The sequence below is a fragment of the Erigeron canadensis genome, chromosome 1 (genome assembly GCF_010389155.1).
Source record: "Erigeron canadensis isolate Cc75 chromosome 1, C_canadensis_v1, whole genome shotgun sequence".
Lineage (NCBI taxonomy): Eukaryota > Viridiplantae > Streptophyta > Magnoliopsida > Asterales > Asteraceae > Erigeron > Erigeron canadensis.
The window spans coordinates 26,061,317-26,133,405 of NC_057761.1; the positions used below are offsets into that span (position 1 = coordinate 26,061,317).

Consider the following 72,089-nt stretch of genomic DNA (forward strand, 5'->3'; position numbering starts at 1 on the left):
GGAATGACACGTGTTTAAGTCCAATGAACAAATCAAGAAACTTCTGGAAAACGCATTTTCTTCTCGTTGTTTCTTACCGCGTTTCAAATATGACTAATAAGTAGTGAATTTATCCATATTTAACCCAAACGTTTTAACTAAAATTATAAAACTAAAAAATATGTATAATTATTTTTATTAATACATTATAAATCTATATGGAGACAATGAGTTGAATAACACAATAACTTATAAATTAAAGTATTTATTGTATTAACAAAACATAAAAGGATTATTATATTATATAAAATAATTTTCTTAGTTAGTAATAAAAGATTAAGAACTTTAAATAAGCATTTAGTGAACCATATTTTTAATTAAAAATATTGTAAATTATAAATGACATCATAATTGAAATAAGAACATTCTAAGTAAAATTATAGACTTGCCACATCATATTTTTTTTAAAAATATTTTTAAAAGACAATTTTCTTTTATTTATTATAAAAATAGAAATAGATGTGTTGGTCTAATCGAATTTAAAGTTATAAAATTCTTTTACACACGAACATCATCGACGTTGAGTCGTTGACGGATACAGACGTCATCAATTTATTTTGTATTTACGATTAAACCCCTTACTTTTGTATTTACGAATTAACTATATAACTCAACAATGAGCCTCATATTAGAGCATTTTCAATGAAAGTTGATAAAAAAAATTTTTTGAAGAAAAAAGTTTTTCAAAAGTTTCATATCATTAGTTACAAAGGTGTTTTGATCAAAAGATTGACAATATAAAATCCTATGAAAAATAACCTCTTTTCAATGCAGACACAAAAAATCTTTAGAAAAAGCTTAATATTAAGGTGGATAACTTTTACTTGTTTTTTAGTTAGTGAATTGATTTGTTTGTAAATAAAAAAGTTTTGTTAAATAAAGTTTTAAGAGCTTTCGTTAAGGTGTATTAATTAAATAGTTATATATTTAATATAAAATTCAAAGGTGGACTTTTAATATGAAGATATAAAATCTTTTTATACAACTTTATTTGATATTTTTTAAAATAAAAAACTTTAAAAGGTTTTTTTCAATTGTAGATGACCATGAGTGGATAACTTTTTTTCTTTTTTGGTAACGATGATGACTGATGAGTCAGCCAAGTAATCCTAATTGACTAATATTAAGTCATTGACTCATTAAATATAGATATAAATAATAATAATAATATATTCAGTTTCATAAAATTTGCACCCCCTCTTCTCGGCATCTCTTCACTACGAGGAACTTTCTAGAATCCAAAACATTAATAAATCTTTTAATTAAAATACTTTCGATTTCTCCATCGGTAAATATATTTCAATTTACTTTTATTAATTAATACATTTATAATTATTATTTGCATTGTTGATTAGTTCTTAATTATCATCTTCAATGAAGGTGAATTCGAAGATTCATGGCAGCTCCTGAGGCGGAGAAGAGTGGCGGCAGCGGCGGGGGAGAAGAGTCAGATACGTCGGCAGGCGGCGGCGGCAGATGTGTTCCGACGCCGTTTTTAATGAAAACGTACCAGCTAGTGGATGATAAAACGACAGATGACGTGGTATCGTGGAGTGTAGACGGATCCAGTTTTATAGTTTGGAAACATACTGAATTTGCAAAGGATTTGCTTCCCAAGTTTTTTAAACATAGTAATTTCTCTAGCTTTATCCGCCAGTTAAACACCTATGTAAGTTTAGTAATTTCCCTTCTCTTCTATATCTATATGTATATCTAGGGTCCGGTTAATTTGAGAACTAAAACATCACTAGTTTACCTTTTTTTGGTGTGTTTTTTTTATAGTTAATTTTTATTTTTTAATTTTCTTTTAACAAAAACTCATTCCAAAAAAATTAAAAATTTTTTTTATTTAAAAATAATATGGGTTATGCGTCGAATACACGTGGATATGGTATGGGTGTTTCCCTCATCCGTTATAAAGGAGTTGTCGCCGGACGCATATTGGAAAGGGCGGCGATCTAAGAGATGATGGGGTTTGGATACGGTACGAGCGTAGTCATTAACTGCGTTTGGTTCACGGAATGTTTTTGATAGAAATGGAATCTTTCAAAGGAATTGGAATATGAAGGAATGTAATCTAACATAATGTTTTTGATTTTTTGAGAATTCAAGTGACGGAAATTCCTTCCTCCATCCCCAAGGAATGGAGATTCCATCAAATGATGGAATGTTTACATTCCTACGGAATAAGATTCCCCCTTCTTTGAACAACCAAACGCCAATAAGGAATGGAGTTCAATTGCAATTCCATCAGATTCCATCAAATTCTGTGAAACAAACGCGACCTGGGCTTAGCCTTTAGAGATTGTTTTTTAATGATTCTCACTGTTCTTTTAGTTCTCACCTGATCACTTCACTATATATCTATATCTATATATATTTAGGTTGGGAAATTGTGTAATACCTCTATGTCAAAATATATGTACAAAGATGGATTATTTTTAATTAAAATAGAATTTGATGTCAAAAATTAATTTCTATGTGAATTTTATTATACATAGAAAATTATCTTTGCCTACAAAAAAAATTGCAAGTTAATAAATAATATAGTTTCATACATGTCTGAATATGTTATAATAAAATAAAATGTATATTTTTAGGCTTACAGACACAAACGATGTTTATGAAATCATGTGAAAAGAAAAATGTTTAACATGATTGGTTCATTTTATTTGTCACGTTTTATTTTATGTATTTATACATATTTATTTGTAAATGAAAAAGAAAGAAAACAAAGAAAGAAACTGCTCATACCTCGACAATGTATGAGTAAGTTAAAATGTAGGCAGACCTTACCTCCTTACCTCTATTTAGGTAGAGAGACTTCTTCCGGATGGACCAGATTCTACTTAAATGGTTGAAAAAGACTTCCGACCTTTGCATGAGATGAGGATTGAACCCTTACCTGTCTTCAAAGATCAGAGTGTTTATTCAAACCACATTGCTTTTACATAACATATATATTTAATTGACTGTATGTCTGTATGTAAAAGTTACGGAGTACCATATTAGAGAAAGTTTTGCACTTACAATTTTATCGACTTGCATAAGCTATATTTGACATATAGAACTTGTAGTTTCCGATATTTGAAATGTAAAAAATGTGCAAATTTAACAATTTTGTCACGATTCTTTCTTTATTATATTTGTCTTGTTACCTCCTGACTCATGAGTCATGATTCATCTCATCCGTTGTGTTATACTCGTATATAATTGCATCAATTATTAATCTGGTTTTGATTATTTTCTTAGCGCTTCAGAAAGATAGTGCCTGATAGATGGGAGTTTGCGCACGATTGTTTTCGCAGAGGTGAAAAACATCTTTTATGTGACATACAACGTAGAAAATTCACCCCTGGTATACCGATTGTGGGGCTGGTGACCACAGTGGCGTTGTCACCGGCTCAGCACAAGACGGTTTCTCCCACTAATTCAGGTGAAGAACGAGTTTTATCATCAAACTCATGTGGTGGTCCGCGAGAAGTGACAGCATCTGGTGTTAGTAAAGATGAAATGAGCCTTGAAAACAAGAGGTTGAGAAGAGAGAACCTGCAACTAAAAAATGAATTGAATCAGATGAAGAATTTTATAGATAGTGTATATGTCATGATGTCAAAATATGCACCAACAAAAAATCCATCTGAAGGCTGTTGTTCTTCACAACTTTTGCAACAAGTAAGCAATGTTAGACCATTGGAACTTTTGCCAATAAGGAACGGGAAAGATTGTAATGTTGTTGAAAGAGGAGTAATGAAGAATGAGGAGGAGGAGGAGGATGTGAGCCCAAGGTTGTTTGGCGTATCGATAGGTGTGAAACGAGAAAGGGATGGGACTGGGACCGAGAGTGATGGTGAAGGGCCAGAGCAGGTGCAGTTGCAACAGCCGGGGTCTGATGTTAAGTCTGGTTCGTTGGATGATGGTCTAGTTGATGGAGGTAGTGTTGAATCTAAGGAATCCATATGGTTGGCAAAATGCTTACAAGAGTTGGGTCGAAAGGTAATGTGATGAAATCCTAGACTTCAATTGACGTTTAAGTAAGACTTGTTTTGAAAAAAACAAATTTAGTTGATTAGCATATCGTTGGATGATCAATTTAGTACTAATGATATTGTTAAGTCCATTGTTTTATAAAATGTGGAACTTGTTACATGTAGACATGTGGTGTCATACATTGATTAGCCAAAATGTAGTAATGTCTTTTGTATAATGTTTTTGATCAATTTTTTTTTTTTTTTTTCACTTCACCACCATTTGTATACCTTGTTGGTTGTGGGGCTAACCCTTTAATATTTGGTGGTCTGGTGCTTCTCTTGGTTCATTTATTTTACGGGATAGCAAAACTGCGATAGAGTATTTTAGAAAATGGGCTCAGTTGTAATATTGACCCATTACATGTTGAATCTAATCGACCTATTCAAGGTGAGTCTCTATACAATGACCCACTTTTTGTAATTGTAAACGCCTAAAGCATAACTATCCCCATCCCTGATTACATAAATATTGGGATCACTATATGTGCTGCAACATGCTACCCTTACAAACACCTTTAGTTTCTTTTACGAGTACTAATGTAGTGAACTTGGATGTGAGAGGCCAGTGCGGTGCTGGTGCTGCATGTATTATTTTCCCTTGAAGGAAACACTTAAACATGGTTATCGTCTTATTGAGTCGGTTCATATAAATGATTATAGAAAATTGGAAACATTCCGTGACTATAAGACTTTTGGTCTCTAACTGATGCTATGGTCAATTGGTCATCTAAGATACATGAATCTTTTCGCCAAATGACATACTAACTTGAGAGTTTTGTATATATTTTAATTAGCGTCTCGCTCTTCTATATAATGTTACTATCCATGTTTAAAAAAGAATACCCTCGTGATCAAACTATTGTTAAATCAGTCATCAAGTCGATCTGATTTCATCGTGCTTAATTTCTAGTTGGCTTTTGAGGCTAATACTTGAATATATGAGGGTAGCCAAAAAGATAACAAGCATATATGCCTACTCAGAAGTCAGAATCACCTCTGTATCACATTTTTTATAAGCTTGATCCTTGAACAATGCACTAGATTAAAAGTTATGCCCATCCTTATGGGCTCCATTTAAATTTTAAAATGTTAATTAAAGTGGCCTAAAGCAGCCTGCAGATAAACAGAAATTGGCACTAATGATGGGTGTGAGACATTAGGAACATTCTCTAGCTAGAAAAACACATCCCAACATACTTAGAATGATCCATAGGTTTCTTTAAATGTAACGCATAAGCGGAAAGTTTGAATCCATTAATTATACGTACGGACACCCATCTTCCAGCTTCATGTAAAGGTTCTGTATTTTCTTATTTTTGGTTTTTAAAAGGAACATGAATTCTTATTCTCCTGCAATGTGGATTATTCTAATGAAAGGAGTGGGAAAAAGGAAGAAAAGGGAAAGCTTTTATTCTTGATTTGCAATGTGTATTCTTGAGTAACCAATAAACTTTAGCCATGAAGAACTTCCTATTATAGAAATATAGAAGAATTTCGAATAGGATCTCAGAACAATTACTTATAGAAAGGTTTCCAAATTTGGTAAAACTTTATGTTGCTGAATCTCTTCAATCTTTTTAGGCCCTCATATATGTGTCTCATTTTTTTACTTCATCAGTCATGACTGTCTACTTTTGACTTTTCGAAGTCTTTCTTTTCAAATCTGACTTTAAATATATTTTTTTGTGTTATATAATACTCGATAAAGATTATACCAATAAAAATACATTTAAAATGCAATTCATTAATATACTTTTTGCATGTATAACACAAAGAAAATATTGAAAGTCAAAGTTGAAAAAACAAGACTTCAAAAAATCAGAAGTGGACTTTCTGTTTTGGGATGGATGGAGTAATTTTCTCTTTATATAAAGGATCTTAATCAAACATGAAATACAACTCATACAATTTCACTTAACTAGTGCTTCAAGAAACACATCAAACTGCACATATCTCTCTACATTTATCTCTTGTCATCGTCGTCTTCATAATGTCAAGGATGATGGAGCCACTTGTAGTAGGAAGAGTGACAGGAGAGGTAGTGGACTCATTCACACCAAGTATATCACGCTGAGTGTAACGTACAATAATCTCAATAAGACGGTCTCTAATGGTCATGAACCCCGTGTCGATATTGGTGGAGAAGACATGAGATCTGCTTATACTCTTGTAACCCTCTTAATCTTTCTAGTCTAGTTTATAAGTAGTATAGCATATCCTGCCGAAAACTGAACGTCAGGTAGTACATATATACATTCTATGTATCTGAGTGTGTTAACTTATGTATTCCAGCTGTTTAAGCAGAAAACAAGGAAATCTGCTTACACTCTTGTAAGCTAGCCTCTAGATAGTCTAGTACTTAGTACATGCTGTTAAAAAAGGCTTACATATAGTACATATATCTACATTATGTGTGTGTTAACTTATGTTTTATTTTGAAAATGAAGATAATGACTGATCCAGATGTTCCAGGCCCAAGTGATCCTTACTTGAGAGAACATCTCCACTGGTCAGATTGTGTATTGTTAATTGTCTAATATGACTTGATTATACCTATCCATTATTTAACGGAAGCGATTTGCAACACAATAAAGCCCATTTGGTGGTGTATCGCTAAAAGCTGATGGTGTATAGATCACCACCCATTATTTAAGTACAATATAAGTTTACTTAAATTTAAATAACAGTTTAATTTGTACCCAATTTTATGTTACAGGATAGTCACAGACATTCCTGGCACTACTGATGCTTCGTTTGGTACGTATACTTTTCCTCTGTTCATATCAATGCATCGTTATATGACTTGATTATCATACTCCATGAGTTAAATTTTTACTGTTAGCTAGTATGCATAGCATTAATGAAATTGCGTATATAAACTACAGGAAGGGAGATAGTGAGCTATGAGACACCAAAGTCGGTGATAGGGATTCACCGCTATGTAGTCCTGCTGTTTAAGCAGAAAACAAGGAAATCGGTGTGTACACCGTCTTCCAGGGATCATTTCAATACTCGTAGCTTCAGTCAAGAAAATGGCTTGGGGTTACCGGTTGCTGCTGTCTATTTCAATGCTCAAAACAGTTTTTGGCCATTGGATGAAAAAAATTGAAGGCTAAGAATATTGAGGGTGTTTTTGTAATATTTAATGAAATTAATGGTAAATATGTCTTTTTACATGTATTTTAAAGGACATAAAGGTAATTGAAAATAAAAGGGAAAAAGAAACATAAAAAGAAAATATGCATGCCAATTTACACCACGTGCATGCCTTCATGGGCACATGACAATTTTCCAATTAACAAAAGCAGTTACATGATTTTCATAGTATAGGAGTTTCGCATCCATATTTCTATAAGAGATCGATCTGCATCCATTTTTACAATATAACTAATTGTGCATCCACTTTAGAATTATGCATCCACATTTTAGAAAAGCTTTGCATCCTCATTTATATCAGGGCTATGCATCCACATCTAAGTAAAATTTTGCATCCTTTTTTATAAGAGTTATGCATGTGCATCCTAGGAACTATGCATCCAAATTACAGAGGACGAATTGAATGTATTCAAATTCATGCAAATCGAACACTCTACTGTGAAGAAAATAAAATCGAACGGGACAAAAAATAATGCTTAAACACTTATTACACCTAATGTTGAGAAAATCAAAGTCGAATTGGACAAAAAAAGGGAAAACTATTAGTAATCTCTATAATCTGAGATGGTTGTAGTATGCATTTTTTACTTTAATGGCATTTTTTGAAAAGGCAGTTATAGAAGTCGTCCTATTGTTTAAATTGATATCAAGTTAAATTTGAAAAGACAGTCATGTTAATGAATTAATAACTATTTGATAAAAATATAAATTAAATATATTTTTGAATCGTCTATATTACCTTTTTAAATGGCTGATAATTTAGAAGTATCCTAATGGTTCTTACATGTTCCTTATTTTTGTCTAGTTTTTATTGGATTGGTTCCGATATATATATATATATATATATGAAATATCTCAAATATGATTCAGCATATATGCAACTTTCAGTAATGAAGCTACAAGGAGGGCATGAGTATAATAATACAATAAATTAACTCTTGATTTTATGTATGTATTTTGTTTCACATTTGAAATATATTTATTAGGGAAAGTGATCACTGCAGCCAAACAGCAGCCATGGAAAGAACAAATTTTAAAAGCAATTTACACTTTAATCTTTTTAGTTCATAAATTACACAAAATCCCCTCTGATTTTCATAGTAACTGCAGCTAACATCAATGCAGTCAACAGCAGGGATGATTAGCATTTTTTTATAATGTTTGCAAAGCAAATTATAGTTTCTTCAAGTAACTTAAGGCTATAAGGAGTGAGGGGTTATGGGAACCCTTAAACTCATGACATATCGTCATGTGGAATTGGGAATCTCACTCATCGCTTTCCCCATGGAGTAAGGGGTTAGAGCACAGGGTATGGGGGCTTGACCCTAACCTCGACCCCGAATCGCAGCTGGCATTACGACACCGATTATTCCACCATACCGGTCACATGGTTCTTGATTCTTGATGAGGCATTTGAACGCCGAACATCGACATCCTTTTTGTTTTTGTTTTTATTCAACCTTTAAGTATATATAAATACACAAACATCTATGTGAATATATATATATATATATATATATATATAGTGTATACCTCAAGATTCAAGATATTAAAGAGATTATCAGGTGGGTATGAAAGAATTAAGTTATGTGTAAATTATGAAAGAATTATGTGTATAGGAGTCGATTTACTTTTACTTTTTATTTTTGGGAAAGATTTTATAGACGTTAGTTGAAAATTAGTTATAGTCGGAAGGTGAAAATGAAGATAAGTGGGGAAGAAGATAATGAAAATTTGGTGGAGATTCTTTAGTTCTTTCAAGTTTGTATGACTATATATATTATTACTAGATTATACTTGTCCGATGAACAGATACACCATAAGTAAATATAATTACTATTTATTCATTTATTATTATTATTATTTGAACGACATTTTATAATACTTCTACTCCTAAATTACATGTATGTCTGTAAACTAGGACTCTCAAAAAACCCCTATTAATCTACCCCACAAATGTGAAAAGTGGGACCCGAACCCAGGTGGATCTTCCCAAGATCAAAGACCTTACCAATGAGGCACCAACCCCATTGGCTACTATTTATTTATTATGAGCATTATTTTATCAAATGATAAATTAAATTATATGTAAGACAAAAAAAATTTGGTAAAAGTTATTAGGATTTTAATGATATTATACTTTTATTATGTATGTAAAATCTGAAAGGAACATAAAGTAGATTCAAGAAAAAAAAGGAAGATATAAAAATAAAAAGAGAAAATATAAATCGAATATAAAAGCAAATATCAAAAATATGTGTGTGAAATTGATAAAATATTTTCTAACATAGATATTTTACAAAGGTAGATTAATATATATATATATATATATATATATTATTTATTGGTTAGTAAAATGTTAGATATAGTTATCAATATAATCTAGTTTTCTATTATATGTTAAAGAAAATTAAATTTTACGTACAAAGATAATTAAATACAAAAGATAAATTACAAAGATCAACAAGGTAAATTACATTTTTGCTACCTGAAGTTGTCAAAATTTTCATTTATAGTCTCTAAGTGATTTTTGGTACCTAAAGTTGGTTATTTTTTTCATTTTTGATAACAAGCATATACGCCGTTTATTTTTCCGTTAATTGAAAACTTTGACAACTTCAGGTACCAAAAATGTAATTTTCTTGAAAATTAATGACTATTTGTTTTTTATAAGTTTATTTAATTATTTTAACACATTTAAGATTTGATTTTTTATCTACACTATATTATAACATATATGCAAGTACTATTTTAAAATTTTTTTAAGGTTAAGTCATAAATATACGGATAACTTGTTATTAAAAAAACATATTATTTTAGCTCTATTGTGTAACAACTGAATTCGGCTTCCAAGTCATTGCTTGTTGAGACGATTATGTATATTGTGTGGCGATGGATTTGAAAGTTTGTCAATGAAGAAATTTTCCACTCCGTTATAAAACCCGATAAAGTTGTTCACAACTTCCAAATTGACCGCCACACAATATACATAATCGTCTCAACAAGCAACGACTTGGAAGTCGAATTCAATTATTACATAATAGAGCTAAAATAATATATATTTTTTTTCATAACAAGTTATCCGTATGTTTATGACTTAACCTTAAAAATTTTTAACATAATATTTGTGTATATCTTATAATATAATGTAAATAAAAACGCAAAGCTTAAGTGTGTTAAAACAATTAAATAAACTCTTTAAAAAATCCATAGTCATTAATTTTTGAGAAAAGTACATTTTTGGTACCTGAACTTGTCAAAATTTTCAGTTATAGTCTTCAAGTGAAAAACATTTCATTTTTGATACCCTCGCATGTTGGTCACGTGAGGGAGTTAACGGAAAAACAAACGGCGTATGTGCTTGGTATCAAAAATAAAAAATTAACCAACTTTAGGTACCAAAAATATAATTTTTTTCACTTAGAGACTATAAGTGAAAATTTTGACAACTTCAGGTACCAAAAATGAAATTTTCTCTTATATTATCTATGTCTTTTAGTTAGTTTTAAGAGTCATTGAATATCTACCGTAGTTTACAAAAAATAAACAAATATTAAGTTAGATCAAGTGGTTTGAGCATAGTATTAAAAGTTAGAGGTCATGAGTTCTAATATTGTATTTGACAGATAAAATCAAATTTTCATATATGAACACAACGTAGGCAAAGGATGACGTGGCAATTGAAGTACCACACGAACACTAAAAAAATAAGATTTAATGTCAATATATTTTATAAAAATATATTAAAATTATCAGGAAAAAAAAATTATCCTCTCTTAGTTATATAAATAAATTATTTTTATTTAATTATTTAAAAATGTAACACCCCGCTAAAGCGGAATATACGGGATGCACAGATAAGCACAATTGCACACAGTACAAGTTCCAACACAGCCATTAACATTAACAAAGAACAGAAGTACGATTGTTATTACAGAACATAAATGAACTTAGAATAGTCAATATCTGGAAGATAGAACAATTGTCTTTTAATAACAATTGTCTTCATAGCTCCTGAACTTGTACGCTCGAACAATCACCAAAAGGATGAGCTTAGAAAGGAAGACTCCTATGCTAACAAGATCTACTTAGCCTAGCCTGAAAAACATGTAAGTTCAAAAGGTCAACTACAAAAGTAGTTGGTGAGATTCACATAAAGTACGTTTAGCTTACATATACGTATATATGTATAATAAGAACAAGATCATAAGTTTTGTACGTTGGAACAAAGTACTTTGCAATAATAATAAGAACTAGGTCAAGATCTGTACTTTGCAATAATAATAAGAACTAGGTCAAGATCTGCACTTTGAACTTAAGTACTTTATAATAAAATGAACTAGGTCAAGATCTGCACTTTGAATTTAAGTACTTTATAATAATATGAACTAGGTCAAGATCTGCACTTTGAACGTATGTACTTTATAATAATGTGAACAGAACAAGAACATATGATGAACTTTAGATATAAGTTGTCAGTGCTAACCCGATTGGCCAGAACTGAACTGTAATGTAGTAATGTGCTCATATAGCTCAAGTACGTCAAATAAGATCTATGTCAGAACAATGACATGAACAAGAACAAGTAATATGCATCCTCCTGAACTGTGGAGAATGAGGGTGGGCCTACCCTAAACAGCGTTGTCCATAATTACCTACGGTTCATTCCCTGAACTGTGGGATATGAATTGATAGCAGTGAACAAGAACTGAACAAGTACATGTACGAACTAGGACATAATAAAGATCAAGTACGGTAGTATAAATGTATTTAAGATCCTGCCCATTCAAGACTTAAATACTTCTTTAACCAGTTTAAGAATCATTTCATAAGTAGTTCAAGATCAAGCTCATAATATAGTACGTAAAATAGTTCAAGAACATATGTACAAGTACGAAAATAGTTTTCATGCTTTTCAGTCCCCGATAAAGAACTTTGAACAAAATGTATGAAAGGGGGATTAGTGAACTCACAGTGATCTGGTACAAGCACAGAGAACTAGCACAGAGAACAAGTACAGAGATAGATAAGTTATATCTATCACAATCCAAGCACGTCTTGATGGATGCCTAAGTACATATCATTGATCATAAATAAGTACATATATTAGTTCATGTGATTAATTAATCACTGAGATGTCCTTGATGAACTGATGATTTGGTCCTTTGAAGATCTTTGAACGTCTTGACTCAAAAGAGTTTAAATGAACTTTAAGTACATGAATTGGACTCGAACTGAACGTCTTTGAACTCACACATAAGTACTTATCGTGTTAATGAGTTGAACATGCCTTTAATAATGAACTTTAGTCTTAAGAACTCAATTTAGTTGCTCATAGAACTTGTACTTTAGTAATCAAGATAGAACATGTCTTAAATGCACTTAATTAGGGTTTGCACTTTGTACGTTGTTTTAGATCGACTCATGAACTAGCTTGATGTTATTAAGTAACCTTTAATGTGTTTAATCGAATGATAATGATGTTATGAATTGCTTTGATGATTAAGGATCAAGTGTGGTGTGTTATAGAACAAGTTCAAGTTGTTTAATGAATGCACAAAGTCGTTCTAGGGTTTGGAAGTACTCAAGATCGTCTCATGTTTTGATCAGAATCGTCTTAGGGTTTCAGAGGCACCAGATTGTCCTAGCTGACACAAGATCGTCCCATTAGACCCTAGCAAGATCGTTTTAGCTGACAAGAGGTCAAGATCGTCCTGGTTGCACTTCAAGATCGTTTTAAGGGAACAAAGGTTCAAGATCATTTTAAGTACATTGAACAAGATCGTCCTAAAGGACAGGAACAAGATCGTCTTAGTAGATCACTCAGGATCGTCCTAGGTACCCAAGCAAGGTCGTCCTAGGTACCCAAGAACAATGAACAAGTACGAGATCATTTCAAGAACAAGTGTTTGAGCTAAACCAATCCAAAGGATTAGTTACCCATTTAACGTACCAACAACATCACAACACCACACAAGATCGAATGAACAAGAACAAGAACCAAGATAGCATCCTAGGACGATCTTGGGACAGGATCGTCCCATCTCAAGGCCGTCCCACTGCCCAAAACGGGCTGGAACAAGAACAGAACATTGCACGAAGATCTAGATCGAATCCGGGACTTGTTAGAACATAGAACTAGTACATATATGCACAATAACATTAACCATTAACACTTTTAACGATTTCAAGACCATCTATAACATGAACAAGGTGTGGCACATCAAGAACAAGTTTTCCTTAACTTTCAAAAATGGGTTTTGTAAATTAAAGCATGTTATGACCCAACTTTGTTCACATAAATGTTATTAAACACATTTAGACACAAACCCATTAATCATTAACACGATTTCATATCAAAATTGGACCAAATCATCAAGAACATGAACTTAAAAAAAACACTTTTAATTTGATCAAAAACTCATAATTTGTTGTTGTTACCTGAGATTTGATTCCGGAAATATGCTTTGATTATCACAAGGATGCTAAAAGTACAAATGATTTTGGTTTAATAATCCAAAATCAAAAGATGAATTTTGTGTGTGAAAATGTGGCTGCACTATGTGTTTCTAGAGTGAGAAAGAAGAAAGAAGAAGGAGATGAAATATGGTTGTTCCATTCTCTAGGTTTCTCATCCTTTTCTTTATATACATTTCCCATATTAAATGAACTCAATAAATGCAAGGACCATTTGCGAACATTTTGGTCTAGAACTTTTATGAACATGAACGTTTATGATCCGAACTTTAATATTTCATTGTACTTAGTCATGAATTTGTCATATAAATCAAGATTTAAGATCAAATTGACCTTCATATAAGCACATAATTTAGGTCTAAAGTATGTCAAGAACTTAGATAATTTGAACTGTCTAGCCGTTCAAGTGGCGAAAGTACGTTTCAAAGAACTTATTAAGAACATTTCTAAGACGGTTGTTAAAAAAAAAATGTCACTTATACTCCAACCAAAAAGTGTCATGAAATGTATAACTGTGACATTGATTTATATACCAAATGAAAATAGCGGTGTTCTACATTTCACGTTGTTATTCATTTATAACGGCTAAAATAATGATAAAATGATGACATAATGCTGGCATCCTCACATCCATAACTGATGCTCTTATGGGGAAGCCCCTTTTTCCTATTTTTTTTGAAAAACTTTTGTTTATTTACTTTATTATAACTAATTTAATTTATTAAAACTTAATAACTAAAACTACTTCTATTCAACAATATACATATTAATATCATTGTTTATTTAAACTTTTTACAAATTTTAAAAGTTACGGTGTACCATTTTTGCTTTTGTAATTAGTTTATAATAAGAAAATAGTAAAATGTTTGAATTTACAAATCTAAAATCCCTCATTTATCTTTGGTCACCCACTTTTTATTTTTGTTAAAATGAGATGTAAGTTTTCACCTTTTTACCACTTTAGTCATTTATCTTTCACTTTTTTTTACCACTTTAGTCACTCGGCTTTTATTTTTGTTATAATAAGATGTAACCTTTGGGTAAGTTTTAAAATTAATCACTATCATTGTAAAACTTTGTTGAAAAACGTTTTTAAAGTACACTTGAACACCATCATATAACTAGGTAACGTACAAAGCTACAAAGAGTTCATCTTAGTTTCAACGTGGCTTACCGTGTCACTTGAAACAATTATTTTTGTCATCAAAACTTAGGATGACACATCAATACCATTATTAAATCCATCAATATCCATTTACCTTTTTTATTTTTAACCTAAAACTATTTTATAACCGAAGGAATCGAAAACCTTTTAAAGATCTTTGTATATAAAGTCATTGTTGTTGTTGTTTATATAATATTTTTTTTTAACTTTAATTGATGAATAAATGATTTATAATGAGTATTAATTTTATTTTATGTATCTTATGTTATGCATCATATTTTTTCTATATATACTATTTTTGATATTACTATGAATCTAATGGCCGCTTAAAACTAAAACTAAAATAAGTATTGATTTTCTGTCAAATAGGGTAGAGAATGGTAAATATTAGTTATTTTTAATAGAATTGAGTGATTATCGTAAAAAAAAATAAAAAGTGAGTGATTATAATGGTAAAAAATTGAAAAGTTGTATCTCATTTTAATAATAAAAATAAAAATAAGAGTTAATTACGGAAATCGTCCCTGTCGTGGTACCCAGCTTGCAGGTTTCATCCCTAACTTTCAAAAATTACAGTTTTAGTCCAAAAAACTTTTCTCCATCAACAGTTTTAGTCCTGACCATAAACGTCCGTTTAAAATCAGGTCACGTGATGGGTAATCTCATAAATTGACTTAATAATACCCAGAGTTAATTACAGAAATCGTCCATGTTGTGGGTTGTGGGCGGTCACTTGCAACTTTCATCCCTAACTTTTAAAAAATTACAGTTTTGGTCCAAAATACAAAATAAAATTAAACACAAAATCATTTGGATTTCTAACGCATAACATATATCACAGATACAATCTCATATCCAAAATCAAACACAAATTTAATCCAAAATTTAATGAAACTCCAAATCTCATTACTTTCATATCAATATATGATCTGTATACAAACATAATATATAATTATATATTAGATCTATTTTTTATATAAAATTAACTCACAAACAAAAAAATCTTAGAAAAATCTCACAATCTTTATTATTCTTATTTCTTCCTCTGTTTTTTATAAGTTCTCAAAACAAAAATAAAACTAAGTAAAAAAAAATACCAATTACTTAAAATCTATGAACATTTAAATCCAAGAGAGTCTGAATATTTAGTTTTCAAAAAGAGAGTAGGGTGTGAGTTAAGATTGTTTGTGAATTTATATTTAATAGAAATAAAAAAAGTTAGATAATTAGGATTTTTTTTTTGTGTGTGTAAATGTTTCTTTTCGTATAGATTGAGAATAAAAATTTTGGACCAAAACTGTAACTTTTTGAAAGTTATGGATGAAAGTTGCAAGTGACCGTCTACTACAGGGACGATTTCTGTAATTAACTTTGGGTATTATTAAGCCAATTTACGAGATTACCCATCACGTGTGAATCACGTGACTTGGTTTTAAACGGACGTTTATGGCCAGGACTAAAACTGTTAACGGAGCAAAGTTTTTTGGACTAAAACTGTAATTTTTAAAAGTTAGTGATGAAACCTGCAAACTGGGTACCACGACAAGGACGATTTCTGTAATTAACACTATAAATAAAAGATTGAGAGATCAAAGTAACCAAAAAAAAATGAAAAAGTGAAAGCTTGTCCTTTACATCTACCTACCATCCTCTTCATATCTTCCACACAAGCCACCTACCAAAACTATCTACTATTCCACCCACCCACTAATTTTGTCCATAAATTTCCTTCACAACAAAAGAACAAAACACATATAATGAATCAACAAATTCAGTAGGCATAGAGGACATACTATGTGAATAACATATCAAGATAGAATATGGAGGATGACTAAAGATTGTATCTGGTGGCAAACTTTCCGGTGACAATACAGAAAAAGAGGTAAGTGTAAAAATGGTGATAACATGTATATATAGTGTAAGGATTAGGAATAAAAAAGGGGGAGGGGGAGTAGCTGTTGCCAACGACTAGTTGGCAGAGAAAGTCATGTGTGAAGGGGCGTTCGATTTGGGACGGAGGAATTTATTTTTATTTTTTGCCCATAACGCCCCCACAGGCGGTGTTCATGGTGTTACGGAACTTTTTGGGCGTCTCGAGGCAAGATAACGCCACACTCCAACTGGCCTAAACATGTTTCGTTTTGTGTTCATTTAATTGAGTCATATATAATTGTATGATATGGTATGATGTATTGAAGCATCTACCCTGTCTCTTTCTTTTAGATTGGCAAGTTACATGTGTGCTTGAAAGTTGGAAAAAAGAAACACGAATCATGAAAGAATATCTATGAGTGTGAATCAATAGAACACCAATAAAAAAATCTTTTCGCTAAATATAAAACTAAAAAACCCGTAACTCTTATACATCTCTGGCATTCTTTTTTTCTTTCAATTATATGTCATAGGTGTATTTGGAAAATATTAAACAACCAAAATTTTGAAGCAACTCTTATGATTGTCAAACACAAAGAATAATCTTTTACAGAATACATAATCATCTATCTATTGATACTAATAAAATGTAACAAAATCGATTCCGTCCAACATATTAATCAATTGAAAAACTCCAAAGTAAGTGTTTTTATATGGTTTCTTGATTCAAGAAACACTTTTTTTTCTTCTTCTAAATCTTGAAATCTGATCAAGTTTCTTAAGTCAAGAAACATCTTGCTTTTGATAAATCTGTAAAGGGAACAACTTTTTTCTGTCTTAGGATATTGAATTATAGAGATATATTATTATTTTTGAACTACTCTTTTTTGGATCTTTTTGTCGGGCCGGGTTGTTTCGGGTCGGGTCAACGGTTCGGGTCGGGTCGGAATGGTTCAAGTCAGATCATCAAATAGGCGGTGCAAAGTTCCCCAAAGTTTTGACCTTTGGTGCGCAGGATTTTGATAATTTTGACGCTTTGATAAAAAAATAAAAAAATTTATAAACTTGTATTTAATCATTTGAATTCCAATGAACGGTGTAGATATAAGAAAACGCTAGCCGCATCGATACAAATTCAATGATCAAGATTACAATCTATACGTCTCTCTGTTATATAACTCTATATAAATTCGACCATTTTCATCATTCGTATTGCGCACACACTTTTTTCTATTCTCAAAAGTTTCACATACTTTTTTTCCATCAAAACCAATGTTGCTATAATGGTTAACATTTTATATCTTTTTCAATCGTTTATTTCTAATTTATCCCAATAGTTAGTTACTTTATGTTTTTTAATTTTTTTCATCAAAACCAATGGCAGATTCCCTCTTATGCTTACGACATTTAGTTAACCTAATAATAGCATGAACTGCTTCAACCAAGGTCGCACCCTTGTCCTGGTTCACCTCTGTCTTAAGCCTAAAGAAGTTTGTTCTTTACATCGTTCACAACACATCTATAACCATAAAAAGTAAATTAAATCCATATTTTAAGATACCGGAAGTTTTTATATTAGAAAAATAATAATCTTAAAAAAAATGGTATATTATACTTCAAAGTCCATGTAAACAAGTTATCTGCTTCCATCTCGAGGAACGTTGCTATTTCCTCGTTTGTCACGTTTAGTCTTCTTGAATTTTCCAGAAAGGATTCATCAAGAAAAAAGTTCTGTTAGGAAAAAAAGTAAAAAAACATAACGCAACTATTGTGATAACTTAGAAATAAACAAATTAAAGAAAATATAAAATGTTAACCATTACAGCAGCCATTGGTTTTGATGGAAAAAAACAAGTGTGTGAAACTTTTTACAATGGAAAAAAGTCTATGTGCAATACGAATGGTAAATGCTTGAATTTATAGAGAAAAGGATAATAGAGGGAACCCTAGCTTCGGTACCACAATTGGATACGAATCGACTCACCCCGTATGAGCCATATGATGCGGGTACAATATCTTCATCGTAATTCCCACATGATCTAGGCACCCCAAAGGATCGAACCCTCGTATTTAAACTTCACATGTGGATCTAGGATTCATTGGTAACGAGCACTTTAAGGGAATTATTTTTTGTGCAAGCGGGGATCGAACTTGAGACCTTAAGGTCATCAAGTGATTTCCTTAGCACTGGGCTGACTCCTTGTTGGTGCTTAAATTTATAGAGTAATAGAAAGGAGAGTTGGAATAGATTGTAATCTCGACCATTGAATTTGTATTAACACGGATCACGTTTCCCTATATCTACATCGTCCATTGGAGTTCAGATAACTAATGCAAGTTTAAAAATTTTCTATTTTTAAATCAAAGCGTCAAAGCTATAAAAATCTCGCTCATCAAAATTTAAAATTTTAGGGAACTTTATACCACCTATTTGACGATCTGATTTGAACCATACCGACCCGACCCGCTAAAACTACTTGACCCGACCCAAAACAACCTAATTGACAAAAAAAAAAAAGTAATTCAAAAAAAATAAAATTTAATAATAAATATACATAATTCAAGTTCCGAAAACATAAAAAGTTATTTCCTTCACAAATTTATCAAAAGTAAGATGTTTCTTGACTTAAGAAACTTGATCAGATTTCAAGATTTAGAAAAAAAAAATGTGTTTTTTTAATCAAGAAACCATTTAAACGTACTTAATTTGAAGTTTTTGATGGCCTTTTTGATAGAATTGATTCAATTGTCATATGCAACATATCAACTATCTACATCATCATCTAAGTCAATAAATTTAATTATACTCTAACAATTATTATTTTAAAACTTTTTCAACTTAATTTTGTAAATATTTGATATGTGTTGAAACCTTGATCTTGGATGAACCATGATAATGACAATAGTAAATAACATACATGATTAGAGAGAAAAGCCAACACGTAAAGAGAAAGAGAATAGTGTATTAGAAGAGTAATATATGTTATAAGGGTTAGGGTTAACACCCATGTATAAATAGACTACAAGAGCATAATGGTACATACACATTTATATGTAGGGTAAATTACAAAAATTATTCCTGGGGTTTATTCAAAACTACATTGTCATACCTACAGTTTAAAAATTACGCGAGACATACTTATTGTTGCCAAAAAACTTATACTAACCATACCTATCACTAACGGTAATCTCTTTAGCCGTTAAGTCAATCACGTGTCGTGCATGTGAGATATCAAAATAGTAATAAAAAATTATTAAGCTATTTATATTTATATTCCATTCATTAAAGTGTTCTATATTAAAATTCACACATATATATATATATCTATATATTGAGAAACCTATTTCAAAATAAAAAATAAAGTATTTATAAAAGGATATCATCAAACGATACAGGTTTAGGCTTAGAAATTTTAAGGTTAGACTACGACTAACCCTGGAACTCAAACCCAAAATGCTACAGGATTGCTGATTTGAGGTATATTCTAAAACGGCCACGAGTCTTCGACTTTGCTTTACTCCCCTAATCTGAGATGGATGTCATCAAACCATACGAAAAAATTATATTATTTTATTATATTTTTTATTTTGTATTTTTTTTAAATAAGTTTCTATTAAAAAGAATAAATCATAAAAAAAAGAAAATAATAATATAATAATATAAAAGTGAAAATTTGAGTGGCTTTCATGGTTCCCATCCTTGTTATATTGATCACTATACACGTATACCAACATAGTAATGACATATTTAATAATAAATGCATTCTTGCGTGAACTATTTTTCTCGATATACTTTTCAATAGAAAAACTCTTTTTTTCATAATAAATTTAATATCTATAACCAACTTAATAACTAAAGTATAAATAAAACTCTAAAATTTCTAATAGTTATTTTTATGATGAATTACAATGATAAAACTTGAAGTATGCACGAAATTACGCTCTTGGTACCTCATATGCACGGCACGTGACTTCATTTAACGATCAAATAGACGACCGTTAGCGATAGATATGGTCAATGTAAGTTTTTGGAAACGATGGGTATGTGTTGCGTAAATTATAAAATTTAGGTATGACCAGCGTAGTTTGGAACAAACCTCAGGTATGATTTTTGTAATTTACCCATACATATATTTATATATAACACTTCTCCTCAAATATATATATATATATACTCATATACATTATATATTAGTTTTGTTGTCTCGTTAAAAACCTTAATAAGAAAAGCCAATGGGATAAAACTTAGTTAAGGGGAAAAAAGGTGCAACGTGTATAATGCCCCCTTGATTTCATCAAATGTCATTTAATCTTCGAAGCCTAGTCTTGAGTGACAAATGTTTGAAACTGCTTCAAGGTGTGGATTCTATAAAAAAGTCATCCAGGTTCTTACTTGACTTGATTTGTTGCATAGATGTTTCTTTTTCCTTTTTGTAGATCATATGTTGAGAAGAATTTTGATGAGATGTGATTTAGTCTATTACTCTTGATGTAGCCTTATCTGATGAGAGCTATGCAATCAGTGTTGTCTTCATGAATGTTCTTTATGGTCTTCTTGATTCATTCAATTTTGCTTGCTTCTTGTATCTCTTTAGGGGATCCATTCATGTTGATGTTGTCAACATATTCAGATCTAGGTGGAACACCTCTTTTATGTTTCAACTAACACCCAAAACCATCATACTACTGTCCTTTAAGAAGACAAGTTCGAACTGAATCAAAGTATGAGCCTACACACTTCTTGTAGCATCCCGAACTTTTATTTAACGGTTGACTTAAGTCGTTAAGTCAACACAACGTGTCCGTTAAATCTCTAGGAGATTTATTGTTTATGTGTGATTAATGTGCATTATGTGTAGGGTTTTAAAGCCTTAATGATGTATATGTTAATGTGTTTAATGTGTCAAAGATGATCAAGATGTGTTAAATGTGTCGGTAAGTATTCCCGTCAAGTCGTTTAAGCCTTAGATGTGAAGATGTAAAGTTGAGGGGCATAAGTGTAAGCTTAGGAAAGTGTGTCCAACAAATTTAGGGGTGATTAAACCCTAATCCTTTTGATTATTCAGTTCTAAAACACATTATCCAAGCCCTAGGCCGCCCCATCCCCTTCTTGATCAATTCTTGTGCGATTTCAAATGTTTTCGGGTGTGTTGATCAAGTCTTTTGCATCCTTCTTGCAATATAAAGGTAGTAGAGGTATAATAACATTGATTTTATATCATTTCAATCATATAATAAAATCCATAACTGATCCAGGTCATTAGAGGATCAATTGATGTCATAAACGAGTGTTTTGATCGATTCGGTAACCTAAAACGTTTGTTATTGTGATGCAAATAAAGTAGGGGTTAATCAATGTGTTCATTGCATCATTATGGTCTTAAAATGGTGAATTTTGAGGTGCAAAAGTCGTTCATAAGGTTTGGGGTCATTTGGGGCGTGTTTGGTTAAGTTTTGGAGGTTAAACAATGAGGTTTGTGTAGAATCGGGGCTAGTTGCGGCGCAACCCAAAAACAATGACTTAAGTTGCGACGCAATTTGCTCATTGCGACGCAATAGCGACAGAATTTTCAAATGGCCATAACTTTTGGACCGTAACTCCGTTTTTGACAAATAAGCTATCCACAGAATCGTGAGAGAGTCTACTTTCTAATGATAATACTTTTAAAAGATGATGATAGTTTCAAGTTCCAGAAAGGTTAATTTAGTGAGTGAATGTCGAGTTCCGTCGAGTTACGTAAGCCTTAAGTATTAAACGAACCCCCGATGCATCAAGCATTGTCATGAGTCATGTTTATAGGTCATTAGACTTGAGTCATGACCATAAGTGAGTGGGTACTTATTAGCTCATTATGTCGTTTAATGATTATAGGTAGTCGGGAATACTTGCAAAGCTCGGTAACTTACGTTATCATTTGTTGTGTGCTTTTCCGAGGTAAGATACACTATTTTGGCACGCTGAGGGTTCAACAAATTAAAACATAGTTTTCGTATAATAACTTCCCAATTGATATCTTGTTTACTTATGGTTAATCGGGATTATACGGGAGGTGATATGGGCTATGTATATGCATATTGAAGCCTGAAATGCTACCCCAAAGATATGTGATGTTATGATATGAAATGCTTTGAGTTATTATGAAATACGTTATGTGATGAACTATGTTATGCAATGAAAGATGATATGTAATGATATGCTATGAGATGTTATGCAATGATATGAGATGTAATGATATGCTATGAGATGTTATGCAATGATATGAGATGTAATGATATGATATGAAATGATATGTAATGTTTTGAGATGAATTGAAATGATATGAAATGATATGTAATGTTTTGAGATGAATTGAAATGTGATATATGTTGATGATATGTGATATGTGCATGATTACATGGCTTGTTCATCTAGTTCACTAGACTTATTAAGTTGCCATGACACATGCACGTTTAAGGGCCTAAACGTAAAAGATGATTATGTGATGATGTTTAGGTAACGTGGACACCTAAACTATATGAGATGTGATAATCGAGCTCGTAATTTAGATGTGAAAGTGTTAATCTTAACCCGTACTTGCCCTTGCCCAGCGGGTGCGTAGATGTGGTTGTTTGGGTGGCTCCTTGCAACATGGTCAAAGATGTGAAGAGTAATACGGGAGGTCTGACCCGCCCCACTTGTCTTGAACATACGGATTACTCAGGGATTGGGTTTCCATTCCTTAACGACATTGATGTACAACCGTAAGGTTTGTTCATCTAGTCGGGTGTGACTTATGTCACCCTTATAAAGATGTATATGTTATATGAGATGCGTGACTTATGTCACAACTATAAAGATGATTAGATGTTATATGTGAAGATGCAAAAAGATGACTAGGCACATTTAGGATGACTCATCCTATATGAAGATGTTTGATGTGATGATATGTATGTGAGATGTATTGTATGATGTGACTTGTGCCTTAATGATTCATATGACTTTTCTATAAAGTTTTAAATGGACAAATGTTTTATTTATGACGTGTTATCTTACTTAGCTAATTCTTTAGCTAACACTTGCTCTTTTAAAATGTTTTGTGCCCTCAGGTCCAATATTAGTGAGCAGGTAGATGTGAGAACATGTGAGGCATGGGTAGATGATCTTGAAGCTGGCTGTAGTTTACCCATAGTGGATACTTATTTTAGACATTTGTTAAACGTTAAGATGTTTATGTATTGAATTGATATTGTGATCGGTTGTTTAATTTTGGGCAACCGATGAGTTTCCAATTGAACTTATTTTGATGATATGGCTAGTAACACCATTTAGTGAATGAACCAAAAAGATTTTGTTGGTTTCGTCTTTTAAAGTTTTATTCCGCTTTCTTTGACGTCGTTGGGCGAAAATTTTTGGAAATCTATATTTTTAAACGACGGGTGTTACACTTCTAAGGCACGCTTATCTTTCTCAAATATAGGAGTACATTTACGAGATATTCAATTAATCAATTGTATCATATTCGACTAGAATATTTAATATAATGATCATTGAAGCTTTATAGCTTATATACCTCGTCATGTTGAATTTTAATTAGGCAATGTTAAGCCTTTAGTGATTTCATATGGATGCCACCTTTTTAGACCTAGAATAAAATATGTAGTACTGACATTTATTAGTTTATTATGATGTCTGATGTGTGAAAATCTAGTTAAATTAAAATCCTTAAAAATACTCCGAATCAAATACCACGCACAATCGGGCAGTGGACCCGTTCGTATGCAATATAGATTAAAGTAAGTAAAGGTTCGTTCCACGGAGACTACAAAGAGCTAGCGAGTTTTAAGTAGTTTAAAAGAGTTTGGTTTTTTAAAGACACCACGTCATCTTGGTTTTTATATTAAAAGTTAGTTGATTGAAAGAGTTAGAAATTTCTAAGAATTTATCGAAAAGAAAATTGTTTTATATCAAATAGGATGAGAAGATCATCCACTTTGACTCCCTGATACACATTATTTAGGTTGCATTTAATTGAAGAACCAATTCAAATATGTTGATTTATAATCGAGAACTAAACAAAGACTCACCCCGTACCCGTCAAGTTCGTTACTTTATTCAATTCCCTTAATTAACTAGTTCCATTACTAAGACCGGTACCCCAAGACGCCTTTCATAACTTTCCTAGTCAACTAATTGTTTTCGTTATTTAGATAACAATTGTGTCTATTGATTGTACCCAACCATTAACCCGTTAACCCTTATTAACTATTAATTTCTTTCTACTGTACCCGTCATAAAAACAATCGCTTCTAACCAAGCAATCAAAATAACTTTTACACAACCTAGTTACCACTGAGATCATGCAAAAACTATCCGTAATTAAGAGTTAAATAGCAAAGAATTAATAAGCTAAGATTACGACACAACGTTAAATCAAATCAACTTCAATTCAAAAGATTATGCAACCATTATTCAATGTATCACTTCATCTCAGTGGATGGCGAATTATTTAGCTACTCATAATCATAAACAAAGCACAAAGAGTAAAAATATAGAAGAACATATTGTACCAATGTGTAGAAAACAAGTAAACGCTAAGAAAATCGATAACCGAATGCCTTGAAGCTCACGAACAACCCTTAGACCTTGATGGACGAAAAAGTTGCTGAGAATAGCCCCAAAGAACCCTAAAATCGACTAGAGTTGATTGTATATCGAATGAGAGGGTTATGGTCTTGTATTTATAGAGTTTACAAAAAGTCTTCACAAACCGACCTATAGGTGCGGCGCACCAAGCTTCAAGTGCGGCGCACCTGGCCTAGTTTCCAAAAATAATCCTGCCCGATATGCGACGCACCACAGGGTTGATGCGCCGCACCTCCCTGCTTTCTAACATCTTCCAACTTTCTGAGAAGAAAATGCTCCGCACCAATCTTCCAGGTGCGACGCACCTGCTCTGTTTTCAGCTAAAACTTGTAGTTTTCATTCCGTCTTCACTCGTATGCGTACATGAACCATCCTAGTGCATCTTGTAGTCATCCGAAAGCTGTTTCTAACCATTTCACCTGTTCTAAGCTTGCAACCACTAACAATACCATCAAAGCATCGAATATACATGTAGTTTGCACATATTTAAGCTTAAAACGACTTAGAAACGATATGGGAATATGCATATAAATGGACATATCAAATCCCCCCATACTTAAGCCTTGCTTGTCCTCAAGCAAATTCAGATTTCAAAACATTCATTCCCTTGGTTCTCAATTGCAAAACATGACATTAATCCAAAAAGAAGCAGAACCATAAGAATAGTTAAGAAGTTTTAATCTTAAATGAAAAAATTGAAATGTTTGACAATACTTGAATGATCCAAAATACTCGAAAACACGTCTAAGCACTTTAATCAAATGAAAGAAGAACATCTCAACTAACTTTCTCCAACTAACAAACTATTGGGTTGAAATATCGTATCAATCACTCGAAGCCTAGTCGTGATGCATATATTTTAACCATATGCTTGTAATAGAATCGTACCTATGTCGCCATGGCGCAAGCACCATATAACGTCTATCAAAAGAGGTAATAAACACGGTTGAAATGTACAAAGGCTTACAAGGGTCATTAACAATGTGTATGGAAATTTAAGGATATAATCGGTGTTAAAAGGAAATAACACAACAATTAACTAGGTTTTACATTATAGTCTAGTACAACACAACCCATATCAGTAGTTGTCATCTATCCACAACCCAAAAAATGTTTTCCCGACTCTACTCCCCCAATAGATCGATAAATACCGACACCATTATGGTGTATTACCTTCAAACGACTTCAAACCACCGAATCTTACCCATATTGGCTTTAAACAAACATTGCCAACTTCAAATGAAGATTATAATCAATCAAAGAACACTTTGTTGGTTTAAACTTATGTACCAACTCTACATTGTTTTGCCAAAGATGAGGGAAATACCAAATGACAGTCCAAGTTCTTCTTTTTCTTTATTTTATTTATTTATTTATTTATTTTCTGTTTTTCATTCTTTTCATTCTCCTTTCTTTTTAATGAACTACTTTTACCCTGTCTAATTGGTATCCCATTTTTACAACTTTGAAATTTGTTAACAAATCATAAACAATCATGCTAATCCGAATAATCTAGACTTAATCAATAATTATGACGACATTAATCTACCCCCAATAGAGAATATACCAACCCGACACAATCAAGACAACCCCAAACCTTCCAACTAGCATAGGCAACTAATGACCAACCTAGGATTTCGACTATCGGTATGGTGAGGATAGGTTACATTTTTAAGTGAATTTAAACAAACGAAAGGTTAGGCTCAACATGTTTTCTAAGTGTATCTTGCACTAACAATGAGTGCAACAAGGGTTTAACAAGGGATATTCACTAACCAATGTGATTAGCTACTTAAACACATGCATACAAAACATGGTTAAAAAATGATAAACATAACAAAGGGTGAATAAACAAAGAAAACGGTTTAAATCCTAAATTTACCTCTTTATCATCAAGCAAACTACGGGACGATCAACTAAGACAAGTTCTAGAATCAACGCAATCACCGGCACACTAATATCAAAGAAATAAATGCAAAAATGGAATAAGTTAACCTCAAACTTGCACATCATAGTTCAAAGCTCTAAAAGAAACTCTTACTTCCGGATAAATCCAAAATCCTATGAGAGGGACAAATTTACAAGGCATCTAAACCAAAACCGTAACACTTATCAAATCTCTAAATGAATCAAGATCTCACATATTTGGGTGTTTTGTGGTAGAGTGTGCTAGTCATGTAATCAATCCGAATGGATTTGCCTTAACGATCATTCAAAACACATTTAACAATTTAAAATAGTTTTACCAAGGGAATATAGCTCAATTACTTACTAATATGATTAAATCTTAAATGACAAACTAATTAAACTATAGGACAAGCAATCAAAAGTTAAAAATCTACTCAATCTCATCAAAAGGTCTCAATTTCATCCGTCTTTTTCCTATTTACCTACCCCCCCATACTTGAGTTGTACCATGTCCTCATTGTACAATGAACTAAAGACAATCTATGGGAAATAGTAAAAAGCAAAAAAGAAAAGAAAAGAAAAGAATTACGAAAACTTGCCGGATGTTGGTAAATGTTTGTATGCTTGGTAGAATCGTCAAAAATGAATGAGAGCTGAACTTACTCCCAGCATATGCATATGAATTACTCTTCTCCAAAAGCATAAAACACAACCAAAACAAACTCAAACATAATAAGCATTAGAATATTAGTTAAATGAAATAAACAACCACCCCCCATACTTAGTGTTCATCCTACATAACCAAATAAACTACCCTAAATACGGAAAAAGTAAAATGTTAAGGGTGCCAACAAAGGGCATTACAACCAAATCGAAAATAAATGTGAAATGTTCCAATAACCATCTACCAAAGTGAACCAAATATAATCATGATGACTTAATGCCCACGGAATCCGGCACCGCCATCTCATCACCAATACATCATCAAAATCAAGGAGAAAGGAACACAGAGGGAACACTGTCGGCACCATCAGGATTACGCCCAGTAGCAAACCAATCATCTCCCGGAGCAACATGAGGAGTACCCATACCCGTATGACCTCTAGTCTCATTTCCACCCAGTGTGGAATAACTAAAAAAATCTCCCCCATATCTAGGAGCACCGGTATACATCCCATAGCCCGTAGTTTGAGTAGCCGAATCAAACTCAGGAGGCCTATACGAGTATATCTCCTGCTGATAGCCATGCGAAGGAAAGAGATAATCAAAAGTACCTTGACTAGGAGGCACTATCTCATGAGGAGTATAAGTAGGGATCTCTGGGCGCTCATCCTCATCCACTTGACTATATTGCTGCTGATGATATTGCTCATATTGCCTTTCCCACATTGGACGGAAGTGCTCTTGCTGACCGAGCACTCAATGAAGCATACTATTCGCCGTCCGGGCATTATCAAGCAACATATCCGTAGATCCCTGTAGACCAAAAAACAGCCCTCTGCAAAGAAGATAAGTCAAAAGAAGATGAAGAAGAACCGGCTGCAAACTAGGGAGCACTAGAGCCATCCTCCCTACACCTCTTTCCTACCGGCCGTTGTTCCTCTGGTAAATCTCCTACAAACACATCCCTTCCATCTACCTCAAAAATCAAACCAAAACTAATCAAATCATTTATTCCAAAACGACTACATGGAACCTTCACCAAACTCCTTGTATTCCTATTTGTATCAAACCCCAACATCACAAAAATCTTGCAAATAAAATTCCCACAAACAAGCACACGATCCTTATGTGTAGCAAGATACTTAGCTAACACATACGGTGCACAAGCAAAAGTAGTGGGGGAACCTTCATAAAACAACCTCATTAACCAAGCATCAGTGGGTGAAACTTTCTCATTGTGATCATTTCAAACCAAAAAACAATGGGTGATCATACGGTGGATAACCTTTAAAATAGGTACCTGAATTTCCAATACCTTACTCACCGTCATGGCTAACTTACCACTACCACCAATCTCAAACCAAAAATCCTTTGTTGTTTTATTATCATCAAAACCAGTCACATCTTTGTCATACACTCCCTTTCTCAAAAACTCATAAGTATCCATATGATTCAACTCAGCTCCCGAAACCATCCCAGTAAAGTAAGCAAACTCAGGCACCGTACAATGCCTTTGAACCCCCCCTGCCCGAAAATGAATAACTTTCCTTGTATAGAACTCCTCCCTCTTCAAATTTTTATCAACTCTAATTGTGCTCAAAAACTCAAGACACCATTCACGAACCTGTGTCATATCACAACTAAAAACATTCTCCCACATCCTATATGTTTTTATCTCACCATTTGCATTTCTACTCTTACAAGTAATCATTTTCATCACAGGGTCTCTTATATTTAGCTTCTCAAAATCCCCCCAACTAACTATTTTGGGTTCCATGACATGTTTGTACCTTAGGTCTTGAAGACGGTTCATGTAATGAATGCGCTCATTCCCTGTAACTCCTGGAAAGCGCAACCACTCATGTGGTTCTGCGGGATGAGTCTTGGCACTCAAGGTGAGCGCACTATCTCTAAAGCGGTGGTTGTCATTTGGGTCGGGTTCACCGATGTCATAACTAATCCCGGGAATGAATTCCTCACTGCTACTTGAACCCTCCATTTGCTTCCCTTTCTGCAAAAATAAACAAAAACAACAAAGCAAGCAAACATAAGTCACGGGAAACAAAAATTCCAGACACCCAGGTGCGGCGCACCCCCATACTGGTGCGTCGCACCTCCTGAAGTTTCAAAATCCTGCACCCCCGATATGCGTCGCACCCCTATATGGTGCGGCGCACCTGCCTCAAAAAATTTTCTTTTCTTTTCAAATTGATTCCAGAATTTTAATGAACAAACAAACAAACTTCCCTTTTAATTTCAAACATATATCACTTTCAAAAACCCCAATCATAATCTAAACAAACAACACGAAATTAATCGAAATTGAAACGATTACTCATCAATTTATGCATCAACATACCATCCTAACTTATCTATAAACAAAACCCCCAAATTTTTTCCAAATTTCTCAAGAACCCTAATCCGAAATTCTTTGAAGTTAACGAAATTACTAGTACAATGACAATGTAATCAATAAAAAACACAAAACCCATTCAAAAGATTCAAGTAATTTCGTTTTAAACTCATTAATTTTGAAAATCTTCCTTTAATTTCGGATTAGAGATGAACAATGGAGAACAATGGAAGAACACTTACCCTTGAGAACAATCCCCTAACCATCTTGAAGAATAATGAAGTAGTAAAGAGAAATGGGAATTTGATTTTAAGAATTGAAAGTTTTTAGAATCAAAGAAAACAAAAACTATGAATGTGTGTGTGTTTTGTGTCGTGCCAGGAGAAGAGAAAAGAACAAATGGTTAGCCTTATTCCCCAAATTTTCGGCCCTACAAGAATTATAACCCAATCCAGAAAGTCAATGCAAGTCAAACTGAGTCAATCTGGTCAAAAGCATAGGTGGTGCGGCGCACCCCCAGACTGGTGCGTCGCATTTCCTTATCAGAAAGTCCCTTCTCCTGATTCACCTTCAGGTGCGGCGCACCTGCCCTCTGGTGCGGTGCACCTGCCCTCTGGTGCGGCGCACCACTAGCCAAACTTACCTTTCGCACTTACCTTGGCTCGTTATGACTTACCGTAACACTTTTAGACACTTCGGAACCTGCACACCTCAACTAAAAGCTATAAAAAGAGAAATAAACATAACTAAACTAACAAAACAAAAATCTTTTTGGTCTTTTTGATTTTTCAAATGTTTTTGGATTTTTCAATATAAAGAACAAAAAATGAAATAACATAAAATTAAAACACACGGGTTGCCTCCCGAGAATCGTTTAATTTATTAAGGAGACGTTAGCTAGACTCACATCCTCAATTACTTATCAATTTCATAAAATGAGAGTTGGACCACCTCAACTCCCTCATCACAAGTTTCTTCATTAAAAATCTTCAACCTATGGCCATTGACAATAAATATTTCCCCATTCCCTTTATACAATTCCCCATACCCCGAAGGATAAATATGCTTAATGACATAGGGTCCCATCCATCTTGAAGTCAATTTAGGTTGTTTCAATTTAAACTTTGAAATGAACAACAAGACTTTATCACCTACCTTAAAATCTTTCTTTCTGAACCTACGATCATGCCAAACCTTTGTCCTTTCTTTATAGAGCTTTGAATTTTCATAAGCATGCAATCTTAACTCATCTAACTCATTCAATTGTAACATTCTTAATTCACCACTTTCAAGTAAATCCATATTACAATTCCTAAGAGCCCAATAAGCTTTATGCTCTATTTCTAAAGGTAAACGACATGTTTTTCCATACAACAACCTATAAGGTGTAGTCCTAAGTGGAGTCTTGAATGCGGTTCTAAAAGCCCACAATGCATCATCTAGTTTCTTTGACCAATTTTTAGGATTATCACCTATGGTTTTCTCTAAAATTCGTTTTAATGCCCTATTTGTATTTTCTACTTGGCCACTTGTTTGCGGGTGATAAGAAGTAGAGAAACGATGATGAACACCATATCTCTCCAACACCTTAGCAAGTTGGTGATTCGCAAAATGAGTTCCACGATCACTTATTAGGGCCTTAGGACATCCAAAACGACAAAACAATTGTTTCAAGAAATCTATCACAACCCTTGCATCATTCGTTGACAAGGCCTTAGCCTCGGCCCATTTAGACACATAATCAACCGCCACTAAAATGTAAAGACACTTATTTGAACGCGGAAAGGGTCCCATAAAATCAATACCCCAAACATCAAAAACTTCGCAAACCTGGATAAAGTTTTGAGGCATCTCATCTCTCTTTGTGATGTTCCCTTGACGTTGACACGCATCACAAGTATCTACCAAAGTTTGAGCTTCCTTGAAAATTGTTGGCCAATATAAACCTGCATCAAACATGTTCTTACTAGTAACGGTTGGTCCATAATGACCACCGGTTGGCCCTCGGTGACATCCATCCAAGATCAAACGAGTCTCTCCACCCGCAACACATCTTCTAATCGTTCCATCTGCATAAACACGAAACAAATAGGGTTCTTCCCAATAATAATGCTTAACATCGGAAAAGAACTTTTTTCTTTGTTGATTTGTCCATCCTTTTGAAAGTACCCCTGCAACAAGATAATTAGCAAAATCTGCATACCATGGAACATTAGATTCAATACTCATCAAAGACTCATCCGGGAATGCATCATCAATATCATCCCCCTTTGGTTCCTCACGGTGAGGATCCTCTAACCTACTCAAATGATTGGCCGCTAAATTTTCAGCCCCTTTCTTATCCTTTATCTCAATATCGAACTCTTGCAAAAGCAAGACCCAACGTATGAGGCGAGGTTTAGCATCTTGTTTAGCAAACAAGTACTTAAGGGCTGAATGATCGGTAAAAACAATGGTCTTACTAAGCACCAAATACGACCTAAACTTATCAAATGCATACACAACCGCAAGCAACTCTTTCTCAGTAGTGGTGTAATTTTGTTGAGCACTATTAAGAGTCTTGCTAGCAAAGTAAATAGGACGAAAATGATTACCTTCTCGTTGCCCTAAAACAACTCCAACTGCAAAATCACTCGCATCACACATTAGTTCAAAAGGTTGAGACCAATCAGGAGAAACCATAATGGGTGAGTGAGTCTCTTTCAACAATACAAATGCCTTCAAACAATCCGAATTAAACTCAAAAGGCACATCTTTCTCAAGCAAACGAGTCATAGGTCGGGTTATCTTAGAAAAATCTTTAATAAACCTACGGTAGAACCCGACATGACCTAAGAAACTTCTAACACCCTTTACATTAGTTGGTGGAGGTAATATAGCAATAACATCAATTTTAGCCTTATCTACCTCAATCCCTACACTAGACACCTTATGACCTAACACAATGCCTTCTCTAACCATGAAATGACATTTTTCCCAATTAAGAACAAGGTGAGCCCGCTCATATCGCTCAAGCATCTTATCCAAGTTGGAAAGACACTTGTCAAAAGAGTCACCAAAGACCGAGAAGTCATCCATGAAAACCTCCATAGATGTTTCTAACATGTCTTGGAATATCGCGATCATATACCTTTGGAAAGTGGCGGGAGCATTACACAATCCAAATGGCATCCTACGATAAGCATACGTGCCAAAGGGACAGGTAAAGGTCGTCTTTTCTTGATCATTGGTGTCAATGGGTATTTGAAAGTACCTGGAGAAACCATCAAGAAAACAAAAATACTCGTTTCCGGCTAACCGTTCGAGCATTTGGTCAATGAAGGGTAAAGGGAAGTGGTCTTTACGGGTCGCATCATTTAACTTTCTATAATCAATACACACCCGCCACCCGGTAACCGTTCAAGTAGGTGCAAGTTCATTATGTTCATTAGTGACAACGGTCATTCCCCCCTTCTTTGGTATAAAATGGACCGGACTTACCCATGGACTGTCAGAGATAGGATAAATAATTCCAGCATCTAAAAGTTTAATTATTTCTTTCTTAACGACATCTTTCATATTCGGATTTAGCCTCCTTTGTCTTTGAACACTTGGTTTGAAATTTTCATGCAAATTAATTTTATGCTTACAAAATTCGGGGCTAATTCCGGGTATGTCAGTTGTACGCCAAGCAAAGGCTCTTTTATTAGCCTTCAACACAGTCATTAACTTACCTTTTTCATCATCCGAAAGTGATGATGATATGACAATGGGAAGAAGTGACTTACCTTCGAGGAATGCATATTCCAAGTGCTCGGGAAGTGGCTTGAGCTCCAAATTGATTGGTGGATTGTCCACCGAAGTTTCAATTTTTTCAAACCATCCCTCTCAATCTCCTCAAAAGTCTCATCTTCCGGTGTTGACTCATCCGTGCTTACCTCCATAATCTCTCTTACCATGTCCGCAACCATCACTTGCTCTTCTTCACTACAAGCTAGCAAAGCTTCTCCTTCATCCGTGTCCAAGAAACTCATCAATTCCATTTCCAAAGCATCATCTTCTTCGATTACATCAATCCTGAAACATTATTTTTGTGGTAGAATAAGGATGTTGCACAGCTTTATCAATTGAAAACGAAATTCTATCATTTCCTATACCCAATGAAATAATCTTATCCTTAACACGAATGATGGCATCGGCCGTATACAAGAAGGGTCGGCCGAAAATAAGAGGAACCTTAGCATCCTCTTCCATCTCAAGAATAACAAAATCGGCCAAAAAGACAATATGGCCTACTTTAACACACAAATTTTCAGCAATCCCCATGGGATACTGAAATGAATGATTGGCGAGCCTAATGCTCATCCGAGTTGGCTTAAGAGCCGCTAAAGACAATCGCCTATAAACTAAAAAAGGCATTAAATTAATGCTTGCACCAATATCGGCTAAAGCATCACAAGTAAGCTTAGCATCAAGAGAACAAGTAATTAGAAAACTCCCTGGGTCTTCAAGCTTAGGAGGGATTTGATTTTGCACAATTGCCGAACACTCCACATTGAGGAAAGTAGCCTTAGCTTCCTCTTATCTGTTACAAGATCCTTGATGAACTTGGCATAATTCGGCATCCTTGAAAGCAAATCAACCAAATACACATTAATATAAACCGATTTAATCATGTCTACAAACTTACCATATTGTTCCTTGAGCTTATCCTTCTTCAATCTTTGAGGAAAAGGAACTTTAGGCTTATATGGCTTGACTTGAGGCTCAACAACCATCGGTTTAGCTACCAGTGTAGCAACCGGAGTAGTAGATGTAAGTGGAACAGCCGGTGTTTTCACGGCTTGGTTCGGCTCCATTACAATCTCTTCATCAACTTGTTCATCTTCTTCGTCCTCACTATCAACCTGCGTAGGAACATTAGTAGCACTAGAAATCGGAGGAGAAATAGGAGAATTAACTACCTTACCGGACCGAGTAGTAATGGCATTTACATGCTCATTCCTAACATTCGGGTGTTGATACTTATTACCTCCATCATTCGAACCGGAAGGTTTAGGATTTTGTTGGGTATTACTTGGCAATGATCCTTGTTGACGATTAGAATTACCCATTCTATCAAGCCTAACTCCTAAATCCTTGATCGCCGCTTGTTGACTTTTGATATTTTGATTCATCTTATAATTCAAAGCAGTGATATCGGTTCGGTAGTTCTCATTTTTCTTGTCTTGATCAACCATAAACTTCTTAACAAGGTCCCTAAGCTCGGCATTAGGATCAACAACTTCAATCGGTTGATCCGAAGGACCTCCTTGATTTCTTCCTTGCCATGAAGCTCCCAATGTGGACCTATAATTTCCTGCACCATTAGAATTAAAATTAGAATTAGAATTACCTTGGTACCGGTTTTGATAAGCTCCATTCCTTTGAAATAACCCTCGATTTGCAAACGGTGGTTGATATTGATTTTGAACATAATCAACTTCTTCATTCCGTGGCGCTTTATCACAATCTTCCGTGTAATGCTTATCACCACAAATGTCACAACCCGCAACCACCGTCTTCAAATCCTTTTCAATCAACCCGAACCTACCATCCATGCTTGCAAATTGCTTATCCATGTGACTTGCCAATGCCTTAATTTCAGCCACAACATCATTACTTCCACCACTATCAACCCGAGCCACACTTCTTCTTCCCGATTTCACAAGATCCGGTTTAGTTCTACCCGCTTCCTGAATCACACTAGTACGAACCATATCTTCCATAATCTTATAGGCTTCGTTGTAAGTGACATTATTAATGTTACCTCCACAAGCCCAATCCAATTCCCTTTGAGTACGGCTATCTAAACCCCGGAAGAAAATAAGAATGTGCTCATTCAATCGAATACCATGCCCGGGACAATTTCTCATCAATTCCTTCAATCTTTTCCAAGCATCTACCAAATCCTCACCACTAAGTTGCTTAAACGTCCGAATCTCCAACTTCATTGTTTCAACCAATTGAACCAGAAAGAACCGCTCAATGAATCCTTCCCTCAACTCTTCCCATGTCTCAAATATGTTTTCATCGAGATTCTTATACCAATTCGCCGCCTCTCCCGTGAGAGACAACGAAAACAATTCAAGCTTAACATGTGGCATTTGAGTCTCCCCATACTTGAACAATCGACAAACCTTTTCAAACTTCTCCACATGATCATACGGATCCCACTTAACAACCCCGTCAAACTGATTTTCTTCAACCCGAGACAAGTGATTACCTTTGACATTGAAATTTGGAGCGGTGGTTGGAGGACGAATAGCCGAGCCCCTATTAGGTGCAATGACTCGAGTACTTTCCCCAATAGTCCTATCAAACGGATGAACCATGTCTTCGGCCATGTTTCTAGGTGTAGTAGGAGGTGTAGAAGGTGGAGTTGAGTTTGGTGAATTTTTAGGTGAAGTTTTCGGTGGAGTTGGTTGTTTATTTTCCGGTGGTGTGGAATGGATGGAACTTTCGGCTTCAACGTTTAAGTTTAAGGAATCTATTTTGCTAGGTGAAAGGTTAACGGTTTTAGAAGGTTTCTTTCTTCGTCTCTTCGTCTTTCCCGGATTAGATTGAGGACTTACTAGTGGTATACCGGTAGCCCTTGTGGTCATTAACTAAGAAACAAACCTGAAAACACAAACAAAGAAAACCGTAAAACGCACCAAGTTACACAAACTAAACAAAACAGAAAAATTAAGACTAAAAATTGAAAATTAACCTAAGAAAGCAAGTAACTTTCTTGAACTTGAGTATAAGAAAGGATCAACTACAAAATCTCAAACTAAAGCTCTTAAATTAGTCCCCGGCAGTGGACCCGTTCGTATGCAATATAGTTTAAAGGTAAGTATAGGTTCGTTCCACGGAGACTACAAAGAGCTAGCGAGTTTTAAGTAGTTTAAAAGAGTTTGGTTTTTTAAAGACACCACGTCATCTTGGTTTTTATATTAAAAGTTAGTTGATTGAAAGAGTTAGAAATTCCTAAGAATTTATTGAAAAGAAAATTGTTTTATATCAAACAGGATGAGAAGATCATCCACTTTAACTCCATGATACACATTATTTAGGTTGCATTTAATTGAAGAACCAATTCAAATATGTTGATTTATAACCGAGAACTAAACAAAGACTCATCCCGTACCCGTCAAGTTCGTTACTTTATTCAATTCCCTTAATTAACTAGTTCCATTACTAAGACCGGTACCCCAAGACGCCTTTCATAACTTTCCTAGTCAACTAATTGTTTTGGTTATCTAGATAACAATTGTGTTTATTGATTGTACCCAACCATTAACCCATTAACCCTTATTAACTATTAATTACTTTCTACCGTATCCGTCATAGAAACAATCGCTTCTAACCAAGCAATCAAAATAACTTCTACACAACCTAGTTACCACTGAGATCATGCAAAAACTATCCGTAATTAAGAGTTAAATAGCAAAGAATCAATAAGCTAAGATTACGACACAACGTTAAATCAAATCAACTTGAATTCAAAAGATTATGCAACCATTATTCAATGTATCACTTCATCTCAGTGGATGACGAATTATTTAGCTACTCATAATCATAAACAAAGCACAAAGAGTAAAAATATAGAAGAACATATTGTACCAATGTGTAGAAAACAATTAAACGCTAAGAAAATCGATAACCGAATGCCTTGAAGCTCACGAACAACCCTTAGACCTTGATGGACGAAAAAGCTGTTGAGAATAGCCCCAAAGAACCCTAAAATCGACTAGAGGTGATTGTATATCGAATGAGAGGTTATGGTCTTGTATTTATAGAGTTTACAAAAAGTCTTCACAACCGACCTATAGGTGCGACGCACCAAGCTTCAAGTGCAGCGCACTTGGCCTTGTTTCCAAAAATAATCCTGCCCGATATGCGACGCACCACAGGGTTGGTGCGCCGCACCTCCCTGCTTTCTAACATCTTCCAACTTTCTGAGAAGAAAATGCTCCGCACCAATCTTCCAGGTGCGACGCACCTGCTCTGTTTTCAGCTAAAACTTGTAGTTTTCATTCCGTCTTCACTCGTATGCGTTCATGAACCATCCTAGTGCATCTTCTAGTCATCTGAAAGTTGTTTCTAACCATTTCACCTGTTCTAAGCCCGCAACCACTAATAATACCATCAAAGCATCGAATATACATGTAATTTGCACATATTTAAGCTTAAAACGATTTAGAAACGATATGAGAATATGCATATAAATGGACATATCAATGTCCTTTCCAGATTGTAAGGCCGATTGGAAATTTAAGCATTGTTGCATTTATTATGGGGAACTATGTTTCTAGGGATTTGAGAGAAACTTTGTGCAACTATTCGTGTCTTATATCATACAATCTCATATTCATTTCTATAAATTTAATCATCCATTTATAACCAATTGGTTTGACGTATATGGGTTTAAGACCTATAGCTCTGCAAAATGTTTCGCATTTTGAGCGAGTTTTATGGTTTCTTGCCGTTTTGGGCCAATCATATATGTGCATGCGTTTTTCAGTAATCATATTCATTTATTTCGTATGTTGATATAGCATACAAAATATATTGTAAACATGTGTTGTAAACCTGTTCCAAAAGTGTAATATTATGTACAAAATTTATTAAGATCTAATTTTCATTTGGAACATGTACTTTACGAGGGACTTTATTCAGGTATCTAGTATGTCCCTTTTTTGATATTTACCTCTAATCCTCTATTGAGGTTTCACTATGTTGGAAATTTCCACCAACTATGTTATTTTGCTCTTTTCTATTTCATGGGTTTTATCTCTATACTTGATTGGCCTCCCACGTTTTCTGTATACGAGAGATAGTACACGCACGTTACGGCGATGAGATGGTGGGGGTGATAGGTCATAGGAGGTGATAATTCATAGATTGTGATAGCCAAATGCCTTAGTCGTACGGGCTCCACCATCAGATTTAAAAATGCATCGAAAATATATCGAATGACATCTCTAATGAAAGAGCATGAAATTTTAAGAACACCCATTCAATTTTTGTAATTTATCGATATACGGTTTTTGAGATAAAATATTTTAAATGAATTAGAAGAATAAAGTGATTTATGTAGAAGAGAGAAAAGAATAAATGGTTGAGATTTGAGGATAGAGAGAAAAATGAGTAGTTGAGATTTAATGGTATTATAAACATATTAGGTAGAGATGTTTAAATTAGTAAATAAAGAAGAGGGGTAATTTAGGTAATTCAAATCATCTTTTCTTAAAAAAAAGGCTCCTCCTTTATAAGATAAATATATAGTAATTTCATTTCGGATAACTTTGATTAGAGCATGTGCATTTGATACTCTACTAGCTAATGAATTCGGGATCAACTCGGACATTTTAACTAAAATTTTAATACAAAGACATATATTAAAAAATGTATGTAACTTTGTTTGTTATTGATACAATAACGTAATGCTTTATATATAAGATTGACTATTGCATTATAAAAAAAAATGTTTCATTCCAATAAATGATTAGAATTTTTATTAAGCATTTTAAAAGTTTATTTACTCTTAAAAAAATTTAAGAACTATGACATTATAATTAAAATAAAAGTCTTTTAAGAAAAACATGGAGTTGACATATCATAAGTTTTCCAAAAATACATGTGGAAAACAATTCTTCTTTATTTATTATAGACATTGTAAAACAAAGAGAAAATTACATTTTTTTTACCTCAAGTTGGCAGTTTTTTACACTTTTAGTCTCTAACTAAAAAAATTGTAGCTTTCGTAAGTTTTGTGTTTTTTTCCGTTTTGGTATCACGTTCATACGGCGTTAATTTTTGCCGTTAACGCCCTCGCGTGACAAACACGTGAAGGGTATTTTAGTCTTTTAGCCCCCTCTTTTTGAGAAAAGTACACTTTTGATACCTCAAGTTATCAATTTTTTTACTTTTGGTACCTCATGAAACGATTATGTTTTTTGTTTTGTGCATCCATCGTGGAAGCATATTTATCAATATGATGCATCCAACAAAAAACTTTTTTTTTCCGATTTTGACGGAAACATCCTAAAAATACATCCGCCCCGAAAAGAGGAGAAACCTTCTTACATCAATTTTGAAGTGAATGTAGTTATTTATAAATCAAATGCATCCAATAATCTCACAAGATTGGTGGCCCATTGGTAAGGTTTTTGACCTTGGGGGATCCACCCGGGTTCGAGTCCTACTTTCCACATTTGTGGAGGTGAATTAATAGGGATTTTTCGAGAGTCTTGGATTTCATCCCAGACATACGTGTAATTTAAGACTAGGGGTAGATTAATTAGCCGTTCTAAAAAAAAAAATTGAACATTAGAAGTCTAGAACTACATCTCCATCATGATTCCAAGAAAATGGGCTCATTTGTAGTATTGGGCCATTATATGTTGAAACTAGTCCAGCAATTCAAGATGGGCCTCTAAACAAAGATCCATTTTTGTACCATGTTTTCAAATAGTTGTAACCGCTCGATCACCAAATAAATCCCTAGGTAAGATTATGAGGTAAACCTAAAAAAGAAAAGATGCATGATATATAGCTATGAATTTTATTGATTTAGTTTAAATAAATGATTTTACAGGAAATTGGAAAGCTCATTCAGTGAACGGGAAGTTTATTGCCTCTGATATTATCTAATTAAAATACTTGATCGAATTGTTTCATGCTCAGATAATTGTTAAACCTATCACCATTTCTTCTTAATTTCTTTGTGGTCAATAACTAAGTGGCTTTAATTTGATGCAGATACTTGATCAATAATGTATGGGTAGTCAAGAAGATAACAAGGATCAATTTGGAAGCATTCCACTTTGGAATGACCTCTAAGCAAACTGGCACTAGCTACTCCATCTCTTGAATATGCATATTTTTATCTTTAACATTATTTTGCATAAGCTTGACTATATATCAAGGCATAATCATGCCTCAACTCTTAGGTCCCGATCACATAGATATGATCGCGATGGAGACTAGCTGTTTGTAATACTATACATCATTTAATTAATTTGTTCTGTGTTACATTAAAGTGTATTTACTCACTATATATTATGCTACTTTATCTGTTAACAATGCACTAAAATAAAAGTAGTCATGCTCAACCCTTTTGGGCTGCCAAATTTTTATTTAAAATAAGGTAGCATATCACAGCTTCCAGATTAACAGTAAAATCGGCACTAATGATGGATGGGAAACATCAGGAACATTCTCTAGCTATTTAGATCCGACATGCTTAGAATGATCGACCGATAGGTTTCTATAAATGTGAAGCATAAGCGGAAAGTTTGAATCCCATTATTTATACGTACGGACACCCATCCTCCAGCTTCTAGTAAAGATTTCCATTTCCCATATTTGGTTTGTAAAACAGCACATAAATTCTCATTCCTCTGCAATATGGATTATTCTAATGAAGGAAGTGGGAAAAAGGGAGGAAAGGGAAAAAGCTTTATTCTTTGATTGTGCAAAGTGTATTCTTGAGTAACCAATAAGCTTTAGACATGATGAACTTCTTAATATAGTAATAAAGGTTTGATTGGAGAATTTTGAATAGGATCTCTTTACAAGTACTTACAGAAAAGTTTCCAATTTTGGTAAAACTTTATGCTGCTGAATCTCTTTACTTTCTTTAAGCTCTCCATATTTGTGTCCCTTTTCTTAATTTTTCTCCCTATATAAAGAGTCTTAATTATGCATCAAAATATATACAACTCATACAATTTCAAGAAAAACATCAAACTCCACCTCTCTAGGTGTACATTTCTCGATCTCTCGCTCTAATCGTCGCCATCTTCATAATGTCAAGAATGATGGAGCCACTTGTAGTAGGAAGAGTGATAGGAGAGGTGGTGGACTCATTCACACCAAGTATCACGCTGAGTGTAACGTACAATCTCAATAAGACGGTCTCTAATGGTCACGAGCTCATGCCTAATCTCATTACTTATAAACCCCGTGTCGATATTGGTGGAGAAGATATGAGATCTGCCTATACTCTTGTAAGTTAGCTAGCCTCTTAATCTCTAGTCTAGCCAATATATTTACATACATATATGCACTCTATATCTAATTTGTGTTTGATATAAACTTTTTTATTTTTGATCAAATGAAGATAATGACTGATCCAGATGTTCCAGGCCCAAGTGATCCTTATCTAAGAGAGCATCTTCACTGGTCAGATTGTTATACACCTACATATATACATTTTTTATATCTGTGTTTTATGATTACTATATCTTCCTGGGACAATATAATATATATGAATTAGATTGAAGTTTTAATATAGTAGTAAATTTTAAACCAATTTTTTAAAATTTTTCAGGATAGTTACAGACATTCCTGGCACTACTGATGCTTCCTTTGGTACATATATACACTTTAATTTCCTTTGTTCAATTGTTGATATTTATGAGATAATTTTATTATTTATAGAAATGGTTATACTACTACTACAGGAAGGGAGATAGTGAGCTATGAGACACCAAAGCCGGTGATAGGGATTCACCGCTATGTATTCCTGCTGTTTAAGCAGAAAACAAGGAAGTCGGTGTGTCCACCGTCTTCCAGGGATCATTTCAATACTCGTAGCTTCAGTCAAGAAAATGGCTTGGGGTTACCGGTTGCTGCTGTCTATTTCAATGCTCAAAGAGAAAATGCAGCCCGTCGAAGATGATTAATTAATTATACATATCGTGCATTTAAATTGAGGTATCTCAACGTACCGAAATGAAGAAGAAGAAAGGGGAGAATGAGTAAAATAAAACAATAAACTCTTGAATATATCATATTATGTATGAATTTTAGTTTGTTTTAGAGATTTGATTGAAGTATTTGTATTATGTTTGCAACTCTAATCTAATAAGCAAGTAATAGTTTCTTTGCCTTTCCAAAAACGAAAGTACTCGTAATAGTTTCTTTAAGTAGCTTAATAATAAATGGTTTTGCCCAATACGATATCTAAATCACATATATTGAGTTTTCTAACGACATCACTAAGAATGCTCTTACTAAAGGAGTGTTTGCCTGGTTCGATGTATTTGGAGGTGAAGAATGGGTAAAATAATCATTAATGATGTTTGATTAAGAAAAACGTGGATAATCAATGCTAGAAGTAGGCAATGACCTATTATACAATAATTTGGGGGGAATGACTATCAATACCCCACTCCTTCTCTTACATCTCATTATTATTAATATTATTATTATTATTATTATTATTATTATTATTATTATTATTATTATATAACGAGATACGTTACCCGGGGGTTGCCCCGGGAGACATTATATGTATTGTGTTCCGTATTATGTTAAAATTATTACATGCTTTAAAAACATTATATAGCTCAAAACCTGAGTTGATATTGATATTTTAATAAGTAAGCAATTATAAATTAGAAAAATCGACAGTATAATTTTATAACAGATTAATATATTATATAAATTATAAAAGATAATAAGTATGAAAGTAGAATATTTAAAATAAAAAAACGAATTAATAATACAAACATAATTAAAGCTAATTTCCCAAATAATTGAAAATAGAAAGTGAAACAAAAATAATCCATATAATAAAATATCAACCGAAATAACATTGAAACTAATAAGGATTGCAAACAAATTTTTCGGAGATAGTTAGGTGTATATATTCAAAACATACACCCTACTGTTATGTGTATATATACTATGTAATAGTTCACTTGTAATAAGATAAGATAATCTTTAAAATGTTACAAACTTAAAAAATAATAATATGCAATTAAAATAAGTGATTTTTTTTAAACAAATTGGAAGCAATTTAAAAGATCAAAACATAATTTGTCAAGCTCAAAATTAAGAATATAAAATGGGTTCAAAAGAAAATGAAATGGCCCATTAAGAAAATAAAAACGGGTCCAAAGAAATAAAATGGTCTGTTACTATTTTTTGCACGCATTTCTGTACCTTTGTTTTTAATATATATATATATATTTTATAATGATAGTATTTTTTACCTATTACCTTTCTCTAACCCTTATCTTTCTCCTTTTTGAACCAAGCACCCCTTAAGTTTCATATATTAAAACAACTCTAAATTTTATGACAAAAGTACAACAAATTTATCCACATTAATAACAATCCCATGGGTTGTCATTTAGCAAAACTCTCATTATCATGTCTCTTTCTTTTACATGTACTTGAAAGATTGAAAAAATAAATTAACACGAATCATGAAAGAAATTACCTTGAATTGTAACTAACTAACCAAATGTTTATAGTAGGAATGAATTAAGGTTTTGGACATTGTATGTTAACAACTTGATAAATTGTCCAAATTATGTAATATGACATACATGCATGGCAACCCATATGAACCGTCACGTGCAAGTTTTTGATTGGTCGACTCATGATTTGAACATTTTTACTAAGTTCTTAACACACAATATCCAATTTGATAATTGGTTCTTTATAGTTAGTGTTACTTAACCCAATATAACTATAAACAAATCTTTTCACTAATTTTAACTCTTGATACATTAGGCCTTCTTTTTTTCTTTCGATTGCATGTGACAAGTGTAATTGGAAAAGATTAAACAACCACGAATCTTGAAGCAACTCGTATATATGATTGTCAAACAGAACAATCTTTTATAAAACAATAGGAAAAAACCATAACTCATAATTCGTATTCTTCAATTAAGAATAATATAAATCAAGGACTCATAAAGCATCATGCCTTGTCGCGCGATATTTATCTTTTTCTATAACGTGGCAAGTGTGTTTGAAAAGATTTAAAAACGAAAATCGTGTAGCAACTCGTATATATGATTGTGAATCTAAAGAACAATCTTTCTGAGAACATAACACGACTCATAGCCTTTTATGCCAAAAGTATAATAAAACCGAAAAGTATTGCTTTCATACGCATGTGACAAGTGTGTTTGAAAGATTAAAAGACAAAAACTAAAAACTAAAAATAAAAATATATGAGGCTGTTAGGCACTTAAGTTGGGTGAAAAACCTCTCATATATCTTTTTTTAACCATAAAAATCATTGGGGCAAGTATTTATTCAGAATATTAAAATTAATATTTGTAGGTGAGGGATTTTTCACCCAAATTTGGTGCATAACAACCTCATACTCACTTTTTTCTATAAATATATACGTATCTTAAAATCTATCTACCAATAAAATAAAACAGGATTGAGATGTTCTTCAAACGACACGTGGCAAATCTTTGATCGACACGTGTCCTTTTAATTTATTTATTTTATTAAATTAACTTTTTTAATTGTATATGGATTTAATTTTTTTATTATACTTAGAATTAAACTCTAACTCTTATCTTATAGATACAAAACACATTATAATCTTATTTGATTGATCGTTTTTTCATTAATAAAATTGTCTTTTTTTCTTTCTCAATTCTTCAATTTCTATTACTTATATTACTTATAATAAGTTAATAACATGAAGATTTCAAAAAATTGAGTTTACGATCCGAAATCACAAGGTTATTTACCTTCATCCTCTATGCTTACAAGTTTTGATTTTGATTTTAAAAATTTAAGGTAAATCCAAAACTTTAACTAAGCATATATTATATTTATCATTACTTTTTATTATAACTTAGCTTCAATCATCGATTTAGTTTGACCACAATTTATTTTATACTCATAAATCATGTATGAGACATATTCAAAAAATTTTATAATACAACCTATTCAGTTACCGTATATCATACGAGTATTAGGACTAGTTATGATATATACTTAACCACGATAACAATACTCTTACTTTTTTTTTAACTGACATGAAACTTCTAAATAGTAAACAGACACTCGATCTCTCCCATCATCTAAAAGTAAGAGCCTAAAACAAGATAATCACATAATCTGTTAGTCTTAACCAGGCCTTATTACATCCAATGTCAAATAGACATCAAGAAAAAAGCACTTGAGATCGAGGCCCCCACATGCTTTTAAATGGTATTGGGTCCTTACCAAGATTCGTACTCACGCCTCCAGTGTAAAAACCGATAACTCAACCAGCTTAAAGTGCCTTAAAGGTTAAACCTAGTAGTTTGATGTATCACCTTTTGGTTTTAAAGTACATGTGAGAAGTTTGTTTGAAAGGAAGAAACATAGGAGATGGGTTGGGATGGCATGTGTTAGATGGGCAGAATATTTGGCTCATTTCGGAATGTACCAAAGATTTGTGGTTTGATGATAAGCTTATTGTGTTCTTTTTGTCAGTACGAAAGCGCCAACTCTTTTTAACACCTACCTATTCACTTCATCTATCCCTTTTTTGTGTTTCTCTAATACTCGTAGTACCTAAGTTTGTTGTTTGTACTTTTATAACCTATAATTTTATCATATTCTTATATATGTATTTTATGTTACAATTATATGTGCTAATGAACCGTGTTTAATATTTTTACTTTTGTAGTGTTGGTCCAATTAGGGTAAGGGTACGTGTGATTGGCAAATTTTTGTCACTCAATAATTGTAAAGTTTTGGATATTAAGATGGAATTAGTATTTTACAATATAAATAAACAACTTTACATGAATTATCATAGTGCATATTGAAATTCAAAGTTGTGCATTGTATGTATTGAACTTTCAAATCCTGTACATTGTATGTATTCGGGTATATGTGACAACCATATTAGTTATCACTTAAAAGTTTTTTATTGGTCGAATACTTACAATGCACAGGATTTAAAAGTTCATTACATACAATACACGAGAATCTCTATTAATATATATGTAAAATCCTTGAATTTGAATATTAGAGTTTTACCCGTTGTATTTGTTGAGCCGCCCAATATAACTCGGTAGAAAGATGAAACAAATTGTTTAGGATCCAATATGACCCGCGTGATAAATATTAATCATCCAATATGGTCCATATTTTTTTAAGGTCCAAATTGACCCAAACTTATTCAACTGAGCTAATTTTGCCACATCTACACGAGATTGAAGTTTGATACACAGTATGACAGTTTGTGTAAAGTTGTTTTAATCTCTATTAAGATATATGTAAAATCCTTGAATTTGAATGATGGTTTTATAAAATAAAATGTCCTAGAATAGAAGTGAAAATGGGGTGGAAGTGTGGAACTTGTGGATGCGGGACAAAAGGTTTGCATAGCAGAATGCAGTCAGGCTGCCTGTGAAATCCTTCCATGCTTTTGGGACAAAACTAGTGAACCCCACATCTGGACCAGGCCATACGTGTCTGAAAATAAACTGGGCTCGTACTACGGGCCCATATCAATATCTTATAAAAGGTTCTTTTAACCCTTGTGAATCAATAATTACATTGCACCACAAGTCCACAACGAAATACCTTTCCACTCAAATTCATGATTTAACTAGCCATCTCATCCGGACTTTACTCATAAGACATTTTACTCACGTGTATAATTTTTTTTAATAACGATTTAATAGTTAGCAGTTAGTATTCGAGACACCACCGTGACATCCAATTGTACAGTATGTGAAGCTCGAACCACGCATGTCTGGTATGAAACCCAGGTTTCTCGAAAACCCCTTAATGATCCACTACTACAAATGTAGGAAGTGGGATCCGAACCCTAGTGGATTTTCCCAAAGTCAAAGACCTTACCAATGAACCGCCAAATTGACCTTTTTAACATTTCATATTAAGAGTCTAGCACGTACTTATATATTTTGGCAAAGTTCTTAAACAAAATTCAGTAGATTTAAGTTTGACCGACTCAAAAAAAACTCAACAAACTACAAACAACCCAAGATGTGGAACCAAAATAAAAAGTAAGTCGTGCTTCGTTGTGACTTTGTCATGTTTACTCTTTGTTAGATAACAAAGTATAATATAATATGTTACGAATATAACATGTAGCAATAATAAAAAAAGACATATGACAATTTATATTATTAAAATACAAATAACATGACTTCAATAAAAGCATAAATAAAGGAAAGTAAAAAAGTTTGCGATAAATGTGTCTAACACTAAAAGAGGGTTAACCGTAAGCAAAGTTGGAAAACTCATGATTCAAGATTGGATCGGTGAGGTGGGGAGACATAAGATTTTGAAAAATCAAGAGATACGGGGGAGATATCGGATTAGATGATTTTTATATAAAAATTAAATTTATGAAATTATATGAAACGACTCAACTCGAATTAATAGAAAAATAAAGAGATTTTTTTTTGGAGGATACATTCCCCACTGCGCCGCAGTGGAAACAAAGCATCACCCGGACCGTAAATTCCCACTGCGCCGCAGTGGGAGTCCTGTACAGCAACAACACCAAATTTTATTTTTGACACTCGATCAACTTACAATTTCCAACCCAAAACCAAACTTCATAATACAACATTTCTGATTTCAAATAAGTTTTAGACTCAGAAATAAGCATAACAAAGTATCTGTTTGACCAAGTATTCATTTTACAACCAAATGTGTCATCTACCCGTTTTGCCAAATAACCAAAGTCAAACTATAAAATTTGAAATTTCGGCATGACCCATTCGTAAAATCGTCGTCAAAACCTGTTACGGATTTTTGAGTTTTCCAAAGGTACATTTCAATCACAATCCAACACATTTCTAATACAAAAAGACTCTTTAGAAAAAACCGAAACTTCTTATTTCTTACATTTGACAAAAATGAATAATTATACCAAAACAATCAATGTATCAAGAGCCATAGTTCAAAGGGGTCTCTACGGGTCCTATCAACGTTACCATTATACGCATTTATGGTATGCTTTAAGCTTTACAAATTCAACTTCAATCTTTATGTTACTTAGCTTTGTTTCCGCAACTGGGACAACCTATAAAAAGGGTAAACAACTAAAAAGTAAGCAAAGCTTAGTGAATAATCTTGCATACGTGTATACATACGAAGGAGGGCAATGCACAAAGGACTGTTGCATATAGACTATGACACCGTCGTGTCATATCCATAATACTCACATTTGTGTCGGGCATTACATGGATCCATATAAGCAAATGATTACCATCACAATCAAATATAACAATAACAAATGCTCCACATGAGCCTATGGCCACCAATTAGGCCTGTAATAAAACTCAACCATAAACATGGGACTAAACGCCAAATCAATTACCACCATGGACTCACTCAACATGAATGGTAATTGACCAAAGGCATATATAAAAGTATGCAAGAAAACTCACCTCCTCCGCGACAACTAAAATCATAAATCAACAAGACCGCAAGTACACAATACGTATGCATCAACCTAGCAAGGATTCACAAATAAATAGAATGTCATCAATCACATACAAGGTCGCTTAGTCACCTTCGATAGTATCTTAGCACCAAACCCATCATTTACAATCTTATATTAATCTTGGGTTAGTTCACATAACATGTATCTCTTATATCATTTTCATATGGCCAAACTCACTTTCATACAAAAAGTACCATTTTCATATTTGACCAAGCTGCCTTCAAACGAGCGTAACTCAAGTTCTACTTACTCTTTTTACTTGATTCCAATGGCGAAATTTAGATGACACATATACCTACATTTTATCTTTAGTGACCAACATGTGAATTGTCTTTACAAGTTGACTTCTAGTCGTATTAAAAACCAAAACTGCTGCTGTTGCTAACAAACAATTTTGACCTTACTGACTTCAAATGACCATAACTTGAGTTCTACACCATATTTTGACCTCATTCCAGTGGCCACTTCTTCTTAACACATTTAGGTACATTTTATATTCAGTGACCAAGATATGAATTAACTTGCAGGAATGTGTTTTACCCGTTTTAATAACAGACACAGAATCATTTTTGCTGAAAGATCAGCATGACGCTACTGAATTTAAAAGTTCATATCTGGAGTTCTACTTCGTATTTTTTACCAATTCCATTGGCAAATTTTAGCTAACTCAACTTACATTTTCTTTTTAGGACTCAACAAGTGAAAAATCTGTCATGGGGGTGATTTACACGTGACAAGGTCAGGGACAGAATCTGTCTAACTAATTCTCACTAACATTCAACAAAATCTATCATGCAACCCAACTAAAAACCCTAAATTGGTTAAATTAAACAACCCTAACTTGTATTATATAAATTAAATCATTTTTATGAAAACCCCCAAATTTCTCAATTCAATTTAATAGCAAGAACCCTAATTTTCTAAAGGAAATCAAGAATTAGGTTATATGAAAATTCATTACCTTCAAGATTAGGAATTGGAATTTAGAATGAAATCACAATTGTCTTCTTCTTTCTTCTTCCTAATTTCAGCCCCATCACTTAGATGATGAAAGATTATTATTATGATCAAGCTTTGAAAAATTTCTTGAATTACTTGGAGAATTAGAATTAAGGCAAAGATGGAATGAAGAAAAGATGAATAATGAAAAGGGTTGGTGGTGGAATTGTGATTCAACAAAAACAAGAAGTGTCTGGCAACTTTTCTAAGTGCCACGACCCAAATGAGTTTTTGTGGGTATTTTACCCGCTATCCGCTAAAGTTCCAACTAAAACAATCCCATATTCAAAAATAAAATACTAGGAAACTATTTTAATGTCAAAACTATAATAGAGGTTAATTTTCATTGGCTTAATAATTTAGGATGTTACATTATATATATATATATAGAGAGAGTATAAACATAAACAAAAATAAAACATAACAGATTTATTATATAAAAATTACGGATTTTGTATTTTTTTTTATATCTTTTAACAACAAAACAAACAAAGTTTAATGGATATAATGTAAATTATAAGTGGAAATGTCATTTGATGGGCAAAATATATGAAATGAAAGTTGAAGCGTAAAAAAAAAAAACTTTTACTAGATCATTTTCAAATTGTCCCATTTCGGCATCAGAAAGCCTGTTTGTAGGGAAATCAGTTTTTCTACTACATGACAATAAGAGAAATTAGGTACACGCTATAAAGGATATTGTGTATTTTTCTCTCATCTATCCTATATTAATATCTCTCTCTCAAGTCTCATCTATCCTATATTATATATTTAAATGTCTCCATCTCCTCTCAAACAACCATAGATCAAGAAAGGAGTCCATCTCTTTTTGTCTTTGTTTCTTTCTTTTTCTCCCTCCCTTTTTCTCCCCCCCCCCTTCTCTCTCTCTCTCTCTCTCTCTCTCTCTCTCATCTTTTTAAAATACCTTGTTTTTCACCAAAAACACCTGATTTAGCCGAATATTGACTATTGACCTCCGTTGACCGTCATTGACCGATATTTGGGGTGATTCCTCCTATCTCGTATCCTGATGTGCAAAATCGAGTTTTAAATTTATATAACTAAAACTACCTAAAAACTCACTAGTACGCACTCACGGGCAGTGGACCCGATCGTTTGTAATATAGTTAAGAAATAAGTTTGAGTTCGTTCTCAGGGATTGAGAAATGATTAGTTGCTTATGAAATGGTTTGGAAAACGGGTGTTGCTTTGAAATTCCTCTTGACAATGAAAGTAAATAGGGTTGCAAAGTAATTGCATAAACTTAAAAAGACTTCAGACGATATAATTAAAAGTCATCCACTTTGACTTTCCTCAACTTCAAATGTGATTGCATTTAATGAAGAACAAATTCTCTAGAGTTTAAAGATAATCGTGACAAGATTAAGAAACTCACGTGGTACCACCAACCGTGAACAAAATACCGAATCACTTAACTGCTAGTTAAATTACCCAAGCCGGTACCACCAAAACTAAGACAATTCTTCTAACAATTAGTTTTGTTGACTATCAAATTATCAATTGAACCTATGTGACAATAGCGTGGTAACACCAACCGATATCAATCACGTTGACAAAATTAATCTTTTCTTAAAATGATATTCACTATCATACCATGAACTAGTGATAATTACTTATAGACAAGTAACCGTTTTAAAATCACATACACATTCAACTGGTACCACCAACGAAGAATCATATGCAACTAATATCAAAATTAATTAATAAAAAGAATTATGATCATCAAGATCACAGAACAACGATAATTAAATAAACTCTTTTGAATTAAAAATATTGCAATCACATTATCCGTCTCGTTTCATCAAGGTGGATGATTAAACGTTTAGACACTCATGATCAATCCACAATAATAAATAAAATAGAAGAGAAACATGATGTACCAATAGTTTGATGAAAAATAAATTGCAAGACAATAAGTAGATACGATCTAGATGGGTGCCCGTGAAGCTTCAACGAATCTGCCTAAGAAATAATTTTGATTGGAGGAAGAAGAACCCTTGTAGAACAGCTTCTAGAAAGAGTTTAGATGCTGGAAAATTCGTTCTAGGGTTTTTTTTATACCTACTGGAAAACTGATGCTTAAGTCGGCCTAAAAAAAATCTTGTTGACCGACCTCTCACTGCGGCGCAGTGGCTATGTAGCCTCCCACTGCGTCGCAACCTTTTTCTTCTGACCTGGTATACAGTTTTCTTTCACTTGACTGCGGCGCAGTCATCTTGAGCTTCCACGACTGCGGCGCAGTCGGAACTTTGACTTGGACACCCCAGTTGACTTCCAACCACTGCGTCGCAGTGGCTATATTCCCTCCCACTGCGGCGCAGCCTTTTTCTTCTGATCAAATTCTTTAAGAACAACTATACCCACTGCGGCGCAGTGAGCATGTGTACCCTCCACTGCGGCGCAGTGGTAAGATTAATGTGGAAATCTTCTTTTACGATCTTAAACTCACCATTTCTTCTTCCTTGAACAACTCTCGGTTATGATTCATCTTTAAGGCCAATAAGTCTTCCGAAAATGTACCAAATAAGCACGTAACCTGTCTAGCGCCTGAAACCACTAACAAACGCCATAAACGCGCCAAATGCACATGAAATAGACTTAAAACACATAAGAAACAGGCCAATAAGGATGTGGGTAATGGGTATAAATTAGTCACATCAAATCCCCCCACACTTGAGCATTGTTTGTCCTCAAGCAAATACGAACTTTAAGCAAAGTATTCCTTGACAATCAAACTATCAAACAAGTGACAAGTATCAAAAAGAAGCAACACCAAGCATGTCAAATGACAAGAAGGCGGGTGAAGCAGTTTTAATCTTAAATGAAAACTCGAAATGTTTGACAATACCTGAACAATCCGTAAGCCACGATAATCAACTAAGCATAAATGAAACAGACGATCCTACCAATATCATTCTACTCCAACAAACTTACTTTCGGGGTTGAATATACGAAAAATCACTCATAGCTTAGTTGTGATGTATACTCTTTTACCATAGGCTTGAACTAGGATCGTCACTCCACCATTAAGGCGCAAGGATCGAGTACATCGTCAAAATAGGCATAAAGGGTGGTTGTATAGTTAAACTAAGGCTATGTATATATGGATATGTAAAATGGAATATGGAAAATTACAGGTTACAAGTGAAAGGAAATAGTACAAGGTATAAGGTAAATAAAAAAAAGTGTACAAAATAGTCTAATCAACCCATACCATTGATTGCCAACAAACCACTAACCATAAGATGTTATTCCGCAGACACCTCCAAAGTACCAAGCAAGCCCGACACCATTGTGGTGTATCAACTTCAAACAACTTACAATCAACCAAATCTTCCAAAATTAATAATACAACAACTTACTAGACATTTTAAAAATGAGAAATACCTACTAGTAGCCCAAGTTCTTACTTACTTTTTATTTTTTTATTTTTTCTGTTTTTCAATTCTTCTTATTCTTTTTGAACCATTTTTACTCTACTAGTAGATACCCTGTTACAATGATAAACATGCCTATAACACTTCACTTCCTTTGTTTGAACAATCTAAGACAATCTTCAATAACTTAACCCATTTCACAAATCAACCTAAACCATCCAAACAAACCAATGACAATCAATGGCCCCCCAAATTACACTATCGGTGAAATTAGGTGAAGTTTACATGAATAGGTGGATTTATACAATGGAAAGGGAAGTTATAGTGATGTATATGCGTATATATTGCTAAGGTATGAATGAAAAGAAAATTGTGTGAATATAGACAAGCATATGTATAAGGTTGTATACTAGGGATATGGATATACAAAAGAAAAATGAAAAGAAGGAAATAAAAAGTATGGTCAAACCTAAATGCCAATTCGTCATCCAATGTACTCGTCACGATCACCAGGCCAAGTTCTAGAATCAACACATCACCGGTATACTCTTATCAAGAAAAGAACCCGGAAATGGCTTAGAAATACCTCAAACACGCACATCTTAGTGCAGGGCATCAAAATGAAACCCTTACTTCTGAATAAATCCAAAAGCCCAAGAGAGGGACGTATTTACGAGGCAAACAAACCAAAACCGTCACCTGACACACTATATATGAAATGATGAAATCTCACAATCGGGTGTTTTGGATATATATGAGTATGCAAGTAATGTTATCAATCCCGAAGGACTAGCCAAATAACCGTTCAGGATACACTTCGCCAATTAAAATTTTTGTCAAGGAAACATTTTGTAGTAAAATTGCTTAATAAGTAATCAATTAAGTGTCAAAAGCAATTTACCACAAGGACAAGTTCAACTCAAGTTTTAAAATTCGTATCAACTTCTGTTATTCCGCCAAATTAATATCACCGGTTTTAAATATGCACATCACAGTTAAGAGTTCAAAATAGAAACTCATACCCCTAGATAGAATCCAAAGGCCTACAAGAGGGACATATCAACAAAACCAATAGAAATCTCAATGGCAAAACAACAAAAGTGATAAAACCCGGTAGCTTAAACCTATTTGCCACCCCCCACACTTAAGATGGGCAATGCCCCCAATGTCCATATTCGGTTAAACAAAAGTAAATAGGGGTAAGCGACAAAGAAAAATAAAAGCACATACCGGAATAAGGACACATTCCGTTTAGAAACAAGTTATCGAACCCGTGTCACAAATGGCACTTCCGAAAAAAGAAGGACACTTTGGTTGGCAGGATAAACAACTTGTACCAAAACGGAAGGACACTTTGGTTGGCGGGATAAACACTTTGTGTGTGCATCAAACATAGCAATAACAAATATGGCGCTGAACTGCCAGCATACGCACACCATCACACAATCAACACACTGATGCCATAGATTAGATGAGAAGAGAATCCAAGGGGTTCCCCCCCCCCCCTCACACTTGAGTTGTGCTATAGCTATCAAATGGAATAACCTGTTTCACATTGCATTAGAACTAAACCATAACAAATTCAAGACAAATATTGTTAGGACCAGTTTAAGCTAAACTGGAGCTCTCCAGCGACATCTGGAGAGCATGCGGAATTGTCCGAAATATTAGAAGTCCAGTTGCATTGTACAGGTTTAGCAACTGATGACTTCCTCCAGTTGAGATCAGATGACTAGAATCTGAAGACCTTCCAGCTGAAGTCAAAGACAACAAATGGAAGACAGAGATTGGCAATGGCAGCGAAGCCCAGTTGACAATCTACCAGATCAATCAACTGGAGAATCCTCCAGTGTAAATGCTCTTACAAAGCTTTACACTGATTACGAGGAGGACCTTTTACTCTACATCCTTTTAACCGGGCAATGATAAAGTAGAGTGGTTGAATAAAGTAACCTTTTGTCTTACTTTATTTAACACACACAAAGGATTATTTAAACAATACTTTTGTGTGCTGTCAACCATATTTGTACGTCGAAGTTGAGATCCCCATGCTCAATCTTCGACTATAAATAGAGGTCCTTGCACAAGCATTTTCAGCAACTTTGCAAATACATATATTTTGCAATATTGGTGAACTTGTGCAGTATTCTCTCAATCGCAAAAAGGAACATTTCACAACTCTAAGTGTTTCGATTGTTTAGGAGAATTTCCAAGTTTAGATCAATTGTAATTCATGGGTTGTTAGGATATTTACATTCATGTATTATCTTGGTTCCGCAACAACCTTGTATTTTAGTTAAACAATAAATAAATAAAATACACTTGAAAATTACATATTGTCTCACCAGTTTACATACTTGTCATTTATATTATTGCAATGTATTAATTTACATATTTTGTCACCTTTATACATTAACTCTAGTTAACCTGGTACACGATCAATCTAAACTGGTCATATCCAGATTAATTGATCGTGTTGCAAAGTTCACTCACCATCGACATAGAGGTATCTTCAGCACCCATCTAGTAATAGTTGGGACTTACAAGTGGTATCAGAGCAGGCAGGTTGAATTGTTTCAATTCTATAACCTAGGTCTGCTTCGATGGCTGCTGAAGGTGAGAATGGTTCTGGTCCAAATGAATCTAATCCTAGTATTGCTACTCCTTTAAATACTAACCCTCCACCTCCTCCTCCAACTCCTGGAGCTAACCACGTTCATGTACATTATTCCAACTCTCTTGTTCCCAAATTCGACGGGAATGGCGAGACATTTGGTACATGGAAGGCTAGAATACTCTTGCATTTTGGTGGGATAGAGAGGTATATGTTGAAAATTCTTAAGGATGGACCATATATCATGTCCAGTGGTGTTAGCCCTCTTCTCGACCCTACTAGGAGAAGAGGCACCAGGGAAAAATTTGAGGAACATTGGTCAGATGAGGATCGCAGATTGGTTGATCTTGATACCAAACTAAAAAACATGATTCTTTCTGCTATACCTGAGGAACTAATTCCTACCCTTGTGCTATTTCCAAGTGCAAAATCTATGTGGGATGAATTAGCTCTCCAGTTTGAAGGACGAAATGACACCATTGTCACTAGTAAGGTTGCTCTTAACAAGAAGTATGAATCCTTCTTTGCTCTTCCCAATGAAAGTTTGATTGGTACTTATACCAGATTTACTGGCCTAATTAATCAACTTAGAGGCTTGGGAGTGGAGAAGGATAAGGATATTCTTCTTGAAAAATTCTGTGATGTTTTGCCATCCAAATGGGCACACATGGTTCTTGTCTTAAGACAAGGAAAGACCTTGCATAGCCATACTCTTGCTTCCCTTTATGGAGCCTTCAGATTCACTGAAGATAACGATGCTGCAAGATTACTAGCTGAGCAAGATGCTTTAAACCATGCTCAGAGTTTCAAGGCTGCCAGCTTTTCTGGGCAACCTTGTGCTGCTTTAATGTCTACTGAGAATGTCCAGTCACATTCTATGAAGGAAACGTTAAACAACTTTCTGAACTCTGGCCTGACTACTAATCTCAGTGATGGTTGTGAGGAAAATGACGATGATGATCTGGTAGCCATGATTGCTAAAACCTTTAATAGGTTTAAGCATAAATCTAATCGATTTAATGGGTCCAATAATGCTTCCAGTTCAATTTCTATGGATAAGGCTAATCTTACCTGCTACAAATGTGGTAAGAAAGGCCATTTCATGAAGGAATGCAGATCTAGTCAGATGAACAACCAAACTGGTCCTATTGTCCCAAATTTTGTTAAAACTGATGATTATAAGGCCAAATACAAGAAACTTAAGGCCCAGATTGCTCTCATGTCACTTGAACAAGATAACGAGAAAGAAAAGAACAAGTGCATGATGGCTCAAACTGAAGGGAAATGGGAACTCTCTGATGATTCATCTGATGATGAAGAAGAGATTAGAGATGTGTGTTTCATGGCATTGGAAAGTCAACAACCAGTGGTGAAAGATGATGTTGTGTCAGGAAGATGGGTTGACATCATTTTAAAGAAGGTAAAGGATTATGATGTCGAAATTGATTCAGAATTGAAACTGGATATTGTTGAATCATTGAATGATGACTTGTTATTTGTTAAAAACCATGAGAACTGACTGTGAAAGATACTTAGAAACAGTTTTGGTTGAATTAAACAACATGAAAAGTCAAATAAATGATTTGCAAAGTGTCCAGTTGGCTCTTAAAGAATCAGATTTGAAAAATGAGGCATTGGAAAGAGATAACCAAAAACTGAAATTTGATCTGAAAAGGAACACATGGTTATCAATTCTTGGGTACAAGCATCTGGTAAAAATTATGACGCTTTTTCTAAAACCATTGATGCTCAAAAAACTGCCTGGAAATCTGGTGATCTTCAGATGGCAGATGTTTTACCCAAAATTCACCAATTGCCAGAATCTGTTAGAGTTGAAACTCCTTATGATTCCTCTGACACTGTCAAATTTGAATCCACTAAGACCAACCCTGTTGAGGTCAAAACTGGAGCCAAGAAGGCTAAAGCTCCAGTTAAAAAGGAATCTGGTGACAATCCTTTGTCTCATAAGTCAAATGAATCCTCAACTCAAAAGACTAAAACCCCCGCTGAGCCCAAGTCCATAGACCAGCAGCCTGATGATAAAAGCATTTTGTTAAAAATGGAGAATCAACTCCAAAATTTGTCAAGGCAGGTACAAAGTTGTACTGCCAGAATTAAAAATTTGGAAGGAGGTGCATCTTCTTTAGTTGAAAAACAAAATGTCAAAACTCCTCCTCGAAAACAAAAGATAAAACAATCTGCTCTGAAAGGAGCAAACATCGAAAAGAAAAAGGAGGTTAATGTTCCACTCAAACCAACTATCTTTACTCCTGAAACTGGAGAGAACCCTCCAGTTTCTTCATCCAGTTCTATACCCAGTCAAGCACCTGGGACTTCACAGAAGAAGTCCAGTGGACCCATCAAGAAAAGATGGGTTCACAAAAACAACTAATCACTTACTTGGGTGTGCAGGGCGATCGAAAGAAGAATATTTGGTATCTGGACAGCGCAGCTGGCCGGACTATGACCGGATGTAAGCCCCTGCTGGAAGAGTTCACTGTCTGCGATGGACCAGCAGTGACATTTGGTAATGATGGAAGTGGGAAAACTGAAGGATATGGTGTTGTTGACAATGGGCAGATCCAGTTCACAAGAGTTGCATTTGTCAATGGTTTGAAATATAACCTGTTAAGTATCAGTCAATTTTGTGATGATGGATATAGGGTACTGTTCGACATTGCTCAAGGCACTGTTTTTAACAAGGATTGAAAGGTAGTTATGATTGCACCAAGAAAAGGGAATGTGTGTACATCATGGACATGGATCCGGCTCCAAAAGAGCATTGTTTCTATGTCAAGGCTGATGAGAACACCAACTGGTTGTGGCATAAACGGCTATCCCATCTTAATTTCAAAAATATCAACAAGTTGTCAAGAAAACAACTGGTTGATGGGATACCTTTGTTCTCCTTTAAAAAGGAGAAGCCATGTCCAGGGTGTGAAATGGGCAAAAAGAAAAGAGCCAGTTTCAAGACCAGGCAAAATTTCAGTATCACTGAACCTCTTCACATGCTTCATATGGATCTCTTTAGTCCAGTGAATGTTCAAACTAAAGCTGGTAAGAGATACACTTTAGTTGTGGTCGATGAATACGCCAGATTTTGTTGGGTGGTATTTATCAGATCAAAGAGTGATGCACCTGGTGAAATTATCTCTCTCATCAAGCGAATTGAACTCAAGTATACCAAGAAAGTGTGTCAGTTGCGAAGTGATAATGGTACAGAATTCATGAATAAAGAATTGGAGACATTTTGCACTGACACTGGCGTTTCTCAAAACTTTTCGTCAGCTCGTTCTCCAGAACAAAATGGTGTAGTTGAAAGGAAGAATCGCACATTGATTGAAGCTGCCAGAAGTATGTTATCTGAATCTGGTCTTCCCACCTGTTTTTGGGCTGAAGCTGTGGCAACTGCTTGTCACACCCAAAACCGGTCAGTCTATGTCAAAAGACACAGAAAGACTGCCTATGAAGTCCTCAGGAATCGTAAACCAAATATTGGATACTTCCATGTATTTGGTTGTCCAGTTTACATTTTAAACGATTCCAGTCAGTTGGGAAAATTTGATGCAAAAGCTGACGAAGGTGTCTTTGTGGGGTATTCAGATATTAGAAAAGCCTATAGAGTTTATAATTATAGACTCCAAAAGGTACATGAGACAATTCATGTCGCATTCGATGAATCAAATGAAGCTATCAACAAAAGACCAACCCTTGATTTATCTTCAGTTGTCCCAGTTGATTTTGGTGTATCTGATCAGGTTCATCAATCAGTTAGTACACCAGTAAATGTTTCCAGACATCAAGTCTTGGAACCAGTTAAGGAAAGGAAGAATTTCAGTGACACCTCATTTTATCCTTCTATCAGTTTTAACCTACCTGAAAAATTGGTAATTGGATCTGATGTACGTGCCACAACAACATCAGAACCAGTTCAAGCTTCTCCAGTTCTTCAAGATATACCTTTGTTTGAAGAAAATCATGTTAACTCTTCAGTTGACACTGATGATGAAGTTGAAGTAGTTTGGGCTAATCCTCCTCCAGTTGCTGCATCTGTTGGAGATCGTCAGGTGTCTTGCACTGATGTTGTAATATATCAACCTAGTCAATACACTAAATGGACTGCTGCTTATCCCATAGAGCAGATTATTGGCAATCCAGATAGTGGGGTTCGGACTAGAAGAGCCACAAGTGATCAATGCTTGAACGTCACCTTCCTATCACTGATTGAACCGAAGAAGGTTAACGAGGCTATGGCAGATCCAAGCTGGGTTGAAGCTATGCAAGAAGAACTCAACCAGTTCGAAAGGAACAGTGTTTGGGAGCTTGTTCCTTGTCCTCCAGGGTTAAAGAGAGAACCTATTGGAACGAGGTGGGTCTACCGGAACAAGATGGATGAAGATGGCAACGTTATAAGGAACAAAGCAAGATTGGTTGCCAAGGGTTATTGTCAAGCAGAAGGTCTTGATTTCGATGAAACTTTTGCTCCAGTTGCAAGACTTGAAGCCATCAGAATTTTCTTGGCTTATGCTGCTCACTTGCAATTCAAGGTCTTCCAGATGGATGTAAAAAGTGCATTCCGGAATGGCACATTGGAAGAAGAAGTGTATGTTACGCAGACTCCATGCTTCATAAATGAAAAGCATCCACATTGGGTGTATAGACTGAACAAAGCTTTGTATGGTCTTCGACAAGCCCCAAGAGCCTGGTATGATACTCTAACTAAACATCTTCTCATATTTAACACACAATACTTTATTTAACCTTTTGTCTTACTTTATTTAACACACACAAAGGATTATTTAAACAATACTTTTGTCTGCTGTCAACCATATTTGTACGTCGAAGTTGAGATCCCCATGCTCAATCTTCGACTATAAATAGAGGTCCTTGCACAAGCATTTTCAGCAACTTTGCAAATACATATATTTTGCAATATTGGTGAACTTGTGCAGTATTCTCTCAATCGCAAAAAGGAACATTTCACAACTCTAAGTGCTTCGATTGTTTAGGAAAATTTCCAAGTTTAGATCAATTGTAATTCATGGGTTGTTAAGATATTTACATTCATGTATTATCTTGGTTCCGCAACAACCTTGTATTTTATTTAAACAATAAATAAATAAAATACACTTGAAAATTACATATTGTCTCACCAGTTTACATACTTGTCATTTATATTATTGCAATGTATTAATTTACATATTCTGTCACCTTTATACATTAACTCCAGTTAACCTGGTACACGATCAATCTAAACTGGTCATATCCAGATTAATTGATCGTGTTGCAAAGTTCACTCACCATCGACATAGAGGTGTCTTCAGCACCCATCTAGTAATAGTTGGGACTTACAAATACTTATTCTACTGTTCATGCAATCAGACAAACAAACAAACAGAAAAATATCAAAGTACAAAGTCTCATCACCCCGCAGGGTGGATACCAAAGGAAAGAGAAATAATGTATCGTACAGTCATCCAGATATTAATGTCATAAAATCACCATATGGTTCCATCCCACGGTACCGGATGGGAACCATCATCAACGTCATAATCACTGAAATTGGCCATGATAGCATAAGAAGCGCCCAGTGGTCCAAAGAAATCATCTACCCAGCTGGTGGTCTGCTACGGCTAGCAAAATCAGCAAACCTGCTCCAGTACCTGCAAATAAACCACCAGCCAACGAAAAAGAAGCACCAGTATCCTGAAACTGGATGGCTCATGAGGAGATCCTCCTGAAACATGGGGCCGGGGTGACATAACCCCCGGGGCAGTCATGGAAAACAAAGAACCGCCGCCCCGACGATACTCAGGAACCTGGACGGGTGGAGGTCTGAAAGGAGGAATCTCGTCTGGTCTGACAAACTCTCGTCCCTCAAACTGGGCCTGCCACATCGGCTGGTAGTACCCGAGAGTGTAGTCAGTATGGGACTGCTGTGAGCCAATCCATGTCATCTCTTGGTCCATGCGGTGCTGGTACTCATCAAAAGCCCTCTGACTCTGCTGCTGGTCCCTCATAAATGTTCTGGATCGTCTGCCCAAGTAATGTGAAATCAAAAGAACTAGGGACAGGTATAGTACGAGCGCGACTACTGGGCTGCTCCTCAGGAGCATCATCCATCTCTTCATCCTCCACAATCGGTGATGCTGCATCAATAGCACCTGCATCCTCCAATAACCTCGCCTGCTCATTCTTCTTTAGCAAGTGCTTCTGTTTAACCTGCATAGACAAATCTTCTTGGCATTCATCCAACTGAAAAACTCCCATTCTTTTGTAAATTCTGGTGATAAAATGCCCAAGCACCAACTTTGAATCCGAATGATTCACCATCCTATCCAAAACTACTATCGGGGCCAAGCAAATCTCCGCGGTGCCCCTCAGTGAATAACTTATCAACCAAAGATCCAGTTGATAAGCTTTATCCCAGTGTGTTGACCTTTGTACCAGAAAAGTGACGATCATACGATGTAATAACCTCAGCTTCACACTTCTAATCTTTGACACGCTAACAGAGCCACCAGAAGGCCACCCGTCTCCCCCCGAAATTCGAGTCCAATATTGAGATATTGACTCATGGTCCCCGATATCGTGTTTCACAAATAACCCTTTTCTCAACAGACCCCTGAATTCCGAATTATCCAATTGTTCCCTAGTGTACATAGCACAATAATAACCAAACTCAGGAATAGATAGCTTCCTCGGCTCACCCCCACAGAAAAATGTCACAATCCTTTCTTCAAAATATTTTTTACTTTATTCAAATCCTTAGTCAATCTCAATGAAGAATAAAACTCAAGACAAAGTTCCCGGTAAACTAGCTCCCTATTGTTGAAAGTGTTATGCCACATATCACATTAACCGTCCTATCGCCGATGGGAACCTCAATTTTAACCATCTACGAATATCAGCCTGCACACCCATAAGCAAAGATAGGGTCAAGATACTTTGGAGGACACACTACCTGCCTATGAAGCGAGTAGAGTTTGTTCAAGAACGCGTTTTTGTGAGGTGTCTAGCCCCATTGAACTCCACATATGTATGAACCTCATCCATATCATCCTCTCCGAAGACTAAGTCAGAAACCTCGACTTCCTTCCTTGCTCGTTTAGCTGGGGTTTCTTGGGTACCACTTCCTTGCCCAACTTCCATTTGTCGTCTTTGTTCTGCTGTCTGTAAACACAACCAGTTAAACAAACAAACATAAGATACGAATATGGAAAACTAAATTTTCAATCAAGAACAAAAAGGGAAATCTGGTCAGTGAAATCCCACTGCGGCGCAGTGGACTCAATACTTCCTTACTGCGTCGCAGTGAGGTTTAGGTCACGTGCGAGTCACAAGGAAGCCACTGCGGCGCAGTGGCATCACTCGCCATCACTGCGTCGCAATGACCCTGTTTTCTGGGTAAGTTCATCCTGATAACACGACATCAAGCCCACTTTTTGGGGATAATTAATCATCACAATAGCATCAACAAGCCATAATCAACTCATAATCAATCATTAATCCCCCCACACTTATTCATCAAAAGCCTTAAATTTTCAAACCCTAGGTCGATTTCGACTCAAATCCGGATGAATAAGTGTTAACTTCATGGAATTACCCACACATTAGCCTCAACATTACAAAACTAACAAAACCACTGACTAATTTGAAAAATAAAACTTAAAAATTAAAAATAAAGAAAAAGAAAAAGAAAAGAAATCTAACTCTTTACCCATGACAATGAAGGTAGAATGATAATCTAAGACAAAGAGGAAGAAAGATGCAAACCTTGATGGAGATTTTAAGGAATTTTTGGGTGTTTTGGTTTTTCTCTTTTTTTTTTAACCGTCGTGCAGTCAAGAGAGAAAGAGAAAAGGGTTTAAATTTGAATGGTGAAAAAGACTTCTACTCCATGGTTTCATCCCCCCCGTACCCCTGGTTGACCGGTCAACGAGTCCACTGCAACGCAGTGGCCTCAACCCTTATCCATGCGGCGCAGTGGCTCAAAAATTCATTCGACCACAGTTAATTTACACTGCGTCGCAGTCAACAAGTACCTCCCCACTGCGGCGCAGTGGAGTGAAAACACACGAACTAGGTCAGTTAATTTAGATTGCGGCGCAGTGGGCTCTCCTACCACCACTGCGTCGCAGTACAAATTCACTGTTCACGACCCTCCTATTTTCACTTAGAAAAATTTCAAAAAAATACTTACCTTCATCCATTTTCCTCATAATTGCACCTGCACTTTTCTAGATCAAATATAGTCAAACTAACAACAACAAAAAAAATATAAATAAAAAAATAACAAATTCACAAAGTCAAACACGGGTTGCCTCCGAGAAGAGATAATTTATTTACGAGTCGTGAGCTAGACTCAACTTTCATTTCAAGTTTCCGAATCAACAATGGGGACTTCCTCAATCATCCCTCCTCCTGCTCTTCTTCAAATACAACTTAAGCCTATGACCATTGACAATGAAAGACCCATTTCCATCCCTTTAAAAAGTTCAACATAACCGGACGGATACACATGTTTAATCACAAAAGGACCTATCCACCTAGAAGTTAACTTTGGTGTTTAATTTTAAATTTGATAAAAATAGCAAAACTTTGCTCCAACCTTAAACTCCTTTCTACGGATCCTTTTGTCATGGTAAACTTTGGTTTACTCTTTATAAAGTCTTGAATTTTCATATGCACCTAACCTAAGCTCATCGAGCTCATGAAGTTGCAACAACCTAAGTTCACAGGCCTCCATCATGTCCAGGTTCAAATTTCTCAACGCCCATAACCTTATGCTCTAATTCAATCGGTAAATGACAAGTCTTACCATAGAGCAACTTATATGGCGTAGTGCCAATAGGAGTCTTAAAGGCGGTCCTAAACGCCCACAAGGTGTCATCTAACTTTTTCGACCAAACCTTGGGGTTATCCCCGACTGTTTTCTCTAAATTCTTTTCAATGCCCTGTTGGTGTTTTCCACTTGACCACTGGTTTGTGGATGATAAGAGGTTGAAAAATAATGACAAACACCATACTTCTGAAGATCTTATCTAGTTGATGATTAGCAAATGTGTTCCACGATCACTAATTAAGGCTCTAGGCAACCAAACCTACTAAACAACTGCTTCAAAAATTCAATGACTACCCTCGCGTCGTTTGTAGGCAAAGCCTTGGCTTCGGCCCACTTAGACACGTAGTCAACAGCAACTAGAATATACTGAAACTTGTTAGACGGTGGGAATGGTCCCATGAAGTCTATGCCCCAAATATCGAATACTTCACATACCTGAATTCCTTGTTGTGGCATTTCCCGTCTTATGATGCTTCCTTGTTGTTGGCAAATCTCACAAGTTTCGACCAACGTTTGAGCCTCTTTGAAAATTGTAGGCCAATAGAACCTGTATCAAAAACCTTTTACCTGTAACGACGGACCATAGTGACCTCGGTTGGCCCATAATGGCAAACATCCAATATCTCCCTAGTTTCAGCTCCCGCGACACATCTTCTCACCATACATCTGCACAAGTACGAAACAGATATGGTTATCCCAGAAATAGTGTTAGCATCCGATATGAGTTTCTTCTTCTGTTATCCGAGAAATCATTTGGTATTCACCTGCAACCAATAATTAGCAATATCAGCAAACCCTTCAGAGTTAGAAATGGACATTTAAATATCATCGGGGAAGTTATCCTTAATCTCCCATCTGAAGCTCCTCCCGGTTTGGGTCCTCCAACCGGCTCAAGTGATCAGCTGCTAAGTTTCTCGGCACCTTTCTTATCTTGATTCGATATCAACTCTTGCAACAACAAAATCCATCAAATAAGTCTAGGCTTTGCATCTTGCTTAGAAAACAAATATTTCAAAGCAGAATGGTCAGTGAAAACAACAGTTTTACTCAATACTAGATATGACCTAAACTTTATCAATTCAAAGACTACCGCAAGCAACTCCTTCTCTGTAGTAGTGTAATTTTGCTGGGCGGGATTCAAGGTTTTACTAGCATAGTAATTGGCTTGAAATGCTTATCATCCCTTGGCCAAGCACGGCCAACGGCATAGTCACTTGCATCGCACATCAACTCAAAAGGTGAATTCCAATCCGGTCCAACATAATGGGAGAATTAGTCAACTCTCCTTTAGCACTGAAAAGCACTTAAACAAGATTCATCAAAAACAAAAGGACATCTTTCTCCAACAAGTGGGTCATCGGACGAGTAATCTTAGAAAATCCTTAATGAATCTCCGGTAGAAACTGGCATGGCAAGAAAACTACGTATCCCTTTCACATTGGAAAGCGGGGGTAACTTAGCTATTACATCAATTTGGCCCTATAACTTCTATCCCGGCCTAGACACCTTATGACCTAGAACAATCCCTCGCTCACCATGAAATGACATTCTCCAATTCAAAACTAGACGAGCCCTTTCACACCTAGTCAATCTTATCTAAATTATGCAAGCAAGACCTAAAAGAATCCCCAAATACCGAGAAATCATCCATGAAAACCTCTATTGAGGTTTCAAGCATGTCCTGGAAAATAGCTATCATGCACCTTTGGAGGTGTCCGGGGCATTACACAAGCCAAAAGGCATTCGCTGGTAGGCGAAAGTACCAAAGGGGCATGTGAAAGTGGTCTTTTCCTGGTCTTTGGATCAATGGGTATTTGAAAGTACCCTGAAAATCGTCTAAGAAACAAAAATACTCATTGCCTGCTAATCTTTCTAACATTTGATCAATGAATGGGAGGGGAAATGATCTTTACGGGTGTTGGCATCATTAAGCTTACGGTAATCAATACAACCCGCCAACCCATAACTGTTCTAGTAGCCAAAAGTTCATTGTTTTCATTTTCAATTACCGTCATGCCCCCTTTGGGAACACAGTGGACGGGACTTACCCAAGAACTATCGGCAATCAGGAAAATGATCCCTGCATCTAACAGTCTAATTACTTCTTTTTCACAACCTCTTCATATTCGGATTAAGCCTTCTTGTCGCTGGAAACGGGCTTAACATCATCAACAAAATCTATCTTATGCATGCAAAATCAGGACTAATACTGGAATTCGTTAGTCTTCCAAGCAAAAGCCCGCTATGAGCTTTGAGCACGGCCAAAAGAAGATTTTTCTCGTCACTCGAGAGTGAAGACGAGATAACAACTGGTAGAGAGGATTTACTGCAAGAAGCATACTCCAAGTGGGCAGGCAATGGCTTAAGCTCCAGTGTGTAGGGGGTACATCAACCGAATTGGTACCCTTGAGCTTTATCAGCAAACTACTTTCAAAGCTCTCATCTTCTGGAGGTGTCTCATCCAAACTCAGTGCCATAACCTCTGCAAACAGCTCATCATCATCAATATCACTAGCTCCTAAACAAGTGAGCTCTTCATCACCTTAATCTCCATCAATTCTTCAAATTCCTGATCCAAAGCATCATCAATGACATCAATTTGAAACAAGACTATCATTAGAATAAGAATGCTTAATAGATCTTTCAACATTAACACAATTCTATCAGTACCCACACCCAAAGAGATTCCTTATCTTTCACCGGATGATAGCATCCGCAGTGTTAATGAATGGTCTACCTAAAATCAAGGGTACCTTAGTATCTCCTCCATTTCGAGGATCACAAAATCAACAAGAAAAACTATGTGACCTACTTGGACAGTCATGTTTTCAGCAATCCCAATGGGATACTGAAAGGAATGGTCAGCTAAACGAATACTCATGCAAGTAGGTCTCAAAATTCCGGAAGCAACTTACTCCATACCGAGTAAGGCATCAAGCTTATGCTAGCACCTAAATCGGCAAGTGCCTTACAAGTCAAAGAACGAATAGAACAAGTGATAAGGAAACTCCCTAGATCCTCAAGCTTGGGTGAATCTGTTAGCTCTGCAAGATAGCAGAAACACTCGGCATTCAAATAAGTTGCATTCACCCCATCCATCTTTCCTTTATCCGTCACAAGTTCTTTGATAAACTTGGCATAGTTTGGCATTCCCTGTTATCAAATCAACTAAAGGAACATTAATGTGAAATTTTTTAATCATATTAACAAACTTATCATACTGTTCCTTCAGCTTAGGTTTCCTGAATCGCTATGGAATGGAACCTTAGGCTTATATGGCTTAGCCTCGGGTGTCACGGCCGGTTTCAGTGGAGTAACCGGAGTCTTCACAGTCGGTTGATCTTCCATCACAATCTCCTCATAACATCTTCAGCTTCTTCATTTCCTGTATCCTGCACATCTGAAACAAAATCATTAGGATTAGGAGGAGGGGCATAGGATCTACCTGTACGAGTAGTAATGGCCTTGCTTGCTCCTGACGAATAGGTGGTGGAGTGTACTTCTGACCATTGCTAGACCTTGATTCTGCTTCGGATTCTGCTGAGTGTTACTAGGCAAAGCACCCTGGGGCCTAGTGCTAGCCGCCATCCTACTTTCAAGATCCTTAAAACTAATATCCTGATTTTTGGCATTCATCCCACCTTACCATTAATCCTATCTAGCCTCTCACTCAACTCCCTAGTATCCTCCCTTATATCAGGATATTTGTGTTTGTCTCATCTGATTCTCATCATCTGCTTCATCATTTCCCTTAACTCGGCATTAGGATCGGTAGTAGAGAAAAAAGAGCCGATCCTTGGCTTTGTTGAGTTTCCTGCTGCTGTGGCTGACTTGATAATGCTCCTTTGCCACCTGTTACCAGAAAATCGAGAAGAGATTAGCAGGAAAAGAAGAGTTATAAGAATTGTTACCTGATGACGGTTCTGAAAACCGGTGTTTCTCTGAAAAACCTCCTTGTTGATTCTGCACAAACTAACATCTTCAGGCCCGGTTGGGACACTCATCAGAATAGTGTGTCTCTACAGTGATCACACCCATCAGCAAGTACCTTCACATCACGTTCAAGATATCCAAACCGTGATTCTTGATTAGCGAATCCTTTATCCATTCGCGCAGACAAAGCTTGTGTCTCATCAATGACACTAGAACTGTTGCTTCCATTGCTCTTGCAACCTTACTTTGCTTAAAATCGGCTCTCATTCTTCAAAAATCTTTTATCATCCATGCCCGCATTATCTTTCACCATACGCTCCAAAATGTCATAACCTTCATTTGGAGTGATCTACTAAAACTTCCACGAAAGCATACCCCATCTCTCTTTTGGAACTCTTATTCAAACCATCAAAGAATAGTTTAACATACTTCTCCTTTGTCAACTCATATCCGGAACAATTTCTCAACATCTCCTTGATCGGATCCATGCATCAACAACATCTTCCCCATCTTCTTGCACAAAGGACCTTATCAAGTTTTCCAATGTCTTTGAGTTCTAACCGAATAAAAACTCTCCAATAAAAGCTTCCTTGAGTTGATCCCAAGTAGTGATTGAATTCTCGGGAAGATCATTGAACCAATCTTCGGCATCTCGGTGAGAGTAATAGGAAAGGTTTCAAGTTTAACGGCACTCATTGGTTTTGGTCATATTGATAAAGCCTTGCTAACTTCTCAAACCTCTCCAAGGCTTATAAGGATCCCATTTCTTCTTACCATCAAATTTCTGTTCCTCAATACTCTTGAGATGGTTAGGTTCAAGTTGAAATTGATCAACACCGGTGGTCTAATAGCGGAACCACGAGCCGTAGGAATGGTTTGGGTTCGGTTACCATAGGATGTCGTTGGGTCTCTTGGTGGATTGTCACCCATTTCTTCTTCACAAGTGCAAACTTAAAGAATTCCTCTAGATAGAAGCCTTCTTCGTCTGAATTAGTGGTGCTGTAAAGTTGATCCTGCGTCTTGTGGAGTTTTCAATGGACTAAATAGAGGTCGCCCCGAAGAACGCAAAATCATCAACTATGAAAGAATCCTGCAAAACACAACTAACACCACACGTCAATGCACCTGCGATAATTCAAGAAAACAAATCTAAACTAATAAAACAAATAACTTCCTCACGCGTGAGAAGGATCAAACCAGTAAATTCACAACTAAATCGGCACACAATCCCCGGCAGCGGCGCCAAAAACTTGATGTGCAAATCGAGCTTAAATTTATAAAACTAAAACTACCTAAAACTCACTACTACGCACTCACGGGCAGTAGACCCGATCATTTGTAATATAGTTAACAGATAAGTCTGAGTTCGTTCTCAGGGATGGGAAATGATTAGTTGCTTATGAAATGGTTTGGAAAACGGTGTTGCTTTGAAATTCCCTTGACAATGAAAGTAAATAGGGTTTGCAAAGTAATTGCATAAACTTAAAAGACTTCAGACAATATAATTAAAAGTCATCCACTTTGACTTGGTATACAGTTTTCTTTCACTTGACTGCGGCGCATCATCTTGAGCTTCCACGACTGTGGCGCAGTCGAAACTTTGACTTGGACACCCTAGTTGACTTCCAACCACTACGTCGCAGTGGCTATATTCCCTCCCACTGCGCGCGCAGCCTTTTTCTTCTGATCAAATTCTTAAGAACAACTATACCCATTGCGGCGCAGTGAGCATGTGTACCTCCACTGCGGCGCAGTGGTAAGATTAATGTGGAAATCTTCTTTACGATTAAACTCGCCATTTTCTTCCTTGAACAACTCTCGGTTATGATTCATCTTTAAGGCCAATAAGTCTTCCGAAAATGTACCAAATAAACACGTAACCTGTCTAGCGCCTGAAACCACTAACAAACGCCATAAACGCGTCAATGCACATGAAATATAGACTTAAAACACATAAGAAACAGGTCAATAAGGTGTGGGTAATGGGTATAAATTAGTCACATCATATCCTCAATTCACCGATCCCGAGTAAATTCCGAGATATCGGTCGAGTCGACCGATTTTTACAACTTTGATTGTAAGTATAATAAACCGGATTTAAAGAAACAGATATGTGAATTTAGATCATGGTAGTGTAAAATTTAAGGACCATCGGTGCTAGCAAATGAAAAGGACTAAAGTTGCGAGAGTATACAAACGGAAAATATCCTTATATGACTTGTATGTGTTAGAAATGAGGTCAAAGTTTAAACGTCTTTTGACACAAAAAGGTACTAGGACGAAAATAACCACGATCAAATATGATTTTTAAAAGAGTGATCAACATAATCTTCCATGTGGTTTGTCCAAACAGCGGGTTTTCCTTTAACTTTCAAAACCTCAGAGACCATCCTTTATAGGCGGATAATGTTCACACTTGATCCTTTTCGAAAACGGATGTCAAATGGATTCTGTTAAGTCCCTCATGTGCATTTCACGTGAGGGTACTTTTGTAATTTATTACCCTTTGACTTCAGTCTCGTCTTTTTTTTCTTCCTTTATTCTTAACATATATGTGCATATATCCTCTTTTTTTTCCCTTTATTCACTACTGGAAAAGAATCATCTTCACCTAGATCTCAATCCACTACCATTCACAACCACAAACCATGTACCATCTCAATCTACATAACAAAATCTATAACTATATTGTGCGTATATCTGTATGTATATATAAACCCATTTCAGATCTAAAACGATAAGGAAAGGAGGAAGGAACAGAGGG

The 72,089-nt window shown here is 35.0% G+C and overlaps 2 protein-coding genes, 1 long non-coding RNA gene and 1 pseudogene across 3 annotated transcripts; all 4 read left to right on the top strand.

Annotated features, from left to right (window-relative positions):
- Window positions 1-1,242: 1,242 nt before the first annotated feature.
- LOC122585554 (heat stress transcription factor B-2a-like) lies at window positions 1,243-4,243 on the top strand. Its single transcript, XM_043757684.1, has 3 exons — window positions 1,243-1,327; window positions 1,420-1,708; window positions 3,292-4,243. Exons 2-3 carry the CDS (start codon window positions 1,436-1,438, stop codon window positions 4,042-4,044), a joined length of 1,026 nt encoding a protein of 341 aa, XP_043613619.1. The 5' UTR covers window positions 1,243-1,327; window positions 1,420-1,435; the 3' UTR covers window positions 4,045-4,243.
- Window positions 4,244-6,060: 1,817 nt separating this feature from the next.
- LOC122588180 lies at window positions 6,061-7,179 on the top strand (annotated as a pseudogene).
- A 9,306-nt stretch (window positions 7,180-16,485) lies between these two features.
- LOC122585890 lies at window positions 16,486-24,064 on the top strand. Its single transcript, XR_006321815.1, has 2 exons — window positions 16,486-16,750; window positions 23,827-24,064. It is a non-coding gene; the product is annotated as an uncharacterized LOC122585890 (long non-coding RNA).
- Window positions 24,065-42,044: 17,980 nt separating this feature from the next.
- LOC122603685 (CEN-like protein 1) lies at window positions 42,045-43,063 on the top strand. Its single transcript, XM_043776461.1, has 4 exons — window positions 42,045-42,304; window positions 42,418-42,479; window positions 42,628-42,668; window positions 42,761-43,063. Exons 1-4 carry the CDS (start codon window positions 42,104-42,106, stop codon window positions 42,976-42,978), a joined length of 522 nt encoding a protein of 173 aa, XP_043632396.1. The 5' UTR covers window positions 42,045-42,103; the 3' UTR covers window positions 42,979-43,063.
- The last annotated feature ends 29,026 nt before the right edge of the window (window positions 43,064-72,089 follow it).

Coding starts and splice junctions, on each gene's coding strand:
- LOC122585554 (XM_043757684.1), top strand. CDS start 1,436: ATGGCAGCTCCTGAGGCGGAGAAGAGTGGCGGCAGCGGCGGGGGAGAA. Junction 1,709..3,291: donor TCCGCCAGTTAAACACCTAT/GTAAGTTTAGTA, acceptor TTATTTTCTTAG/CGCTTCAGAAAGATAGTGCC.
- LOC122603685 (XM_043776461.1), top strand. CDS start 42,104: ATGTCAAGAATGATGGAGCCACTTGTAGTAGGAAGAGTGATAGGAGAG. Junction 42,480..42,627: donor CTAAGAGAGCATCTTCACTG/GTCAGATTGTTA, acceptor AAAATTTTTCAG/GATAGTTACAGACATTCCTG. Junction 42,669..42,760: donor CACTACTGATGCTTCCTTTG/GTACATATATAC, acceptor CTACTACTACAG/GAAGGGAGATAGTGAGCTAT.